At 42.4% G+C, this 72,089-nt stretch overlaps 1 protein-coding gene across 1 annotated transcript; it reads left to right on the forward strand.

Annotated features, from left to right (window-relative positions):
• The first annotated feature begins 32,275 nt into the window (after positions 1–32,275).
• mc3r (melanocortin 3 receptor) lies at positions 32,276–50,824 on the forward strand. The gene is made up of 3 exons (XM_033041243.1): positions 32,276–33,245; positions 37,446–37,663; positions 50,771–50,824. Exons 1-3 carry the CDS (start codon positions 32,276–32,278, stop codon positions 50,822–50,824), a joined length of 1,242 nt encoding a protein of 413 aa, XP_032897134.1.
• The last annotated feature ends 21,265 nt before the right edge of the window (positions 50,825–72,089 follow it).

Below are 72,089 nucleotides of genomic sequence, written 5' to 3' on the forward strand. Positions count from 1 at the left end.
TCCGTTCCTTTTACATAAACACCATGGGTGGAATTTCTGGGACCAACATTTCAAATATAGTCAAGTGAACAATCTGCGTTGTTTAAATGTTCCCGTGTGAGATTATCTGCACTCAGGGGAACATTTGCATTGATTCAAGATGCTAATTGTCTCCGTGTTGTCATAATGATAGTTTAGAGCTGCATCAATGTGGAATGTGGGATTAGTAACATCAACTGAGCAATTTACTCCACTACTAAATTAACAAATCATATGATGCTATTTCTGATGTAGAAATAAGGAACTGCAGATACCGGTTTACAAAATAAAGACACAAAATGCTGGAGTAATTCAGCAGGTCAGGCAGCATCTACAGAGAATGTGGACATGTGATGTTTCAAGTCAGGTCCAAAGGCTGAAGAAGGATCCCAACCCGAAACATTGCCCATCCATGTTCTCCAGAGATGCTGCCTGACGCGTTGAGTTACTCCAGCACTTTGTGTGGTTTCTTTCTATTTTTGATTAGGTTTTCTAGGGTCGAAACATATGTGGAAGGGAGTTAAATTTGACAATCCCTGCAAATGAATGTGGAAATCAGTTCAGCAGAACACAGGAATTGTGTCAAGTTCAAGTGTATGTTATAGGAAAGATGTTGTCAAGCTGGAAAGGGCCCACAGAAGATTTATGAGGATGTTGCCAGGACTTGAGGGCCTGTGCTATAGGGAGAGGTTGAGCAGGCTAGTGCTTTATTCTTTTGAATGCAATAGTATGAGGGGTGATCTTATAGAGGAGTACAAAATCATGAGAGGTATAGATTGAATAAACGCACTGAGTCTCTTGCCTAGAGAAGGGGAATCGAGAACCAGAAGACATCAGATTAAGGTGAGGGGGTAACCTTTTCACACAAAAGGTGGTAGGTGTATGGAATGACCTACCAGAGGAAGTAGTTGAGGGAGGTACCATTGCAATGGTTAAGAAACATTGAGTTAGGTACATGAATAGGACAGGTTTAAAGGGATATGGGCCAAACGGAGGCAGGTGGGACTACTGTAGGTGGGACATGTTGGTCAGTGGAAAAAATTAATTTAGATGGAAATTAAAGGAAAATGAAAAGCGAAGACTTTGCAGTTTGGTTTAAAAGACTTTATTGCCTGATATCATGGAGAGATGGCGGCAGTTAACTGCTCACCAGTTTTTTAACTTCACAGTAGAATTAGCCGACAGTTATACTGTGCAGTAAACAACTTTTGTTTTTTGTTAGATACAACTATACAAAAATAAACTATCTATTATACATGGGTACCAATTATTTCATTAGTATGTCAATCTTATTCAACTACAGATGGTTAATACAAGTCCAACATAATACAAGGGCATCTTGACAATGTTCTATCTTACCTTATAGGTGGACTGTGCCACCATTCCCTCGCCGAGCCAATCATAAGCCCCCCATTTACTGCAACGTATCTACGCTATTAGCGGTAGGGGGCATGGGTGGTCTACTGTAACACACTGCTGAGGGAAACAAGGTTCCTTATCTCAATCTACTATTTCATGTTTACATTTACCATCCACCCTTCAACATATTCCTAGACAATAAGTAATACGTCTAATCTTACTTTCCCGATTCCCACAAACCCCTTCTACACCTGGTCAACGAGAGATGCAAATTGTCACATCCAAACACTCTTTCGTTACCTTGTTCAATTCCAATCAAAATTAAGTAAGGAAGGATATTAATATTTTCTTCCACAGTCAGTGTGGGCAAGTTGGGCCGATGGCCCTGTTTCCACGCTGTATCACTCTAATGCTTGTTCACGGGTGTATCGGGAAGGCAGTATGGAATAATCATGTAGGGAGCTTCCAGGATCAGACGAGAGTTTCAATGGCTGATCTGCTGAGGTGAGATGCAATTGCATCAAATACATGGAAGTAGACCATCGTTGTGTGAGGAATTGAGGTTGAAGGCCAGCCCAGGATCACACAGGATGTGAGAATTAATCTGTTGATGTTTTGAGTTTGCACATATCAGCAAGCAGCAAAAGGCAATTCTGCTGGCACAGATAAAAATTAAAAACATAGATTAAAGGAGAATGAAACAGCGATAGAGAATGTTGAATATATTTGGTGGTATCAGTAAAGAGGAAAGCTGGGTGTTGTATTTCTTGTGCACATTATTTTGCCCAGATTTTATTAAACTAGCAACTGATCCAAAGGAGGGTGTTGATTCTTTAAAATCACATTCCTTCTGTTGAATGCAAATTCAGTTCCATGAGGTTAAGGGCCTGTAACTTTTCAGTGGCTGTCTTCGACCTTCAAGCTTGAGGGACACAGACACAGACACAGACACAGACACAGACACAGACACAGACACAGACACAGACACAGACACAGACACAGACACAGACACAGACACAGACACAGACACAGACACACACACACACACACAGACACACACACACACCACACACACACACACACACACACAGACACACACACACACAGACACACACACACACACACAGACACACTGCAAAGGCGGGGGCCAGGGAAAGCGGGGGAGTGCTGTCTGAAATTCACACGCGCAATGAACAGGAAGGTAAAAGACGGCTGGTACAGTTACGGTAAGTCCTTTAGAGAGGATGGGGGGGGGGGAGAAGGGGGGGAGAGAAGGGGGGGGGAGAGAAGGGGGGGGGAGAGAAGGGGGGGGGAGAGAAGGGGGGGGGGAGAGAAGGGGGGGGGGAGAGAAGGGGGGGGGAGAGAAGGGGGGGGGGAGAGAAGGGGGGGGGGGGAGAGAAGGGGGGGGGGGGAGAAGGGGGGGGGAGACACTTTTAAGAAGCCAGACAATTAATAAAGCTTAACATGCATTTAACATTACTGGTCAGTTTACTTACCTATTTTTCTCAACGTGCTTTACCTTCGATTGCCTTCGATTACCTGCGATAGTATTACGACCTACAACGACCTGCCTCGACTAAACCAATGAGTAAAAAAAAATTCCATGCCGACCTTTTTTTACTCGCGGGCATTTTTCAGCTTGCTAAAAACAAAGCCGCAACTTAACTGACGCCTCAAGTACGCGGGGACTATTCTCGAGCATGAAGGAGAGTTACAAAGACTTCCTAGGACCTCGTGTCGACCATGCAGCGAGTATGCACATTGATAAAACTACCTACTCTCCAAATTTCTTGATAGCATTTGACTGATGTAGTTAAGCTTTTGCACATATGTAATTTTTGCAATGTGCCCAAATTCATTGTTTTACCGTGAATATTTTAATTGCAATGATTCTTCGTAATTGTATATTTTTAACTTATTTTGTCAGAAGCCCCACAATCTTAAAATTTAAACATGAGAGTTTGCATTTGCAAGTTCCATTTTTATTAAAGCAAATTTAATTCAACAAAATTCTGCAGCAAATTGAGTTCATCCAGCAAGTAAGTAGAATTGTTTATTTCTGGCAGGTGACATTTTAACCCAGGTCAATTTACTGTTTAGTGATACAGTGCTGAAACAGGCCCTTCGGCCCATCAAGTCCATACCGACCAGTGATCCTTGCACACCTACACTATCCTACACACACTAGAGACAATTTACATTTATACCAAGCCAATTAACCTACAAACCTGTACATCTTTGGAGTATGGGAGGAAACCGAAGATCTCCGAGGAAACTCAGGCAGGTCATGGGGAGAATGTACAAACTCCATAGAGACAGCACCCATAGTCAGGATCTAACCCGGGTCTCTGGAGCTGTAAGGCAGCAACTCTACCACTACACTGCCTGGTTGAAACAAATGTTGAAATCCAGTGGCTCCATGGTGACAAACATCTGTTCACTTGTGAGATCTTCTAATCAACATTGGCTGCCATTTTTGGAGCACTTATTAGTGCCATTGTGAGCACTTACAATGTTGTAGATGGTAAAGCACATGTTTTAACCTTTAGGCATGTGACAAATTTTTATTGTTTGTCTCTCACTTCTTCGCATATCTACAGTCCATGAATGTGCCTTTTTGATGTAGGACAAGCTTGATAAACTGATAAAACACCATCATTTAGTTCGCCAGCAAAAAGTAAAGCTGCATTTCTGTTCAAAAACCAGAATGTGTTCTAACAAAGCAAAAAGGATTTAGAATTTCCAGTTTTAGGAAAACCATCCTTTCAAAGTACGCAAGTTCCAAATAATAAATCACGAAGACAAATCAAATAGTTCAAAAGGTATAGAAGTATGAAAACGCACACCTCCAGATTCAGGGACAGTTTCTTCCCGGCTGTTATCAAGCAACTGAACCATCCTACCAACAACTAGAGAGAGTCCTGAGCTACTATCTACCTCATTGCAGACCCTTGGACTATCTTTGATCGGACCTTACTTGTCTTTATCTTGCACTAAACATTATTCACGTTCTGGCAGGTCCAAATGTTCAAATTAATTCTATAAACGTAAGTGTAATTTCTATGCAATTGCAATGACGTGGCTTCATTGTAGAAATCTAAACACAAAACTAAAATCTGTGGAACAATATGCAGTTTAAAATTATGGAATGGGTGCCTACTGGGAAGGTAATTCTAACCAGCTGTTTCTGTTGCAAATAAGTAGTGGATGCTAAATCTCCCATGGGAAACAGCAAGATGCACAGTACATTTCCTGGTGTCAGGGAGTTACCTCGTTGTCACTCAGCTGACAAAGGTCACATATTTATGGAGAAGGTTTCTTGATGGGGGTGTAAGATTCTTCTTAACTCTTGAACAATGACCTGAAGCTGTCAGGAATGAAATATCCTACAATGCCAGCCGAGTACCTACCAGTACTTAACCAGTTCTAAGTCATGCAATGATCGACAGAATCGGAACACCATCCTGCCTAGAGAAGAACCTCAGCGGGAGAAGGCTTCCAGCAGAGAACTCTCCTTTACTCATAGCCTTTGATAGCAAGAACCTCTTAGATATGTTTAACAATCAGTTCCTTTCCTTTTGCTGATATATGAAAAGGATAAAAGATCTGTTAATAAATCTAGATTTTTTATAAAGTAAGAATTATTGAGTGCAGAAGTCAGCCTGCCTCAGTTTGTAATCAAAGCAGAAATGTTCTTCATAAGTTCAAACTTCAGTGTTAGTGGGAGGAAATAGGGGACACAAGTCTCTTGTCTTTAAGATTGTCTAAATTGTCAATGAAACAAAATATAAATTGAGTTATTAATGCAATTTAATGTCCTATAACATACAGTTGGTAACAAGGCAATGTTTGCAGCTAATATTAAACCGAAAGCTTTGTTTGTGTTTTGGTCTGGACATATTTGGCACAATACCCTCTGGATAACATATAACGAGACGCTCAGTAAAATTTTTTGAAGTGACTATTCTGGGTTTGATTTGAGTTCCAAGGTCCATGTCGTTTGCTGTCATTCTCTACTCGGCTATAACCCATTAAATGTGGCCCATATAGGAACAAGATGCAATCCCACCAACTATTTCTACATTTCACAACAAAGCAAATGGAGATTCAGACTATTAAAAGCAGTCTAACCATTGCCGTGATGTTTGGCAGACATGGCATGCCAACTTGTGATGGGCACTGGAGTGGATTGCAGTCAGTGTGTCTGCTGAGAACAACTCATCACTGTAAAACATATATCTGTGCACTCTGGTCTCTGTCCTCTACACTGTATCACAGAAGCATGGATCATACTGGAGGTGCATCTCTGTAAAGGGCCTGTCCCACGAGCATGCGACTGCATGCGGCAAGCGCGACCTAACGTGGTCGCTTGAGCCGTACGGCCTCGCGGGGCCGGTCCCACTTCGATCGCCGGAGCCGTGTAGAGTTGTGCGGAACTGGTTCCAACATCGCGCGGGGCTCCAAAAAACTGACAGTGTTCAAAAATTGTCTCCGTGTTGTTATAATGTTATAATCCGCAGCCACCTCGACGCCATACGCAGCGTCTCGCCGCCGGACGCAGCGTCTTGACGGCGTACATCACGCGCGAACATCCCGCGGACTTCGCTCGAACTTCACGTCACGCGCTCGCCACATGCAGTCGCGTGCTGGTGGGACCGGCCCTGTACGGGGATCATTCGACCTCCGCGCGACCCCTGCGCGGCCCCCGCTTCCGTTTTGGTCGTGCTTGCCGCATGCTCGTGGGTCAGGCCCTTAACTGGAGTCGATACTGAGGCAGGTTGGCTTTTGTGACCAGCGTGAGCTGGCCATTGTAAATAATAGGCAGGTTTATGTCACTGAGCGCTGGGTATCGAACAGTCACATTCGTTTGAATGGGTCCACTGATCTTCACTCCGAACTAGGTGATTTGAAATTTTTTTTGCATTGTTTTTATTAATTTACATCGTACAGAAATTACATCATTGTTTCATTTTAAAATCATGTTAGCTCTTTTTAAGTGGCTCTGCAATGGCACAGTGATACAGCCGGTCAACTCATACCTCCTGTGATCCAGGTTCAATCCTGACCGCCAGTGCGGAATTTGCACATTCTCTCTGTGACAGTGTGGGTTTCTCACGTGGATGGGTTTTCTCATAGATCCCAAAGGCGAGCATGTTAGAAAGTTAATTGGCTACTGCAAATTGCCCATAAGTGTGTAGGTGAGTGAAAGGATGTGGGTAGGTTGATGGGAATGTGGGGAGAAGATGATACTAAGATAATTAATTGGGGAAATTGGATTTCTCTGTGAGCCGGGCAAAGACAAGATGGGCTGAATGGTCTCCAGTATCTTAAATAAATATGGGGATATCTGGAAAATATGGCAATCGGAAACTTTAAAATACACTCCGCTGCTCACACAAGTCTGAACATCATCAGGCCCGTCCATGTCACAGCTTGAGTCACTACCCATGGTCGTCTGCAAATGTGGGATGGCTGCAGCCACATGGTCTCCAGTTTATCGGGAGCCACGCAGCCCAAAACATTAGTGTGGCAGTGGGTAGATGAATGCAATGTCTGGGCTGGGTCTGGCCTGACCATATGTGATATTTTCTGTAGGAACAGTAACTATCTTGTTAGTACGACCTCTGATTCTATCTGATTAATTAAAAACAGTGCCTCTAGCAGCATGACCTCTCACTATAAACAAGATTAATGTGGAATGAATATTAAATGTACAAGAGAAAAACATTTATAACATCAGCTGAATCTACCAAGTTTAGTACCACGACAACATTAAGCTACAAAGATTTTTTTTAAGACATAGGAAGGGTCCCAATCCAAAATGTCACCTATCCATTTTCTCCAGAGAAGCTGCCTGACTTGCTGAGTTACTCCAGCATTTTGTGTCTATCCTAAGATTCGTACATTCCTTATATCTACAATTACTGCTGATTGAGGCAAACTAGTAGCAACATCTCCACCTGGTGGCTGCAAGAGCAATGAAAGTGTACATTTTGGTTCAGTCACAGAGTCAGAGAGTGATATAGTGTGGAAACAAGGGCTTCAGCCCAACTTGCTCACACCGGCCAACATGTCCCAGCTACACTAGTCCCACCTGCCTGTGCTTGTTCCATATCCCTCCAAACTAGTCCTATCCATGTACCTGCCCAACAGTTTCTTAAACTTTGGGATAGTCCCAGCCTCAACTACCTCCTCTGGCAGCTTGTTCCATCCACCCACCACCCTTTGTGTGAAGAGTTACCCCTCAGATTCCTATTAAATCTTTTCCCCTTCATCTTGAACCTATGTCCTCTAGTCCATGATTCCCCTACCATGGGCAAGAGATTCTGTGCATCTACCAGATCTATTCATCTCAAGTTTGTTGCACCATTATCTCTTCTGAAGTGATCCAAAGAGAAAGGACCTCACAGAAGTAATATCTAGTACTATAGAATAAAACATAGAAAATAGGTGCAGGAGGAGGCCATTCGGCCCTTCGAGCCAGCACCGCCAGTCATTGTGATCATGGCTGATCATCCACAATCAGTAACCCGTGCCTGCCTTCTCCCCATACCTCCTTGATTCAGCTAGCCCCAACAGCTCTATCTAACTCTCTTTGAAATGCGTCCAGTGAATTTGCCTTCTGTGGCAAAGAATTCCACAAATTCACAACTCTCTGGGTGAAAACATTTTTTCTCATCTCAGTTTTAAATGGCCACCCCTTTATTCTTAGACTAGTGGCCCCTGGTTCTGGACTCCCCCAAAATTGGGAACATTTTTCCTGCATCTAGTTTGTCCAGTCCTTTTATAATTTTATATGTTTCTATAAGATATCCTCTCATCCTTCTAAATTCCAGTGAATACAAGCCCAGTCTTTCCAATCTTTCCTCATATGACAGTCCCACCATCCCAGAGATTCACCTCGTGAACCTACACTGCACTGCCTCAATAGCAAGGATGTTTTTCCTCAAATTAGGAGACCAAAACTGCACACAATACTCCAGATGTGGTGTCACCAGGGTCCTGTAAAACTGCAGAAGGACCTATTTACTCCTATACTCAAATCCTCTCGTTATGGCCAACATGTCATTAGCTTTTTTCATTGCCTGCTGTACCTGCATGTTTACCTTCAGTGACTGGAGTACAAGGACAGCCAGGTCTCGTTGCACTTCCCTTTTTCCTAATCTGACACCATTGAGATAATAATCTGCCTCCTTGTTCTTGCCGCCAAAGTGGATAACCTCACATTTATCTACATTATACTGCAGCTGCCATGCATTTGTCCACTCACTCAACCTGTCCAAGTCGCCCTGCAACCTCCTAGCATCCTCTTCGCAGTTCACACTGCCACCCAACTTTGTGTAATTTGCAAATTTGCTAGTGTTTCTTTTAATCACATCATCTAAATCATTAATATGTATTGTAAATAGCTGCGGCCCCAGCATTGAGCCTTGCAGCACTCCACTCGCCACTGCCTGCCATTCTGACACGTTTATTCCTATTTGTGTCCTGTCTGCCAACCAATTCTCTATCCATGTCAATACCCTACCCCCAATACCATGTGCTCTAATTTTGCCCATTTATATCCTGTGTGGGACCTTATCAAAGGCTTTCTGAAAGTCCAGATACTCTACATCCACTGGCTCTCCTTCATCCATTTTACTTGTCACATCCTCAAAAAATTCCAGAAGATTAGTCAAGCAGGATTTCCCCTTCATAAATCCATGCTGACTTGGACCAATCCTTTTACTGCTATCCAAATGCGGCGTTATTACTTCTTTAATAATTGACTCCAGCATCTTCCCCACACCAATGTCAGACTAACTGGTCTATAATTCCTCATTTTCTCTCTCGCTCCTTTCTTGAAAAATGGGATAACATTTGCTACCCTCCAATCCACAGGAACTGATCCTGAATCTATAGAACATTGGAAAATGATCACCAATGCATCCATGATTTCCAGAGCCACCTCCTTGAGTACCCTGGGATGCAGACCATCAGGCCCTGGGGATTTATCAGCCTTCAGTCCCATCAGTCTACCCAATAATATTTATCGCCTAATGTAAATTTCTGTCAGTTCCTCTGTCTCCCTAGATCCTCTGCCCTATTGTACATCTGGGAGATTGTTTGTGTCTTCCTTAGTGAAGACAAAACCAAAGTACCTGTTCAACTCTTTTGCCATTTCCTTGTTCCCCATAATAATTTTACCTGTTTCTGCCTTCAAGGGACTCGCATTTGTCTTTACTAATCTTTTTCTCTTAACATACCTACAGAAGCTTTTACTATCCTTTATATTCTTGGCCTGCATACTCCTGTACTTCATCTTTTCACCACGCATTGGCCTTTTTGTTACCTTCCGTTGTCCTTTGAAAGTTTCCTGTCCTCTGGCTTCCCGCTACTTTTTGCTGTGTTATACACTTTTTCTCATAGCTTTATTCCATCCCTAACCTCCGTTGTCAACCACAGTTGCTTCTTACTCACCTTAGAATCGTTCTTCCTCTTTGGAATGAAATTATCCTGCATCTTCTGGATTAAGCCCAGAAATTCCTGCCATTGCTGTTCCACCGTCATTCCTGCTGGGATCCTTTTCCAGTTGACCTTGGCCAGCTCCTCTCTCATACCTTCATAGTTCCCTTTGTTCAACTGCAACACTGACACTTCTGATTTAACCTTCTCCCTCTCAAATTGCAGATTAAAATGTCACATTATGGTCACAACCTCCCAGCGGTTCCTTTACCTTGAGTTCCCTATATTAAATCTGGTTCATTGGACAACACTAAATCCATTCTCTGGCAGGTTCCAGTACAAGCTGCTCTAAGAATCCAGCTCAGAGGCACTCTTGGGGTCCAGAACGAACCTGATTTTCACAGTCTACCTGCATATTGAAATCTCCCATAACCACAGTGGCATTACCTTTGTTACATGCCAATTTTAACTCCTGCTGCAACCTGCACCCTATATCCAGGCTACTATTTGGGGGCCTGTAGATAACTCCCATTCGTGTCTTCTTACCTTTACAATTCCTCAATTCTATCCACAGCAACTCTATATCATCAGTCCCTGTGTCACCCCTCGCAAGGGACTGAATTTCATCCCTCACCAACAGAGCTACCCAACCTCCTCTGCCCACCTGCCCATCTTTTCTATAGGACATATAACGCTGAATAGTCAGTTCCCAGGCCCGATCCTCCTGCAGCCATGTCTCTGTAATCCCCACAATGTCATATCTACCAATCTCTATCTGAGCCTCAAGCTCATCCACTTTACTTCTTATACTTTGTGCATTCATATATAATACTTTTAATCCATTACTCCCTCACCTTTCACATCGATTCGTATTTCACTTGGCCATACTCTCCTATCTCTTCGTGAGCTTTCTGTCCCGTTAATTCTGGTGTCTTTCTTAACTTGCCCTAAACTGTCTTTCCCTTTAACACCATCGTATTACAAATTTGTCCAACCCCCCTCCCCCCCCACTATTTAGTTTAAACCCACCCATGTAGCAGTGGCAAAGCTGCCTGCCAGAATGCTGGTCCCCTGCCTGTTAGGATCCCTTTTGTACAGTTCCCCTTTACCCCAAAACAGATCCCAGTGGTCTAAGAATCTAAATCCCTGCCCCCTGCACCAGCTCCGCTGCTACACATTCAAATCCCCAATCTCCCTGTTCCTGCTCTCGCCAACACGAGGAACTGGAAGCAAACCAGAGATACTTCCGAGCTCTCTAAAGTCACGCTGCAGAATCTCTTCCTCTACTTCCCGAACTGAAGAAAAACAATGCCCATTTTCCATGCTAATGATTTTAGAAGTCAAGATGTTATGTTACAGTTGTACAAGATGTTGGTGAGGCCACATTTGGAGTATTGTTTTCCTATCACCCTGTTACAGGAAAGATGCTGGAAAGAGTGCAGAGTGTAGAGAAGATTCAGGAGGACGTTGCCAGGACTCAAGGGCCTTAGCTATAGAAACACATTGAAACAGGCTAGGACTTTATTCATTGGAGCGCAGGAGAATTAGTGGTCATTTTGTAGAGATATAGAAAGATCATGAGGGGAATAGATAGGGTAGATGCAGGGTCTTTATCCAGAGTAGGGAAATCAAGAACCAGAGGACATAGGTTTAAGATGAGAGGAGGAAAGATTTAATAGGGACCTGAGGGGCAACTTTTTCACAGAGGGTGGTGGGTTGTTGAGGCAAGTACTATCACAACATTTAAAATACATTTGAACAAGTACATGGATAGGAAAGATTTAGAAGGATAGGGGCCAAACGCAGGCAGGTGGGACTAGAGTAGATTGGTCGGCATGGGCAAGTTGGGCCAAGGGTCAGTTTCTTTGCTGTATGACAATGATCCTATGAAAGAGTCTGTGCCGTGATTATGAGCGCAGCACACTTGATTCATTTTAAAGAAAGATTCATGCACATATTTATAAGAGGGAATAAGGAAGTTGCTGTGTTTTTGCTGCATGTTTATAAGAGGATTAGGAAGTTGTTTGAAAAGGAGAAGCATTAAAGGAGAGTGCAGGTGATTGAAGTCAAAATCAGATGCTTAGAATAGTTAAACATTAGAATAAACCACAAACGTTAAACATTTAATTGCCATACCTCAAAGCGGCAACGTTTAAAGGAAATGTGTAGGACACGTTTTTTTTTAAACCACAAAGAGTGGTAAGGGGTTGAAATCCAGCCTGAGGAGATTGGTATAACTTGGCAACATATTCAGCTTAGGCATTGTGGACCAAAGAGCCTGTTTCATAGAAACATAGAAAATAGGTGCAGGAGTAGGCCATTCAGCCCATCGAGCCTGCACCGCCATTCAATATGATCATGGCTGATCATCCAACTCAGTATCCTGTACCTGCCTTCTCTCCATACCCCCTGATCCCTTTAGCCACAAGGGCCACATCTAACTCCCTCTTAAATATAGCAGTGCAGTGCTGTTCTGTGTTCTATGTTCATTACACTTTTCAATTCTAATGGACAATCAATAATTCAAATCACTGATCGTGTCCTCTACTTATTAAATGACCTGGTTAGTTTATTATATAATTTCAAAAAGACACATTTTATTGAAACACAACGAAAAATTGCAGTAATGCATTCTAAAGATAAATGTTTTCTTTCACTCTAGACATTCTGAGATCAGAGTAAGACTATCGGCTTCTCTCTATAAACATGTTTTAAATCTCTCACGATTCATGATATTCTGGGGCACATCAATCTGGTTGCCTTTTGTGAAACAGTATTGATATGATTCATATTAAATGTATGCTGTCTTATTGAAGGTGTTGTCTTTCAGATGAGGATGAAATGCATTACATTTGCCCCATGTGTTTTTCTCTCTCTCAATATCTCTCTCTCCTATCTTGTTTCTCTTCCTCTCTCTCTTTTTCTTTCTCTTTCAGTTTCTCCCTTCCTCTCTCTCTCTCTCTCTCTCTCTCTCTCTTTCTCTTTCTACCATCTGTTTCTCAAACACTTAGGAAAATGTTGATAGTTTACTAGTGCTTATTAATTAAATTGACAGGCTCTGGCCACTGATGCTAAGAGCAGCATTTATTCCCATTGAACTGATTGGCCTACTTGTCTCTGTCAGAGAGTACTTATGAGTCAACCATAACCAGTCAACAATATTGATGGGTTTTGAGAAGCACAGTGACCAGACCAGACCAGACCAGAGCAGACCAGACCAGACCAGACCAGACCAGACCAGACCAGACCAGACCAGACCAGACCAGACCAGACCAGACAAAGTGTCTTCCCATGTAGGGTTTTAATAAAACAGATGGCTTTTTCCAACCAACCCATTGGCAGAGTGTAGAGGGGGAAGCCAGGAGCAGCACCACATGCACCAAACTATAATGGGCCAATCTGCACAATGCAACATAATGCATTGTGCATGCAGAGCAGTGGACGTGGTGTTGTACAGCTGAACAGATACAATCCTATAGCCACAAGATCAAATTGCCATTATGAATGATGGTAGATAATTAAACAGTTACTTGGGAAGACTCCATCCTCTGCAATGGAGGAGTCCACCATTTAATGCAAAAGACATGACTCCAAAAATCTTCAGACAGCAGTACAAAATAGAAAACTCATTTCATTCGTCCTCTCAGTTTGCCAGCATCATAGAAGTCAGTCTTTAACCAAATCAATTCACTCCGTGTGCTATCACACACAGGTTGAAATGTTGAAATGAGTATATGAGCTCTGACAAATTTTCAATATAGTGCCGCATGTATTAGCCATGGGTTTGGCAGGGTGTTTGAATACAACTATCATACTGGCATCTACCTAGCGATGTGGAAAATTAACCAGTACCCAATTCAAGGAAAACAGATCGGCAAGGGACCAGATTCTGCACTGAACAACTGAGTTGTGAAAAGAAGCAGCCTGTCACCTCAACAAGCACTGCGGTCAGGAAAGGATGTAGACTTCTGCGACAATGGGGGAGGGAATGTGTGCTTAGGGTACTGGACATGTGCGCATCAAATGGGGTGGTTAGTTCTGGGTGGTACCAAGCTTATTTCATGTTGTTGGAGATACAGTTATCCAGAGAAGGCTATTTCAGTGTCGGAGCTGCAGAGAGAGTTTTCAAAAGGCAGCTGTTGAATTGGTTGAGTGAACAAAATGAGCTCATTGAGCAGACAGTAAAAAGAAGGAAAGTTGTAGCCGAGAGGCCTATTGGAAGTGATGGGTTGTGTTGAGCAGAAGTGTTGTGTGGGGAGGAAGGTGTGAGGGGGTTTGGATTAAGAAACGGTGTGGAGTGTAAGTGTGAGGCTTTGGCTCAAGAGGATTCAGCGAGGAGACTCAGCTAAGGTCCAGCAGAGGGGATAGGATATAAAGGTTCAGTATGTTCTTTGAAAGTGGTGTCACAGGTAAATAGGGTCATCAAGAAGGCTTTCAGTGGCCTTGGCCTTCATCAGTCAGGGTAGAGGTTGTGGTGTTATGTTACAGTTGTACAACACATTGGTGCGGCCACATTTAGAGTATTATGTTCAGTTTTGGTTACCCTGCTATTGGAAAGATGTTGTTAAACTGGAAAAGTGCAGGGAAGATTCACAAGAATGTTGCCTGGACTAGAGGGCCTGATCTACAGGTTGAGCAGGCTGGGACTTCATTTCTTGGAGCACAGGAGGCTGAGAGGTGATCTTATAAAGGTGTATAAAATCATGAGGGAAATAGACAGGTTGATTGTTTTTTTACCCAGAATAGGGAAATCAAGAACCAGCAGATATAGGTTTAACGTGAAAGGGAAATAAGAGTGATAGGAACCTAAGGGGTAACATTTTTGCACAAAGGGTGGTGGGTATATGGAATGAGCTGTGCCAGAGGAGGTTTTAGTTTGTTTAGTTATGAGATACCATGTGGGAACAGGCTCTTTGGCCCACCGAGTCTGCGCCGACCAGCGATCCCCATACACTAGAACTATCCTACACATTCGGGACAATTTACAAATTTCCCTGAAGCCAATTAACCTACAAACCTGTACATCTTTGGAGAGTAGGAGGAAACCGAGGGCAGGATCGAACCCAGGTCTCTGGGGCTGTACGGCATCAACTCGACCACTGCACCCCCATGTCGCCCTTAGTCGAGGGAGTTGAGACAGGTACTATAGCACATATTAAAAGACTTTTGAGCCAAGACAAACTTTCCTCCTATGGGTGGATGATCAGCCCACCTAACTTAAATAATGTTTCATTTGCAGCAGCATCTTATTATCGCCCAGCATTGGCAGTTTGCACAATTAGCCAAGTGACGAAGAGCGGGTGTGTTTTACAATCCTTGACAGCTGAAGCAGTTGGACACAAATAGTCAATCCCTTGTGAAGGAAGGTCAGTCGCTCAGTGCTGCAGTAATTACAAAGTCTCTCTGATCACTTTCACTTGCAAAAGCTCCGTCTTTACCATCAAAGCTTGCTGGTTAGTTTTAGTCGAGTTGCTGGCTGAGTTTTACAATAGTCACGCTTTCTTTTAATAGCGACTCAGCTGAGACGGACACATGACTGCCAAGTTTCTCGGTGAAAGAAGCATTCATGGCTGCACTTTGAAAGTAGACAGTTGGTGAACTGATTTTCAAACAATACTCCTCCAAAGCTGTTTTCAAACCAAACTTGTTTATGCTATGAAGTCACAAGGTACTGCGCATGCTAATTTATTGACTTCAGGAAACATGCCCCAATCAGCATCATTGGTGCCAAAGTGGACTGGTTGAGAACTTCAAGTATAGCATAAATAATACCAACAATCGGTTGTGGACCAACCACGTTGATGTGACAGTCAAGAAAGCACACCAACGCCTCTACTTACTGAAAAGACCCAGGAGATTTGTCATGCCTTCAATGACTCTCAATTAAAAACTTCTCCAGATGCATTCTGTTGGATTGCATCATAGCTTGGTTTGGGAACAGCTTTGCCCAAGATCGCACAAAATTTCAAAGTTGTAGATGAATCCCAGTCCTTAACACAGACCAGGCTTCCCACCATTGACTCCATCAACAGTTCACATTGCATCAGAAAAGCAGCCAACGTAATCACAGACTTGCTCCACCCTGGTCATTCCTTCTTCTCCCTGCTCCCTTTTGGCAGAAGATACAGAAGCTTGAACATGTGCACCACCAGACTCAGCAACACCTTCTTCCCCTCTTTTATCAGACTTCTGAATGGTCCGTCCTTAAGCTAAGGTACTGTCCGACTCACCTCTACCCATTGCATACACACTTTGTGTATGGAGCTGATGCGCTACAATGCTGAGAACTATATTCTGCACTCTTTACCATCCCCTTTGCTCTATCTATTGTATTTGAGTTTGACTTGATTTCTGTTTTTGTTTCTGACTCCTGCAGCTATAGTTTTATATATTTTCCATTACTGGTAAATGTGGTCATTTGATGCACAATGGCATAAAACATCCAATCTCTCAGTATAAGTGTTATCTTTACAAAACTTTATTACTGAGGGAGATACAGTATTAACATTGTTTGCAAGAGCGTATCCCTCTCCTTGTTCAAAACATGAAAACAGGAAACCTATTTGTGAATAATTGATTGAAGCTCCCTTTTATAAAAAGCATAAACAACCTTGAGCTTGTGAGAGTTATCAGAAAAGATAAAGTAGCTCCTTTGTCTGATGCTTCTTTAAAGTTGACAAGCAGAGTCTTCATCATCCTTGTGAGGCAGCAGATCCTTTTAATGTTACTTTAACACTATCACTTGTGGAAGATCCAGCTGTCAACCACCTTCTCCAACTGAGATTAATGTGGTTCACGATTCAAACCTAATTACCTTGTGGTTGTTTACACTTCACTTAAAGGTATAAAACAGACAAAACACTGATAACGGCAACACACTATAATCCATCACTCTTTGCGAAATTGATCCAAATGCAGAGGTACTTCACCATTTTGAACTTACCCAAGATTTAATCCTGCACATTTAAAATAATGGTTGCACAGAACACAGTTTGAGACAGCAGTGTCAAGCTCTCCTTTTTTGACTTTAGATTCCAGCATCTGCAGTCTCTTGTGCCATCATGGAAAGAACCTTGTTCAGCAGCAGTTCGTCAAATTTCTCTGATCGGTTGGGATTATCACATGGCATTACTGATGCTTACTGCTAGCTACTTGACATTCTCACTTCCTGAAGCTTCATAAGAATTAAATTTGCCTGTGTGGAAAAATATGTGTTGAAATGCACAAAAGATAGACACAAAATGCTGGAGTAACTCAGTGGGACAGGCAGTTCAGTTTAGTTTAGAGATACAGTGTAAAAACAGGCCCTTCCGTGCCCAACGTGTCCGCACTGACCAGTGATCACCCGCACACTAGTTCTATCCTACACATTAAAGACAATTTACAAAAGCCGATTAGCCTACAAATCTGCACGTCTTTAGAAAGAGAGGTATAGACAGTGGGGAAGAAAGGTAGAGTGAGTAAGAGAGGGGGGTAAAGTGGGAGAGAGCGTGTATGTGTGTGTGAGAGAGAGAGGAAGATAATGGGCAAGGGAGAGAGAGGGACAGAGTTGAAGAGGAAGGGAGAAAGAGAGAGAGAATGAATCTGTTGGGTAGAGTCAGATGTGATCCCAAGAGGGATATATTGTTGTGAACTGTGGAACTGGCTCATTAATCTTTAATGGAGGAAGGGGGAGAAAAGGGAGGGGAGAGGGAGATTCCTCCAATTTGCATGCGGCCACACTTTGGCAATGGAATGTAGAAATGCATACATTGCCTGTTTCAGCTTGACCCAAGGCAGCTGAGTCACTCCAACACTTTATTTATTTTTATTTGTAAACCTGCATCTGTAGTTCCTTGTTTCTACATTTTCACCCAAGACATGTTGCATCTTAAAGTTAGTATTTCCACCTCATTAAGGTGGCTTTTGCAGCCAGCACTGATTGTGTTATATAACCAGGCCTTTACAACAGGCAAACCAAGAGTCGTTTACACCAGTGTTATTGAAGCTATGCTGGCATCTGCTCATTAGGAAATGCTCTTGAATTCAATTCACTGTTGGAAGTCATGGCAAACGTTTGGTAAACCGGAGCAAACAATGCCAAAGTCTAAAAGACTGCAGTCCAGCTTTCAAATGGTGCCCTGGGTACTATATTTATGAGCTAAAGCAGAGGAGAAAGATCATCATCTGCACCTTGGGTTTCAGGGTCTCGTTCAGAATGGTCATGAAATGGCACAGGCCATGTACCACAGGCCATGTACCACAGGTCATGTACCTGGGCCATGTGCACAGGCCATGTACCACAGGCCATGTACCACAGGTCATGTACCACAGGTCATGTACCTGGGCCATGTGCCACAGGCCATGTACCACAGGCCATGTACCACAGGTCATGTACCTGGGCCATGTGCCACAGGCCATGTACCACAGGCCATGTACCACAGGTCATGTACCTGGGCCATGTGCCACAGGCCATGTACCACAGGCCATGTACCACAGGCCATGTACCACAGGTCATGTGCCACAGGCCATGTACCTGGCCAGGTTGATAGCAGGAGTGGAGTACTTTATGGAGTGTGACGGCCAGAAAAATTGAAATGATATTGCATATGTGGTGAAAGTAATGAACGGAACAAATCCTACCTCCCAGCAATTGTATCATGGACACAACGCAGTAAACCCTGCATGGGTTTATACAGTATGACTTCTCCGACACTCAGCTAGGTCCCATCTGACACAGGCTGCAAGTATGATTCCCTGATGGAAGACTGAGCCTCAAGTGGACCCCAAAGGCAGGAACACTGGAATCTGTCCGTCAATGCTAGGCTTATTGTACATGTGCGCAAGTCCCAGAGTGACTTAGTGTTGAACATTTAAATTGCTGATTGTTCCAATGAGAAACAGCAACAGGGCCAGCATGATTCAATGTGTTAACTCTGTTTCACTTTTCTCTGATACTGCCTGTCCCACTGAGCGTTGCCAGCTTCTTACTGATTTTATTACGGTACAGAAAGAGATGTTGAAGGAGGTGTGAAGAATTAAATTGGAATTAGTAACCCAGTCACATCTAAAATGAGTGGCAGTCACTGCAGATCAAATATTCAACATTTGGAGAGTTCTTAAGCCATGTTGTTTGATCAGGATTCTAGAGACAGCAAGTTTATGCAATGTGCCACTGTGCTCAAATCTTCAGCTTTATATGAATACCAGAGACCAACCGATCAGAGACCAACTGCATTGTAAATCATTGCTGCCAACAAAGAGAATAACTGCATGGGGAGTATAAGTACTGGAGGAATTAGGTGATATTTCAGACAGTATGAGATTGGCAATCATTGTTGATTGCCGGCTCAATGAAGCACCACTAACTGCTGTGAAAAAAATGGTTCATGATTTCTGGCCTTTATTGACTTGATGCACTTTTCCCAGGTTAGACACCCAGTGATGCTGGCATTCTAATATCACCCTGTTAGCACCTAGAGGGACCTGACTTCTTTCCACAAGCTAGTAGTGTCCAACCCTAAACATCATCTGTCCATTTCCCTTCACAGGTGCTACCTGACCCACTGAGGTCCACCAACACTTTTGCTCAAGATTCAAACATCTGCTATCTTGTGCGGTGGCAAAGTCATCATAATCATAATCATACTTTATTAGCCAAATATGTTTTGCGACATACGAGGAATTTGACGCCAGTTAAACCAATAAATAGCAACAAGACACACAAAATACATTTTAACATAAACATCCACCAGAGTGACTCCTCCACATTCCTCACTGTGATGGAAAGCGAAAAAAAAAGTTCAATCTCTTCTCTTGTTTGTTCTTCCACGGTCATGGGCTTCGAGCTTTCCATTGATGAGATGATCTTGGCTCCCATAGCTGGTGATCGGGCCCTCCACATTGGGGCAGTCAAGCCCCGCATCGGGGGGACCTCAGCACCCCCACACAGGGTGATCAGACCCCGGGTCGGGGCTAGTCGAACCTCTTGCGACTTTGGAGCTTCCCGACATCAGTCTCTACCCGAGACTGCGAGCTCCCCGATGGTGAAACCCGCAGGCCGCAGTTGGAGCTTTGATCCAGGCAAGGAATCGCAGGCTCTGATGGTAAGTCCACGGCCCCACGGTGGGGCTCAAAGTCAGTCTCGAGCAAACCTCCAGCTCCATGATGTTAGGCCGCGGAGGGACCGGAGATACGATCTGGAAAACAATTGCATCTCAGCAAATTAAGGGATTGAAAAAAGGTTTCCCCCAACCCCCTCTACCACCCTCTACCCTCCACATAAAACAAACCAGAGAACATTAACACAAACTTTTTAAAACATACTAAAAATAACAAAAAATAATAACAATAAAAAAACCATTGCTGACTGCGCCACCCGGTGGTAGAGTTGCTGCCTTACAGCATTAGAGACCCGAGTTTGATCCTGACTACGGGTGCTGTCTGTAAGGAGTTTGTACGTTCTCCCCGTGGGTTTTCTCCGGGATCGGTTTTCTCCCACACCCCAAAAACACACAGGTTTGTAGGTTAATTGGCTTGGTACATTTGTAAATTGTCCCTAGTGTGTGTAGGATTGTGTAAGTGTACAGGGATCGCTCGTCGACGCAGGTGCGGTGGGCCAAAGGACCTGTTTCTGCGCGGGATCTAAACTAAGCTGGTTGAGACAAGTACAATAACAATATTTAAAATACATTTAAATCTTTTAGTAAAGGTTTAGAGGGATATGGACCAAATGCAGGCAAATGGGACTAACATAGATTTAGGTCGGAATGGACAGGTTTGGCTGAGGGGCCTGTTTCCATGATGGGTGATTCTTTGTCTCTCTGATTGCTGTAGGGAACACCTCTATTCACGTAATTCACTCGTTTTCTCCTTCTCCCTCTCTTTCTCTCTAAGATCGGAAAATAGGCATTAAGTCAGCTAGAAACTAAGGTACATCTGTCACAAAAAACCGCAGCATGAATCACCATTTTAATTGTGATTTAATTCCCTTCAGACTGTTGCTCAAGCCTTCTGTACACATTGTTTCAGCGCAAAATACAGTTCATATCATAACACAATCCTTATAGTGGCAACGGCAACATTTTAAAATCTATAAACCAGTTTCACATACAGTACAAGATAAACGATAAAGAAAACTTCTTATTTCAAGAAAAATGCTGATAATGTAAATAGCTCGTTCTAAGCTTCACCCCAGTCTAGTTTCATTCAAAAATGACTGAGTCAAGCACTTGCACATCTGAACTTTATTTTGGAAAAACACAATTACAGTTCCCACTACTATACCTAACCACTGTGGGTTCGATCCTCGTATCTGCCTGGCCAAGCCCTCCTAGCCTCTTGCAAGCAAAGACACTCCAGAAGGTCACGCAGTCCTAAGCATTCTCCCAGAAGATTGACGCAGGACCTCGTGGGAGCGGCCTTTTTTAGGTCCCCGAACCTTTAACATTGCCTTTAGTGTGGTCAGTAGCAGAATCTGGAAGGTGTTGACGGGGACGTGTTGAGAATAAAATAGACTGAATGTAGGAGTAGTGAAAATGAGAATTAGATGTTGAGCATGGATTCAGTGGGCCAAATTGGAATTTTCTTAACCTTGTGATTTAATGACAACTACAATGAACTAATGTGGTTTGGAAACGCAAATTTATGGCAATTACAAGTAACCAGCAAAGACAGATCATGTCATTATTTTTTTCATTTTGTTTACTTAGTTACTTGTAATTCAAAAAATAGACTGCATCTGTGTACACCAACGAGAAGGACAAGGACAATAAGACAGTGGAGAATACTAATAGCTGGGTAATTTAACATCAAGAAGGAGGTGGTGTTGGGCTGTTGAAGAGCATTAAGGTAAATGAATCTCCAGGGCCTGATGGGAACTATCCCAAGTTATTGAGAGAGGCAAGAGAAGAGATTGCAGGAGCCTTCATGAAGATCCTTATATCTTCTCTAGCCACAGGTGCCTCCGGAGGGCAGGCGAGTGGCCAGTGTTATTAATTTGTGTAAGAAGGGAGGTAGAAAAAATCCATAGAATTATAGGCAGGTAAACCTGAAGTAATTAGCAGCATCTTTCATTATGTAAAATGAAGTCTAAAATGCCACCTCACTCCAACAATAACAACTGTTTCAGCCCTTTGAACAAATCAATGTAAAATGTAGACACCCATCATCATTATTCCCCATCTGCAATGAAGCAGCTGGAAATCGCCAACATCCAAAGTTAAAGTGAAGTTTATAAATACATAGGATAAGATGTTGGGGGTATTTCTTAAGACAATTACAATTTCTTAGCCAAATAGAAATGTGATGCTTTAGAGGCGTAGTTCTTTTGAATGTTAGTTGAACCATTTAGGACAAATGGGCGATGAAACGTGTGATGCAATTGAACCTTAAACACTCCAAGCCACAATACTCATGCCCATTTGCACACTTAGAATTGTTTGCACAACTGAGATAAAGACATGGCAACTCTGAGACTCAGCTGGTACTTCTCATCAGGTCTACAAGTTAGAATCACCAACTGATGCAAACTGCTGAGATTTTTTAGCGAAGTGCACTCTGGTTACATGTGTTTCCTCTTGTAAAAAACAATGGCTCATGGAGCAAATCACTTGTAGGATTATTTCATCTTCTGAAGGAATCATTATAGGGAGATCAAGTATCCAAGTCTATATTGAAGATGAAGAAATTAGGATTTAACAATAATAAATGAAAAAGTGACACATTAAAGTCAGGAGGTAAAAAGGCATTTATTTTACCTTGAAAGTGCTTCTTCTCTGCTTCTGATATTGCAAGCGCTCATCCAAAGCAGCAGAAGACAGACAGAAAGAAAGGCCATTGTTGCTCCCAGCCCAGGTGTATGATCTTGGAGCTTGAGTGAAAAATAAAGGACATTAGAACAAACAAGGCAGTGGAAGAGAGAGAGAGCAAGAAATGCTAATATATGCTTGAAGAACGGGTGTACAGGATTACATTTCAATTACTTGTCCCTCGCTCATACACTGAAGAGACAGTTTGGCAGCCACTTTGGTTGGTCTGGAGACAAATACAGGTCAGATCAGCTAAGAGTAGGACTTCAGTGAATCAGAAGTGTTTTTACAATCATCCAGTATTTTATGGTTACAGCCTTTAATTCCAGATTACTTAATTGTTTGAATTTAAATTTCATGGCTTTTTTTGGATGGATTTGTCTTCAGATCAGAGATGACAGTCCCGTAATTTAGTCTCAATCAGACTGCCTGCAAATAGTGGGACATGCTGAGAGTAGCTCATACTGTACGCACAAGGTTTGAGTTTGCTAACATTATTTTGACAGAAAAAGAAAGATAACAGCAAAGGCTACCTGCGGATATATAACAAGGCGTGTGAATCTTGAACACACCATATGGTGAGGGTGGAGATTGATTTTCATGATCAATAATATTCTTGAGGAGAAGATGGTGCTGAGAACACATAGGTATAGAATGATGAAGTGAGGGAACTGAAGAAACAAGCGTTGTGTAAATTAGTTGTGAAATGCTTTGGACACCTATTCTCCCCTCAGGTAGTCATAGGTACCTCATTTGTAAAAGTAGTTCTGAGTTTGTAAGAGTTTGTAAGAATACTTAAATTCACAGTCATTTAAGATACCAAAGAGCTATGAACTTAGCAAAGACTATCAGAAGTTGTGAATGAATGAAATTCCACTGATAGATTCTTTCAGGCGTTGTAACATTAGAGCGTTTTTGGATCATGTATTCAAAAGTAGGTGTATAATTGCTTGAAATATGAAGGAATTTAGTGCACATGCTTGGCCACCAAAAGCTTGTTCTATATCACTCTATCTCTTGTTTCCCTTTCCTCTGACTCTCAGTCTGAAGAATGTTCTCGACCTTAAACATCACCTATTCCTTTTCTCCAGAGATGCTGCCTGACCTGCTGAGTTACTCCAGCTTTTTATGTTTATCTTCGGTTTAAACTAGCATCTGTAGTTCCTTCCTATATATACACTCCTTAACATTTAACTTGTTGGGTGTGATTGCTACTTACGTGGAGATGGGGCCAAGAATGCCATGGAATTCCATGTTATGTCATTCACTGAGGGAATAGTGGTTGCAACCCAAGAACAATTTCCAAAGCTCTGAAAACAAAGACATGTCACGTGACTGCATGTGGCCAAATCACTATGAATATGTATCAATAATGTCTATGAAACATGTATTGTATTGAATCTAAGTTGTACATCAAGAGAAAGGACATGCAGCAATAAGTTAAATCATGAAGCATGAGACATCAGATAGGGTTATTTTCATGCATGCAGCTTTGGTGGACAGTGTGAGTTTCTTGTAATAAATCACAAAGATGGAATCTACACTAAACTATGACCACTGCAGTTGATGCAGTTTACTTTGTAAAGCAGCTGTGCTACAAGCAAATATAATGTGAGACATCAGTGCTTTAAAGCCACACATAACATTATCACACACAAATACTTTACACTGCTGTCTCCTTCAGGAAAATGGGTGTAAACACTTCTCACAATTACATACAATCATCACATGTTGACGAACCGCCTTCGTCAATTTCACCTCCTCAAATCTGCATAGGTCTCTAATTTTTTTATTCACCCTTGGAACCGAGGAAATTGCAGCCTCCCCACACATTAAATGAGACCCTAGCAGTTCCACCGCTTTAAATGACCTTTCATCCATTGACCCACAGTTTGAACTCTTCAATAAACATGTGTCTGTTGTGCTCTAGGCAGTCTGTAAATTTCTGGATTATTATAAAATTCTGGATTATTATAAAACCAGTTTTCCGTAACAATCTGAAATGTCACCCATCCTTTTTCCCCAGAGATGCTATAGTGTCTCCATCATAAATACATATAGGATTAAAACACAAGATACAGTATTATGATCCCCTTGCTCTTACAATTACCGTACATAAAAAGGTTACCACGGAGCCTCAGAGTGATAGGACCTTAGAGGTTCAACATCAAGAGTCTCTGAGAGAGCTTTAGCTGAAAATTGATTCAGATTATCCAGCCTTGTCACTGTTCAATCAAAGCTTTCACATGATGTGGTTCATCTTACATGTGTGAAATTGGATTTTCCATGCTGCCTGTGGCAAAGACTGTTCCAGAATGGAAGTGAAGACAATCTCAGAGTGTAGGGCCTGTCCCACTTGGCGATTTTATCGGCGACTGCCGGCATAATTGACTGACGTATCAGGTCACTGAAAAAGTCGCGGCACGATGCGGCATAACGCGGTGGTGACGCGGCGTGATGACGTATTGACGCACGGTGTTTCCGCAAGTGTCGCAACATTTTTTTTGTCGGCGCGTTTGAATTTTGAAATGTTGATATGATTTTGATATGATGTCGGCCGTCGCCAGAAAAAATCACTAAGTGGGACAGGACCTTGTGAATTTTATAATAATCCAGAAATTTACAGACTGCCTTCAGCACAACAGACACATGTTTATTGAAGAGTTCAAACTGTGGGTCAATGGATGAAAGGTCATTTAAAGCGGTGGAACTGCTAGGGTCTCATTTAATGTGTGGGGAGGCAACTAGCACATCTTTACACTTCACGTTTTGCTGAGTTGGTAGCTTTGGAAGGGCAGGAAGGGCACAGGGACACAAATTAAATTTTAATGTTAAGGGGAGACTCACATGAAACATTTTGAAAAGCACTGAACAGTTGGGTTCAACACACATGCTTGGTTTGTACTTGCTACTCACAGTATTAAATGAAAACATTTCATTTTTCTGATTTTATTTTTTTTTAATATTTGACACATATGGTTTATTAGATATGCAAATAAAAGTTTTAAAACAGATGCCCCATATTTATTTATTTTTTTATATATGTTTTTATATATATATATATGTTCTTAGTTAATTTAGATAGTAGGTAGATTAGTGCCATATTAAAATGGCCATTAATGTGACCAGCCATCTTAACACAGATTTTCTAAATTTCAAGCATGCATGAAGTACTTTGATAAATTGATCAGCAGGATTCTCCATTACAATGTTTTTACTGTATATAGACAGTGATTTCACTGAATTACTATGTATTTTAAAATGCAGTAATAGGCTGTATTTGATTAAAGGAAGAATATACTAGGATTAGCTTATAAATCAGGTAAGATGCGACAGAACGTGGGGGGGATTCAACATAGCTTTTAGTTGCAATACCTTGTTCACCAAGATACATCATTGCAGAAAGTGATGTCATTCTGTATTTGAGCAAGGCTGGAATAAATGCAAATTCGATTGGTATTTCATGTAATGTAAATGCACTTAAGATCAGCAAGTATATTTTAATTTTCTCTAAATGGTCATTCTATTTTTGGAAAGTTTAATATAGTTTTAATAGATAATTTCACAAACTACAAAGCTATCAGCAAGGGCAAAATACTGTAGGCACTGGATAAACCAGAAAATGCTGGGCATACTCAGCTTGTGCAAGAAAACACAGGAAAATCACACTACTGTTTCTGCTCAATAGTCCATTATCAGAATTGGAAAAACAGTTAGAAATAAAACAAGTTTTAAGCTGCATAGTACGTACTTGCATCACCTGGAAACTTCGGATCTCTCACTGGATTTATTACTCAGGCATAAAATTAAGTGTTTCATTTTTCCCACTTACTCACTCTAACCTACATCCCTCTGAACCTGGATCACTTTGGCAGCCAGGGATTTATTCCAATATTGTGATCAGACTTGCTAACAAAACTTGCTAACATTGCTGTTGTTTCGTGAATGATAGCCATCTGGCAGAGGCTAAACTGCTAAACTCTCTGACATATCTTCATATCTCTGCAGGACCATGACTGCACCACTGAACAACAACCCATTGGTTTCCACATAGTAACTGTTTTCCCCTCCTCTGGAGATTTTTGCTCTTTCACCTCCAGCCTCACAGACACCAACCATGCTCAGCTCATTTCTGTGATGTTTATAGATGGGCACATAGATATGGAGAAGATGAAGAAGTATGGATCATGTGCAGGCAGATTACATCAATTTAGCTTGGCATCATGTTCGGCACGAGCATTTAGGTCCAAAGGGCCTGTTCCTGTGCTGTAGCTTTTGTTTCAGCTTGTTCTTGTCCCACAGAATTCATGACTTTCATCTGCTTTGGACTGGTTCTCCTTCCCATTTCTATCTGCAACGTTTCTGATGCTCTCCGCCACTTTAAAAGTTTCTAATGTTAGCGTCCGACAGGTCATTTCCACCATTTCCCCAATTTCCTCACACCTTTGTCCTATTTCAGAATAGTGTGATGGTCCTTCACTTATTTCTTGAATGGAGTCCTCCTCCATCACCAGGCATCCTGTCTGCTGATCTTGCCTCACATTTAATAGCTTTGTTCTAAACTTCATTCACCTCCTTCAAAGTAAAAGCATAGCAGTGGAACAAACAAGAGCTCGTTTGGAGATTCAAACCAGGGCAGGACTCACACAGTGATGGGCAGGACTCTGGGGACCGGGGTAGAGCAGAGGGATCTGACAGTACAGATACACAGTACCTTGAAAGTAGCATCAAAGGTAGATAGGGTGGTCAAGAAAGCCTTTGGCACATTGGCCTTCATCAGAGTATTGAGTATAGAAGTTGGGATGTTATGTTATAGTTGTACAAGACATTGGTGAGGCTACATTTGGAGTATTACATTCAGTTTTGGTCACTATGTTATAGGGAATATGTTGTTAAGATGGAAAGAGCGCTGAGAAGATTTACAAGGATGTTGTCCAGGCTCAGGGGACTGAGATATAGGGAGAGGTTGAGTAGTCTAGAACTTTATTCCCTGCATTCCTTGTTTCAGTACTACTTGTGACTAGTCTTCCTACCACCTTTCTCCCCGTACACACGGCCACTTTGATTAAGTGTTTTGGTGATGTTTAGAAACATTGATCAAGTGTTTAGATGATGTTCCCTGCTCTCATAAAGTACTCAAAGGTTTCATCATATTGGTCACAAATTTCCTTTGTGGTCTTACTTTCCTTCCTTTTTATGACTCCTCTGCCTCCATTTCATGGGATAGAATATTGAATTGTCCACTACTAGTCTGACTCCAATGTTTTCATAGATAACCTATTCCAATGCTGCTGAGATGGTTTCCATTTCTTTATGGCTTCCCCTCTGCCATAATGAAATGGACTCTCAACCAAAGAGAGACACAAAAAGCTGGAGTAACTCAGCGGGTCAGACAGCATCTCTGGAGTAAAGGTTTGGGTGACATTTCGGGTCTTGACCTGAAACATCGCTCATTCCTTTTCTCCAGAGATGCTGTCTGGCCCGCTGAGTTACTCCAGTTTTTTGTGTCTATCTTTAGTTTAAACCAGCATCTGCAGTTCCATCCTGCACACATGGACCCTCAACCGTGTCTAATTCATTAACAACCCTTGTGCTTTCAAGCCCATTCCTTCTACACAATTCTGTGCAACCACAGAGCACCTCCTGTGTCATTCATTGTACCTTGCGCCTCATCCTATCACAAAACTTCTCTACTGCTCTTCCCACTCCTCCCCCTTTCTCTATAATTTAGAACATTACATTTATAACTTTTTCCAATTCTGATGAAAAGTCATCAATAAGAAACATTAACTCTGCTTCTCTCACCACGTGGCCTGTTGGATATTTCCACCATTTCCTATTTTTATCTGTCATAGTTTAGTTTAGTTAAGTTTAGTTTAGTTTAGTTTAGAGATACAGCGTGGACACAGGCCCTTCGACCCACCGTGTCCGCACCGACAAGCCATCCCCGCACACCAACACTGTCCTACCCACACTAGGGACAATTTACACATACGCCAAACCAATTAACCTACATACCTGTATGTCTTTGGAGTGTGGAAGGAAACCGAAGATCTCGGAGAAAACCCACGCAGTCATGGGGAGAGCTTACAAACTCCATACAGACAGCACGAGTAGCCGGGATCGAACCGGGGTCTCCGGCGCTGCAAGCCCTGAAAAACAGAAACTCTACCGCTGCGACACCTGCATTTTAAATTTGATTTAGTTTAAAAATAAGGCAACTAATCTAGAAAGATTTTAATTTCCTGAACGGCCTCTGCAATTCTTTTGCTTTTCAACCAAAATGATGGGTGTGGGAGGAAAAATAATCTGAGTAAAGGCCAAAGAACATCTGAACAAAAGTATTTTTAGGAAGTAATCACAGTACTTGATATTTACTGAGTGCTGTAAAATTGCTACAGTTCATTGAATTCTCAAATGTGAGGTGGATGTAGTTCTGACTACATTTCTGTAGCAATGTCCCAAGTTAGCTGTGGGAGTTATGGTTTGCTCAGGCACTTGTACCCTGAAGACTCAAAGGTCAGTTATGGTTGAACTCGTGCCAACACAAATAGCTGGAAAGTACAAAGCTGTAGGTACGGGATACTGAGTTGGATGATCAGCCATGATCATATTGAATGGCGGTGCAGGCTCGAAGGGCAGAATGGCCTACTCCTGCACCTAATTTCTATGTTTCTATGTTTCTATGTATTAACTGATAATAATGTAGCTAAATTATGAAAATATGCCTTAGCATATATATTTAAAAACAATACTTTTAATAATCTTCAGTTCCAGGGCTTTTAATCAAACCTGCGATTAATATTTTATGGATACTTATTATCACATCTCAACAGGCAGAACATCCACTCCACCAACCACCGCCCCCTCCCCCACCCTACCGCCCCCAATCCAAACTCCCATCCTACCACCCCACCTTCCACCAGTCTCAGAATTGTAACTGTGCCCACAGCCCATCCTGGGAAAAGATAATGGAAGGAGTAATCATTTTAACTATTTTATCTCTCAGCACCAATCAACCTGCTTTTCATTAATTTACTAATTTACCAATTCCAAATTGGGCTGTTGGCAAGATGTCTCTGAAGGCGTGGTTGAAAATATAATTGGCACTGATTTTTTACACATCACTGTGCATCAGCAGACAGTGTACGACACTGGCTACCCAGGTAACCAGATAAATTGCTCCAGGTCAGCACTGGTGGGTTAATTGTTTTTTTAGTTTTCATTTCAGAGGTGGAGCATGGAAACAGGTTCTTCAACCCACCGACTGCACCGACCAGCATTCAGTTATATACCAGTTCTATGCTACGCACTATGGACAATTTACAGAAGCTGATTAACCTACAAACTTGAATGTCTTTGGAATGTGGGAGGAAACCAGAGCACCTGGAGCACAGCAGTCATAAGGAGAACGTATACATTTCGTACAGACAGCATCCAGAGTCAGGATTGAACCTGGGTCTCTGGTGCTGTAGGACAGCAACTCTACTACTCCACCACTGGGCTGCCCAGTTCCTCTGAAACTTCCTTCATAGTGGGTCCTTCTATTGATATAGTCTTGAGAGTGAAGGTGAGCCACATGATGCATAAGATTGATTGCTGCTTTTTTGAGTCAATTACTTTGATTGAGAAGGATAATTTGATTTACAGTAACTATCATATCCTAGATTATCTCTCCCTTTGTTCACTTTTGTTCCCTCCCTCCCCACTAGTACCTAGAATTATTAACCCCCCCCCATCTAGTTCCATCTGCCCAGCAACCAAGCACCTATCCACTTGGGCTTCACTCCCCCAATTAGGTTCCATCTGCCCATCCCTCCCTTAACTTGGTCACCGATCAGCTTCCAGCCACTACCTTTCAGCCCCTATCTCCACCTTACCTCTCCTCTCATCCTATCTGGCTTCACCCAGAGAGTTGTGAATCTGTGGAATTCTCTGCCACAGAAGGCCAATTCACTGGATGTTTGTCAAGAGAGACTGAGATATAGCTTTGAGAGCTAACGAAATCAAGGGATATAAGGAAAAAGCAGGAATGGGGCACTGATTTTGGATGATCAGCCATGATCATAGCCAAATGGCCTACTTCTGCACATTTTCTGGTAATATGTTTCTGTTTCCTCAGCCATTTTCTTTTTCCTTATTTGTTTCTACTTAACACCTACCACTGCTGCATTTCTTCCTCACCCTTTCTTACTTAGCTCTATTTGCTCATCCACTTTCCACCTGTCTCCTACCAGACCCCTCTCTCCTCCCTCCCTCTCACTTCTTTATACTTGCTATCATCCTGCTACACTCTCAGTTCTGAAACTGTCTCAACCTGCAATATTGATCAGTCTCTTACCAACACAAATGCTTTTGTATTTTACACTAAAAATATCTTCAATCATTAATATTTTAGATGCTCTGCATATGAATAATTAAAAATAATCCAAACCTTCAATAATCTTTGCTTCCTCTATGCCTTAAGGGTCCACAGAACCAGCAGCAGATCTGAGTTGAGAAGGCAGTGGCAGGCATGCTGGTAATTGTACCAAATATGACAGAGATGGTGGTGATGGTGTTGTTGAAGAACAGGTTACTATGCTGCAGATGTTATGTTCTTACAGTAATTTGACAATGGTTATTGCTCAGTGATCTGCATTTCCTTAGCGTCATCAACATGCAATCTGTTAGTTATTGCCATGTACATGTATGTGTATATATGTATATATATATATATGTGTGTATACTGTATATATCTATGCATACACACATTCACACACACACCCAAACATACACACACACATACCTTCACACACACACACAAATATATATATATACTGAATTATTTTTTCTCATTTAGGATTTTGTTTGCCGAGTACGATGATACATATTTTGTTGTGCTGCTGCAAGTAAGAATTTAATTAGTCTGTCCTGGACATACGATATGACAATAAAACACTCTTGGCTCTTGGCTCTTGATGTGAGACTCTTCAATTTGTTGCAGCACTGCCCACTGCCATTGAACTCGCTGAGTGTCCTGTGGCAGAGAGCTATTAGAACATAGCCAGCAGAGCTCAACCAAAACATTTGGGACATCTGTGTTCATGTGTAAGTCCCAAAAAGTAATGCTATTTCCAATGAGAAATGAGAGATCAGCTCAAGGACAAAACAAGTAATCTGATTTCAAAAGCTTTACTGTAGATATGCACAGGTAATAACACAAGAGGGCACCAAGCAACAATAATACTGAAGGATATGAAGACCATCCCACTTTTCCAGAACATAGCAGCTGACTGGAGCAGCTATTCTCTGCCAGTCAGCCTTAACCCTGCACTTTAAATGGGCATTTTAATTCTCTAAGGGATAGGGAGGAGCTAGTGTCTGCCAGTGGACTATAAATACAATGAACCATCAGCTTGCACGACTAAGGGCATGGATCAATTCTCTACACATGAAGAGAAAGGAAGAAAAGTTGTGAACTGTCGGTTTTGATACATTTTTTTTTAAACTAGCAGCAATAGGTCTTGATGTGACCTGAAAGGAATCGATAACTGCGAACTAAAGTTGTGAAGGATGGTATGTCAACTTCAAGCTTCTGCATTATGAATTAATGGAACAATACTGGTGGAAAATTTACTTATTTTAATCTTTGCTTCTAACAGTACTACTCAACCATTGTCGAGATGAATTCCACTCATTCGATCTTCTTCTTGCAACTGCCGACGATGAACAGCACAGAGGATCTGAATGAAAGCAGTATCTTTAACAACAGGAGCAGCACAGGCTTCTGCGAGCAAGTCCCAATTAAAGCTGAACTGTTTTTCACCCTGGGTATCATCAGCTTCCTGGAAAACGTCTTGGTCATCCTAGCAGTTCTTAAAAACAGAAACCTTCATTCTCCCATGTACTTTTTCCTCTGCAGTTTAGCAGTGGCGGACATGCTGGTAAGTGTATCTAATGCCCTGGAGACAATTGTGTTGGCGTTTTTAAAAAACGGCTACCTGGTGGCAAATGACCAGTTCATTCAGCAAATGGACAATGTTTTTGACTCAATGATCTGCATTTCTTTAGTGGCATCAATGTGCAATCTGTTGGCCATTGCCATCGACAGGTACATCACCATCTTCTATGCCTTACGCTACCACAGCATCATGACAGTAAAGCGGGCTTTAATTTTGATTGTAGCTATCTGGATTGTTTGCATTTTCTGTGGCATAGTCTTCATTATGTATTCCGACAATGAAACAGTCATTATTTGTCTTATCACCATGTTCTTTACTATGCTGTTCCTCATGATTACTCTTTACATCCACATGTTCATGCTCGCTCGGTTGCATGTTAAAAGAATCGCTACACTCCCAGTCACTGGTGTGGTTCGTCAGAAGACATGCATGAAAGGAGCCATTACCATTACAATCCTGCTTGGGATCTTTATCATCTGTTGGGCTCCATTTTTCCTTCACCTCATCATGATTATATCATGCCCCCAAAACCCGTACTGCATTTGTTATGCGTCTCACTTTAACACGTACCTGATCCTCATCATGTGCAATTCAGTCATCGACCCGATCATTTACGCCTTTCGGAGCCAGGAGATGCGCAAGACATTCAAAGAGATCATTTGCTGCTATTGTATGAACCTCAACTTCCGCTGTAAGTTATAATCTCCATAGCTAAGAAATACTGTGAGGAGCCACACGATGCAAGGCTTGAGCCCACGACCAATAATCTCATAGTTGATCAGTGTGAACAGAAAATGTCAACAGAACATTGGATGATTGAAGCCCGGAATTTAACTCATCATGTGATTCACGTTGCAAATGGTCACTGTATTTTTGGGGAAAATGTAAAAAGCTTACAGGACTTAAACTCTTGTGATTCTTGTTCCAGGCTATGTACTTGTGTAATAAAAGTGCAAAATTATATGTGATTAATATTAATTGTGAATATTTCTAAATGTAGATATATGTAGGAATAACACTTAAGATTTTTAGTAGACAATAGGTTAATGTGTTTGTCACTCCAACTGATAGTGACACTGCAGAACTTAAACTCTTGTGACTACACAGTTAAGTATGTACGTAATGAATGACACACAAACAGATTTTTCACTATCTAGCAAATATTTCTGATATAATATTCATTTTTGTCCCATGAATTGGCAAATTGATCATTGCCTCTGCTTTATATTAATATTCAATGCCTGTGCAAGCAGTACAAGACTGCAAATCTCTGAATGATTAGTTGGTTACTTTTCTTCTTACCAAGATCTGTGGTAAAATATACAATTTGTAACAGGGTATGTCTATGGTTGACTGAATTGCACTCCAAGAATCAGAATTTCTTGCAGTTTGTACTCATTCAAGTGTGCAGCCAAAGTGATTGTAGAATTTGGGCATGTGAGCCATTCCTGTAAGTACAACATACTTAGTCTTTGATGTTTAACAATTGTCTGTTGATTCCTTAGATGAAACTCATCTCTGTTCTCAGGTTTCTGTGGTTTGTCTGCCTGTTTCCTGCAATCGTGTTGTCTCCCGAAAACACATTTCAAATTACAACCACACTTCTCGACACAATGGGAAGTAAAATCACTTTTCTAGTGCTGCATTATACTTTAATGAGCATTTAATAATATATATCCATATTGAGTTGCTCTGTTTTGCTTTTACTGCATTTTTATGCCATAGGTATTAACTATATTAGGACCTCAACTCTTTACAATGCATTTTTCTAAATATCTTAAGCATGATTTGCCAGAACACTGTTTGATCAAATTGAAATGCTGCCTAGCCCACTAGTTACTCAAGCACTTTGTGTCTGTTTTTGAACAAATTGTTGAAACTATTTTTTCATACATTAAGATGAAATATATGGTGTGAAGTCAACCTCATTGCTGAGTTACGCACATTTTATATGTGAGACGATGTTTGTGAGTTAAGGAAGAATTTTGAACAGTACTCGACATACTGACAGAATGGTTATATTTTTTTGTTTTATTTTGGGTTACGGTACAGAGAAACTCTGGGACAGATACTTCTGCCAAATTAGACAGAGATAGTAAAGCAAATTTTTCAGACTTGATTGAACCTATATTTTGTTTCTTGTTGATGCTTCAAATATACAAAATATACATATTAGTAAGATTATTTTTATAAGTAACAAAAAAAGTACGGAAATTTATATAAGAAAAAAAGTTTACATTCCAAAATAAAATTTAATATGGCACAAATATAGATATTACATTAATCAAAACTGACAGGTTTCTTGGGAAAACTGTATGTGGTCTAAAACAGTGGTTCCCAACCTTTTATAGCTCTTGGCCCCCTTGGGATCTTTTAATTTTTCCGTGGCCCCCCCTGACATTATTAGCGGAAAAAAAGTACAGGTACTTCAATATTATACCTTCCATAAAAATATCAGCGTCTATTAATTGCACATATATTCTCTTTTATTCTATTCCACAAACATCAAAAATATTTAAACTACATAGATTTAAATTGATTAGAACTGAAATTTAGGAGGCAACAGGGTGGTAGCTCTGTGGCCCCCTTCATTTAACCTGTGGCCCCCTAAATCCCAAAAAATTTCTGTGGCCCCCCTGAAATTTGCCATATGGCCCCAGACTGGGAATCACTGGTCTAAAACATCCATGGTGTTTAATGATCCAGATGTCACAATGGGTGATGCTATCCCCAGTATTACTGAGTACAGTGTTGCACTATTGATTTCATAAACACATTGTTGACTTGAAAGATGTGGATGGCCTATGCACTTACAATCATTTACTTATTAAAATACTATATAACTTTAAACAATTTATTAACGATAAAATAATACAAGTTAACTTTGGATTTTGCATGGAACAAATTACTATTTAAAAGGTCATCAATTAAACAGCAATATGAGTTGCAGAACACTGTTTTTGCCAACATTATGCATATGATAGTCTTTTTTTTTTCCAGAACGAAAAAGCACTGAAATGCAAAAAGCATCATGGAATATGGAGAGAGAGCAGAAGGATGGTATTAAAATAGAGGATCAGCTTTGGTCATATTCAGTGGCAGAGCAGGTTCATAGAGCCAAGGAGCAGGATGGTGTTCCCATTTCCTGGGTTTCTATAATGATTTCGAGGTCAGCTTCTTTCCCCTGGAATTTTGACCAGATATATTGACCATCACCTTATGCGATGAATCCCAAACCCAAGGTAGTACAAAATACTGGACTCCAATGCACACTCCTTCCAACTCACCAGCCAGCGCACAGGCCATGTGGATGTTGACCTTCAAAGCCAGGCCTCAATCAAATTTGACTCTGAAATTGTGAGTTCTCTTGGACCTCGAGTCTTGGGTTTTGGGTTAGCAACCAAAATGGTCATTGATGCCCAGCTGGTTCACACTTAAGGCTGTGCTAGAATTTAGGAGCATACAGAAAGATTGCTTGGGGGAAAAAAGAGCCAGCTGGATTATACAAATTTTACCAAAAACGTTAAATGCTTTGCTAAAAAAAAGTGTTTTATATGTCAAATGCAAATGTTTTGCATCTTGCACCCATATTGGCTGTTTAATTGATGATCTTTTAAATAGTAATTTGTTCCATGCAAAATCCAAAGTTAATTTGTATTATTTTATCAAGTTAATAAAGATTCTTCAATGGTACTGCATGACCCCTTCCTTCTCAGTTCAATCCAGCTTTCTCTCTTCCTGTGCAGAAGTGATCATTGATCAGAGGTTTTTTAAGGACACAATTAGCACTTCAGTCAAACAACATTTTCCCCAATGATGTTGAAAGTTAAATCATGACAGGTTAATGTTGATTGTGGGAGGAACATTATTGTTAAATGCCTTTCACACCATAAGAAATGTAGGGCCGGAGTAACTCAGCAGATCAGGCAGCATTTCTGGAGAAAATGAATAGGTGACATTTTGGGTCGAGACCCTTCTTCAGACATGACCCGAAACATGGCCTATTCCTTTTCTCCAGAGCTGCTGCCTGACCCGCTGAGATACTCCAGCATTTTGTCTCTATCTTTGGTGCAAAACCAGCATTTGCAGTTCCTTCCTACAACACAGAGGGAAAGTAGGCATCTTAGCACCAATTGAGCAAATGGAGGAAGAGGACAATGTTTGAGACCTTTTCCTTCATATGGCTCAGTTATGCATCAAGCAGCTATTCAAAAGCTATTGATATGCTCAGTGCAGAATAAGATGCAAAGGAACTGTGATGTATGTTATTAATGGAAGGCAGTTTTACTATTAGGCAACATTCCTACTTCTTTTTCATTTATGTGAACAATGATGCCTTTGGGGACCATATGCCCTTGTGCTTTAAGCAACATTCTGCTACTATTCAATTGTTCTGTATGACATGTTTGTAATATGTTCAAACACTTCAGTGTTTTATTGTGAAAGTTGAAACCAAATACTCATTCAGTCTGTGTCTGGATTGTAATTAAACTGCATAGATTTATTTACTTTTATTCTTGGTTAAAGTTTAATCAAGATACACAAACTGGACAATAGTCTGACTAGGTATTGCAATAGTGCATGTAATTTATATGAAACTTCTTGAAGCTCATGGTCTCTGGAAAGTCTGGGAATCTTGATCAGATTTTATTGACAGTGTATTTTTTCATGTCTGTTTACATATATTGCAAATGTACAGAAATATGGAACAATTCAAAATTCTGGAATTTGTGTTCTAATGTTTTCTTACTAGATTTGTTGTACTTAGACCAAAAAAAAAACTTTTAGGTCCAGGTTTACATGTGGAATTGATATGCCCTCAATTAGAGCAAGTGATCAATGTTATCATGTGTAACTCGTTCAATAAGATAATATTCTTAATGTATTTTAGCCAGCCAGCATTCAACCTTTGCAGAAGCTAGTGGTTTTCTCAACAGGATCACATGCAGAAATGTAATTACAGTTAATAGCAATTATTTACAATTTATGTTCATGACTCTGAAGGAATGTCAGAGTGCAAAATACCCACATTATGGCAACAAAAAACGTGGGGAAATGGGTTATGAGGAGGATCAAGGAGTTTGCAAAAGAATAGAAGTGGTCAAGATGGTGAGCAAAATAACACAAGAAGATGTGAAATTATTTTCTTAAGTAGGAAGGATAGAATTTATTAAATGACGATAAACATCTTAATATTGGTAAAGGGGTCTTAGTGCATTGGTTTCTATGATTCAGAAAGTAACACCAAGCAATTTGAAAAACAAATATTATGTTAGTCTTTTTTTGCAAGAGGTTGGATTGTGACATTTTAGACGTTTTGCTGAGATTGTACAGGGTTTTGATGTGACCTCCTGAAGCACCATTTGCAATCCTGCTTTCCATAACTGAACGATACACTTGTCTTTGAGTAAATGCACCCTTGATTCAGGTGCTTGATTTCTGGGAAGACGGATTTTGATGATGATATGTTTAAAGGGGCACAGCCTGAATAATCCTTCCACTATTGGCATTCAAGCAGTTCATGAAATTCGAACTCACACATAAATAGTGATTATTTGAGTGATGTTCTGGATAGTAAAAAGTCCATGGGATCTTAACCCAGAGGGGAGTCAACACCTTAAGGAATGTAAAAGCACAATTTGAACCCATTATATTTGTTCCCCCCATCCCAACATTCTAATCAGATGAATATGGTCCTTTTAAGAACAAAATATCAAACTGCCTTCTCTTCTTTTCCCAATATTCCCTCATATTGGGAAAATAAAATATTTCTTTATAAATAGGAGGCAGTCATTCTCTGAGTCTACTCAGAGGCAACTTTCAGAGCAATTGTAGCATAACCTTGCCCTGTCTGTTACCTCTCACATGCCTTTCTCATATATAGCTGCTTGATAGTCTGGAAAGATAACATTTCTACAAATGACACTTCTATACCAAACATACAAAGACATTAGAAGACCCGTCAGCATCAATAAATCTATAAACTACCACAACACATGACATCTTCGGAAGGTTATTTTTAATTGAAAACTGTTTTCCCTCAGTTATCTACATTTCATACACACTCTTGTATTCCCATTACTCCATAGTTCACCAAAAGCAGTATATTTCACTGCAAAAAAAAATGCATCTGGAACATTTCTCAGGGTTCCACAATTTATTAGCCGAGTGTTTCAATAGTGATGGAAAACATGGGTAAATGTCATTAAGATAAAGATTAGCTGTGCCAAATCCAAATTCAGAACAGGTTTGAGGATTGTGTGCCCTACAGCTGTCCCTAATTAGCCATTTTCTTTCTGGCTGATTAACTAGGTTCAGATACAGACATATAGAATATATTGCATTATTGACATCAAACCTGTTCGATTCAGATACGTTGTCCAAAGTCTTGAAATTCATGATGAAATGTATATAAATAGTTTTATTTAAAAAAATAACTGGAACAGATTGTAAAATATTACTTTGATGATATATAGTGATCAGAATTATTACATGGTCACCCGATGTCTTATGCCATCCAATTCCACTATGTAGTATTCAACTGTAATATGTTGTGTAACTGCCAATTTCAGTGCTAATGTCTGAGCACTTGGTGTTAAGAATGTATTATGTCAACTATGTTATGCAATCCTGTCTGTTATATTCTAAACAGCTTTACCGATTCTGAAATATGAACCATATATCAATAAAGAACTTATTCTGAATTACCTACTCGTTCTTTTTCCTTTCAGAGTGACAAAATATATTACACTGGGTTCTACTTTTGTAAATTACTAGACCAAGTACAGACCCATTGGTTCTGCTTTCCGAATGCACCCGTCCCCTACCCATAGCCCCCACGGGAGGCATAGTCTGCCAACTCGACCCGTTGCCAAAGGTATGATTCGAGCACTCCTCAGCAAAGATCATAGCTCGTGAGCCTCCCCAGCACTGGAGTTAAAAAATAAAATCACAATCCCCAATTGCAATACCAATTGACCCTCCCCCTCCTGTCCTGCCAGGAGCTATGATGGCAACACTGTTGCAAATGTCAGGTGAACTTGCTGTGAGATGCCATTGAGCTGATAAGTTCAGAGTGTTGCTGCCAGTGTTCCTGTCTTGCAACTTTGTATCAAAGTGTGTTGGAAGCTGTGAGGAATGATTTTTAACAGTAAAAACCATTTGAAATTCAAAGTATTTTTAAACATTTTCAGTAATAAGTCAAGAAATAAAGCCTGAATTTTTCAGGTAAGTAGTTTTCGGACTCCAGGGAAAAAATCTCTACCAGGATATGTAAAAATGTTACTGTTACTGCGTTGTTTTTTCGAGAAGATGTGATTACACACGAACACACACACACACACACACACACACACACACACACACACACACACACACACACACACACACACACACACACACACACACAAATAAATACACATCCAAGATCAGGCTTTTAATAGTTTTAATAGACCAAGTGCAGACCCGTTGGGTATGTTTCCCCGACGGCGTTTGCGGGGGGGGGGTGGCGGCGGCTGCGGCATCACACTCACATTAACCACCCCCCAAACACACAGGTGGGGGGAGGGGGGTGGAGAAGAGGGGAGAGGAGGAGGAGGAAACGGGACAGATTTGGGAGGGAAAGGAGAGCGGGGTAGGGGGTGAGAGAGGGGGATGGGGAGAGAGATGTGGGGGAGGGGAGGATGGGGAGGGAGGGGAGAAGGGAGGGAGGGGGAGAGGGGTGGGGGAGAGAGGGGAAAGAGTGGGGAGGGAGAATGAAGGGGGGAGAGGTGGAAGAGTGGGGAGGGAGGAGGAGAGTGGTAGTGGGAGTGATGGAAGAGGGGTAGAAGGAAGGGGGCGGGTGGAGAGAGGGAAGGGGGTGGGGTAGAGAGGGAAGGGGGGTGGGGGAGAGAGGGATGGGTGGGAGAGGGAGAGGGGTGCAGAGAGGGAAACATAGAAACATAGAAATTAAGTGCAGGAGTAGGCCATTCGGCCCTTCGAGCCTGCACCACCATTCAATATGATCATGGCTGATCATCCAACTCAGTATCCAGTACCTACCTTCTCTCCATACCCCCTGATCCCTTTAGCCACAAGGGTCACATCTAACTCCCTCTTAAATATAGCCACTGAACTGGCCTCAACTACCTTCTGTGCCAGTGAATTCCAGAGATTCACCACTCTCTGTGTGAAAAATGTTTTTCTCATCTCGGTCCTAAAAGATTTACCCCTTATCCTTAAACTGTGATCCCTTGTTCTGGACTTCCCCAACATCTGGAACAATCTTCCTGCATCTAGCCTGTCCAACTCCTTAAGAATTTTGTATGTTTCTATAAGATACCCCCTCAATCTTCTAAATTCTAGCATGTACAAGCCGAGTCTATCCAGTCTTTCGTCATATGAAAGTCCTGACATCCCAGGAATCAGTCTGGTGAACCTTCTCTGTACTCCCTCTATGGCAACAATGTATTTGAACATTGGGCTTTGTGACATCACACGATGGAACGTTCACCAGGGGCTGGGGCTGGTGCAGCTTCTATGGGTGAGAAGCCAATTTATTTTTGAAATATTGGGGGGGGGGGGGGAGGGGGGAGAGAATGATTTGATTAAAAACGTGCACTTAAACACGACGACCAATGGCAGATCCGTTGGGTCTGCTCCCCCAACGCAGCCGTACCCTACCCGTAGCCCCCACTGTGGGGGGTCGGCATCACACACACTAACCACCCCCACACACAGAGTTGGAAAAGTGTATAAAGACCGTTCCCTACCTGTAGCCCCCAGGGGAGACGTGGTCGTCGAAGTCGGGTACCGGCCGTCTTAAAATAGCGTATCTTGAAGTCGTCGAAGTCGGGACCGTCTCGGCAACGCGGGGGGTGGGTGGCGGGGCGGCATCACACACACGAAGCATCCCCACACACAGAGCCTTAAAAGTGTAATGCCCCAACGCAGCCGTTCCCTACCCGTAGCCCCCACGGGAGACGTGGTCCTCGAAGTAGATCCGTTCCCGAAAGGCCGTTTTTAAATGGCGTCGCTTGAGGTTGTGCTGCGGGCGCCAGCAGCCGTTATGGTCGCTGGCCAGCAGGAGGCAACAAAATGAGTGAGTGGGGGGGGGGGGGGGGATAAGTTTTTAATGAAAAAAATGGACATAAACATAACGAAATGTAATGAGGAGTGGATAGCTGGAAGGGAAAGTGAAATGTCTACCGAAATGGCTGCTTGTATGGGTGAGAAGCCAGTTTATTTTTGAAAAACTGGGGGGTGAGGGGGGGGGGGGGTAGAAGGAATTGATTAAAAACGTGTACTTAAACACGACGAAATGTAATAAGGAGCGGATACTTAGAAAGAAATGTGAAATCTGTACCGAAATTGAAAAGATGTTGGCGATTCTGATTTCCCCCTTATCCTTAAACTTTGACCCCTTGTTCTGGTCTTCCCCAACATCCGGAACAATTTTATTTGCATCTAGCCCGTCCAACCCTTTAAGAATTTTATACGTTTCTATAAGATACCCCCTTAATCTTCTAAAATCTAGCGAGTACAAGGCGAGTCTATCCAGTTTTTCTTCATATGAAAGTTCTGACATCCCAGGAATCAGTCTGGCGAACCTTCTCTGTACTCCCTCTCTATGGCAACGATGTCTTTGAGCATTGGGCATTGTGACATCACACGATGGAACGTTCACCATTGGCTGGGGCTCCTGCATAGGCATATGTAAATGAATCCATTCCGATTGGACATATGTGAACATTGGGCATTGTGACATCACACGATGGAACGTTCAGCAGGGGCTGGGGATGGTGCAGCTTCTGTGGGTGTGAAGCCAGTTTAGTTTTGAAATTTTGGGTGGGGGGGGAAGGATTTGATTAAAAACGTGTACTTAAACACGACGGAATTTAATGAGGAGCGGATACTTAGAAAGAAAAGTGAAATCTCTACCGAAATGGAAAAGATGTCGGCGATTCTGCGTCCGGTTTCGGAGTTGCAGGGAATCAAAGGAAGAAATGCGGCCGGAAGCCGTCCATGTAAATGGATCCATTCCGATTGGACGTCTGCGAACGTCGGGCATTGCGATTGGACATCTGCGAGCATCGGGCATTGTGACATCGCACGGCGGGAACGAATCGAAAGGCAGGAAGGGATCCGGACGCCAGCCGGACGGATGGGGCGAGAGTTTTATATATTAACTAGACCAAGTGCAGACCCATTGGGTCTGTTTCCCCAACGGCGTTTGCGGGGGGGGGGGGGTGTGAGAAGAGGGGAGGGAGGGGAGAGGAGGAGGAGGAAACGGGATAGATTTGGGAGGGAAAGGAGAGCGGGGTAGGGGGTGAGAGATGGGGAGAGAGATGTGGGGGAAGGGGGATGGGGAAGATGGGGAGGAGGGAGGGAGAGGGAGAGGGGTGGGGGAGAGAGGGGAAAGAGTGGGGAGGGGAAGGGGGAGAGAAGTGGTAGAGTGGGGAGGGAGGCGGAGAGGGGTAGGGGGAGTGATGTACCTGCCTTCTCTCCATACCCCCTGATCCCTTTAGCCAACGCAGCCGTTCCCTACCCGTAGCCCCCACTGGGGGGGGGGGGGGCAGCATCACACACACTAACCACCCCCACACACAGAGTTGGAAAAGTGTATAAAGACCGTTCCCTACCTGTAGCCCCCAGGGGAGACGTGGTCGTCGAAGTCGGGTCCCGGCCGTCTTAAAATAGCGTATTTTGAAGTCGTCGAAGTCGGGACAGTCTCGGCAATGCGGGGGTGGCGGGGCGGCATCACACACACGAAGCATCCCCACACACAGAGCCTTAAAAGTGTAATGCCCCAACGCAGCCGTTGCCTACCCGTAGCCCCCATGGGAGACGTGGTCCTCGAAGTAGAGCCGTTCCCGAAAGGCCGTTTTTAAATGGCGTCGCTTGAGGTTGTGCTGTGGGCGCCAGCAGCCGTTATGGTCGCTGGCCAGCAGGAGGCGAGAAAATGAGTGAGTTGGGGGGGAGGGGGGGGGGGGAGAAGGTTTTAATGAAAAAAATGGACATAAACATAACGAAATGTAATGAGGAGTGGATAGCTGGAAGGGAAAGTGAAATGTCTATCGAAATGGCTGCTTGTATGGGTGAGAAGCCAGTTTATTTTTGAAAAACTGGGGGGGGGGGGGGGGGAGAAGGATTTGATTAAAAACGTGTACTTAAACACGACGAAATGTAATGAGGTGCGGATACTTAGAAATAAATGTGAATTCTCTACCGAAATGGAAAAGATGTTGGCGATTCTGCTTTCCTCCTTATCCTTAAACTTTGACCCCTTGTTCTGGTCTTCACCAACATCCAGAACAATTTTTTTTGCATCTAGCCCGTCCAACCCCTTAAGAATTTTATACATTTCTATAAGATACCCCCTTAATCTTCTAAAATCTAGCGAGTACAAGGCGAGTCTATCCAGTTTTTCTTCATATGAAAGTTCTGACATCCCAGGAATCAGCCTGGTGAACCTTCTCTGTACTCCCTCTCTATGGCAACGATGTCTTTGAGCATTGGGCATTGTGACATCACACGATGGAACGTTCACCATTGGCTGGTGCTCCTGCATAGGCATATGTAAATGAATCCATTCCGATTGGACATATGTGAACATTGGGCATTGTGACATCACACGATGGAACGTTCAGCAGGGGCTGGGGCTATTGCAGCTTCTGTGGGTGAGAAGCCAGTTTAGTTTTGAAATATTGGGGGGGGGGGGGGGGGTAAGGATTTGATTAAAAACGTGTACTTAAACACGACGAAATGTAATGAGGAGCGGATACTTAGAAAGAAATGTGAAATCTCTACCGAAATGGAAAAGATGTCGGCGATTCTGCGTCCGGTTTCGGAGTTGCAGGGAATCAAAGGAAGAAATGCGGCCGGAAGCCGTACATGTAAATGGATCCATTCCGATTGGACGTCTGCGAGCGTCGGGCATCGCGATTGGACGTCTGCGAGCATCGGGCATTGTGACATCGCACGGCGGGAACGAATCGAAAGGCAGGAAGGGATCCGGACGCCAGCCGGACGGATGGGGCGAGAGTTTTATATATTAACTAGACCAAGTGCAGACCCGTTGGGTCTGTTTCCCCAACGGCGTTTTGCGGGGGGGGGGGATGGGGGGCTGCGACATCAAACTCACATTAACCACCCCCCAAACACACAGGAGGGGGGAGGGGGGATGTGAAGAAGGGAGGGAGGGGAGAGGAGGTGGAGGAAATGGGACAGATTTGGGAGGGAAAGGAGAGCGGGGTAGGGGATGAGAGAGGGGGATGGGGAGAGAGATGTGGGGGAGGGGGAGGATGGGGAGGTAGGGGAGGAGGGAGGGAGGGGGAGAGGGGTGGGGGAGAGAGGGGAAAGAGTGGGGAGGGAGAGTAGAGGGGGAAGGGGGAGAGGTGGAAGAGTGGGGAGGGAGGTGGAGAGGGGTAGGGGGAGTGATGGAAGAGGGACAGAGGGGTAGGAGGAAGGGGGCGGGTGGAGAGAGGGAAGGGGGTGGCGTAGAGAGGGAAGGGGGGTGGGGGAGAGAGGGATGGGTGGGAGAGGGGTGAGGAGAGGGAAACATAGAACCATTGAAATTAAGTGCAGGAGTAGGCCATTCGGCCCTTCGAGTCTGCACCACCATTCAATATGATCGTGGCTGATCATCCAACTCAGTATCCTGTACCTGCCTTCGCTCCATACCCCTGATCCCTTTAGCCACAAGGGCCACATCTAACTCCCTCTTAAATACAGCCAATGAACAGGCCTCAACTACCTTCTGTGCCAGTGAATTCCAGAGATTCACCACTCTCTGTGTGAAAAATGTTTTTCTCATCTCGGTCCTAAAAGATTTACCCCTTATCCTTAAACTGTGACCCCTTGTTCTGGACTTCCCCAACATCTGGAACAATCTTCCTGCATCTAGCCTGTCCAACCCCTTAAGAATTTTGTACGTTTCTATAAGATATCCCCTCAATCTTCTAAAATCTAGCGAGTACAAGCCGAGTCTATCCAGTCTTTTTTCATATGAAAGTCCTGACATCCCAGGAATCAGTCTGGTGAACCTTCTCTGTACTCTCTCTATGGCAACAATGTATTTGAACATTGGGCATTGTGACATCACACAATGGAACGTTCACCAAGTGCTTGTGCTCCTGCAAAGGCATCCATTCCGATTGGACATCTGTGAGCGTTGGGCATTGTGACATCACACGTTGGAACGTTCACCAGGGGCTGGGGCTGGTGCTGATTCTATGGGTGAGAAGCCAGTTTATTTTTGAAATATTGGGGGGGGGGGGGGGGATTTGTTTAAAAACGTGCACTTAAACACGACGAAATGTAATGAGGAGCGGATACTTAGAAAGATAAGTGAAATCTCTACCAAAATGGAAAAGATGTTGGCGATTCAGCTTTCTCCCTTATCCTTAAACTTTGACCCCTTGTTCTGGTCTTCCCCAACATCCGGAACAATCTTCCTGCATCTAGCCCGTCCAACCCCTTAAGAATTTTATACGTTTCTATAAGAAACCCCCTTAATCTTCTAAAATCTAGCGAGTACAAGGCGAGTCTATCCTGTCTTTCTTCATTTGAAAGTACTGACATTCCAGGAATCAGTCTGGTGAACCTTCTCTGTACTCCCTCTCTATGGCAACGATGTATTTGAGCATTGGGCATTGTGACATCACACGATGGAACGTTCACCATTGGCTGGGGCTCCTGCAAAGGCATATGTAAATGAATCCATTCCGATTGGACATATGTGAACATTGGGCATTGTGACATCACACGATGGAACGTTCAGCAGGGGTTGGGATTGGTGAAGCTTCTGTGGGTGAGAAGCCAGATTAGTTTTGAAATTTTGGGGGGGGGGGGGGGAAGGATTTGATTAAAAACGTGTACTTAAACACGACGGAATGTAATGAGGAGCAGATACTTAGAAAGAAAAGTGAAATCTCTACCGAAATGGAAAAGACGTCGGCGATTCTGCGTCCGGTTTCGGAGTTGCAGGGAATCAAAGGAAGAAATGCGGCCGGAAGCCGTACATGTAAATGGATCCGTTCCGATTGGACGTCTGCGAGCGTCGGGCATCGCGATTGGACGTCTGCGAGGATCGGGCATTGTGACATCGCACGGCGGGAACAAATCGAAAGGCAAAAAGGCAGCCGGACGGATGTCGGACGGATGGGGCGAGAGTTTTATAGAATGATAGATAGATAGATAGATAGATAGATAGATAGATAGATAGATAGATAGATAGATAGATAGATAGATAGATAGATAGATAGATAGATAGATAGATAGATAGATAGATAGATAGATATGATATACAATATTGTTTTAACAGGTTTAATTTAAAAAAAACAATTTTGTGTCTTATCACTTGTAGAATAGGCGCTAATTTAAATATACCAAACATGATTGCTAAACTGACAGTGATAAATAGTCACAGACATAGTTTAATAAATATATTCAGATGTTAGCTGAGTAGTGGGTGTTGTAGATAAGTAGAACTGTCATGGAAAGATGTTGGGGACAATCACGGAACAGATATGTAGTGAATCCATGGGCCTGTTTGCACCACATCTTTGTTTACCTTGCAATGATGAAACTAAAATGAAAATTAGGCTGGATGTAAAAAATGCCTATTTAATTGCTATAAAAAAAAGCATGTTTCTTTGCTGCTGCTGAAGATCAGTGTTTCCTTCCTTCAATGTTTGGGTCATAGTATCCTTGCCCAATCTCCCTCAACAGGAATTGGTGCAATCCTCATTCATGGGGAGCACATACCAAACTCTCCTCCTCACTCCCCTGGCTGTGCACACCAAACACCTACCACTCAGTGTAAAAACACTTGTGAGATAAATCTCTTTTAAAATTCCACCCTCTTACTTTCATGCCATGGCCATCCTTGGTAAATGACCCACTCTCTATCATGTCTATACCTCTCATGATTTTATAAAATTCCATCAGTCTGTTACACTCCAGATAAAACAATCCACGTTTGCCCACTCTCTCCTCAATACTCTACTCCAGGCAACATCTTGAACCTCTTCTGTCCCCCTCCAAAGCTTCCACATCCTTCCTGTAATGCAATGACTAAAATTGCACACAATGCTATAAATGTGCTTTAAAACAAGGAACTGCAGATGCTGGTTTACAACAAAAAAAAAGACACAGTGGCTCAGACAACATAATTGAGAACAGACAGGTGAGGTTTCGGGTCAGGACCCTTATTCAGTCTGATTGTTGTGGTGGTGGTGCTGGGAGGGGTGGGGGGAGCTGGGAGAAGATCCATTATGCCGTGGACTGAGCATGTGTTTGGCAAATTGGACACTGAGTCTTTGCTTGGCCTTGGTGATGTACAGGAGGCCACATAGTGAACTCCGGATGCAGTAGATGAGGTAAGAGGAGATACATGTGGACCTCTGTCTCACCTCGAAGGACTACTGGGGTCCCTGGATGGAGCTACAAGGACAGTTGTTGCATCTCTTGCAACTGCAGGGAAATGTACCTGGGAAAGGAGTGGTTTCTGTTTGGAGTGAACCATGTGAGTTGTGGGTGGGACAATCTCTGTGGAAAATGGGAAGGGGTGGGAATGGGATGATGGGACAGGAGGTGGGATCACATTGAATGTGTGAAGAAGGGTCTTGACCTGTACATCAATGCTCCTTATGCCCCTGTCCCATTTAGGAAACCTGAACTGAAACCTCTGGAGACTTTGCGCCCCACCCAAGGTTTCCGTGCGGTTCCCAGAGGTTTTTGTCAGTCTCCCTACCTGCTTCCACCATCTGCAACCTCCGGCAACCACTTGCAACCTCCGGGAACCGCACGGAAACCTTGGGTGGGGCACAAAGTCTCCAGAGATTTCCGTTCAGGTTTCCTAAGTGGAACAGGGGCATAAGAATCCTACCATTAACTCTATACTTTCCCTTTACATTTAACCTCCCAAATTGCAACATGTCACTTGTCCGAAACTCCACCTGATATTTCTCCACCCATATCTCCAATTTCAGATGGAGGGACGTGGCTATGACAATATTGAGGTTCTTACCCCAAACCAGAAAGGTGCCACCAAGCCAAAGACTCACTATTCATGGTGCAGGGTTTTTATTTCATCTACAGAATATGCATGGCCGAGCCAACATTTCATGCCCTTCTCTAATTGCCCTTGAGAAGGTGACAATGAGTCAACTTTAGTTTAGTTTATAGATACAACATGGAAGCAAATCCTTCGGATCACCCAGTCCGTGCCTAACGTTGATCACCTATGCAATTCTGCTTTCGATGTAATCTTACTTACTCATCCACTTTCTGCACATTAGGGACATTTTACAGAGATAGATTTGTGCTATCTCACGTAATTTTGTGGTGCGGAAAGAACCCAGAGTCCCCAGGGAAATCTCACATGGTCACAGGTAGAACGTGGAAACTCCACCCAGGCAGCACCCGAGTTCAGGATCAAACCCGGGTCACTGGCACTGTGCGGCAGCAGCTTTACCAGCTGTGTCACTGTGCCAGTTCAACTTCATGAACCATTACAGCTCTTATGATAAAGATACTCCCACAGTACGTATAGGTAGTGTTCAAGGATTGTAACAGTGAAGGAATTGCGAAGGAATAGTATCAATGTCCAAGTTGGGATAGATTGATTTGGAGGGAAACCTGGAGGTGGTGTTAGTTCAATCAGTATGATGTCCGAACATCCCATTTCATGAGTTTGGAGCAGCTGCTGAAGAAACCCTCAGCTTCTCTGATGTACAGTGGGGGTACAGTACGATGATCATGGAGAAGAGATTTATCCAGCATGGAATTGAGTTCTCCGGTGACACTGGATTTCCAGGTAGCTGGGGATTATTCCGTTACATTCATGACCTATGATGGTGATAAATATTTAGCATGCTGGAATCTGTATTCCCAAAAAACATCTCTTAAGCTTAATTTGCAATTATATCCCTGAGTGATGGACGTTCTATTCAGTAGAAGACATTGCATCTTTTCATTCTAGAGGTTTCATTTATTAAACATACAGAAATTAGACAGATCAGTGGACAACCTTCTCATTATGAATGTGTACTGGGATTTAATCTCTACCAAGCATAATCCAAACTGCCGTTCTACCACACAAGTTAATGAAACTTGCAACTTCATGTATCTACTCTGTAACTCCAGCTGGAAGCACAAATGTCTTCGCACGACTCTTATTCATAGATTTTGGATCCAGAAATTTTATTATTTAATGACAATCCTTAACGCATGATATAATCTGTAGATGAATTTGCTTCACCTTATCCTTGGAATCCAGGGATAAAATTACCTTTCAAAACTATTTGTGAAGAAATACATTCAGGTTTTGTGGAGATATCCAAATATTGGCCAAAACATTCAAGGTGCTGAATACCATTGTCAGACTAAATTTGGCTGATTTTAAATGTTTCATAAAATAAAATTAATGGTGTGCACAAAGCAATACCCTGTAGTGGAATACTCCAAGGTTGCACTTACGCTATTGAGAATTGTTTGGAGCAGACCATGTGTAAGTATTCGACCATCACTGGCTTATGTGGCTTGGTTATGAAGTTAACAATATGAAAAGGCAATATACATGATATGGGTATCGTGTTCTTTCACATTTTTCATGGAAACAATGTCCAGTAGAGGGAGCACTGAGTAACCAATAGCAACTAATAAGAGAATGAAATACCACAGACGATGGAAGTCTGAAATAAAGTTAGAAAATGTCTTGCAAATGCCCAGAGTCACACAGAGTAGTTTAAGAACCTATACTTCAAACAGCAAACACAAAATGCAGTGTGTGTGGATACAGTAAGAGCACTGAAAAGGAGTGGATAATTCACAGCATTACTGTCTGGAGAATTTTAACATTAACACATCACCATAGAACATAGAACAGAAAGGCACAGGAACAGGCTCTTAGGCCCACAATGTCAACATGATGCAAAGTTAAACTAATCTACTCTGCCTGCATGCCAACCATGTTCCTCCAGTACCTGCATATCTATCCAAAAGCCTCTTGAATGCCACTATCATATCTGCCTCCACCTCCACCCATGTTCCAGGCACGGTTGGTGCATTCCAGGCACCTACCACACTGCTTAAGAAACTTGCCCCGCATGTCTCCTTTAAAATTTAATTTACCCCTCTAACCTTTACACTGTGCCCTCTAATCTTTAACATTTCCACCCTAGGAAAAGGGTTCCGATTATCTCTATTTATATCTGTTTGTGTTGCCAATTTCAGGTACTTATAGACTTGAACCCCAAGATCGCTCTGAATATCAATGGGGTTAAGTGATCTTGCTGTGAACTATATACTTTCCCCTTACATTTAACATTCAAAAGTTCAACTCCTCACATTTGCTTGGATTAAACATCATCTGCTATTTCTCCACCAATTTCTGTAGGTGATCTATATTCTGCTGTTTACTCTGCCTTCCTCACTACCCACAACCCCAACCAGAGGAGTTAAATTAATCAAGAATAAAAAGCTTGTCAAGTGACAAGACCAAGATAGTAGGGGGATGATCATGAAGAAAACCTGGTTTGCATGCATATTTCATTCCAGTTCAGTCTAGTCTATGGGTGACCCCAAAGCACAATTATAGTTGATTCTTAACTGCTTCTTCAGTTCAAGTGATTAGGTTTCGACGATAAATGCTGGCCCTGTCTGTGATGTCAAAACCACATAACAGAACAAACAAAACATTGTTTCTCAAAACATGGTTCTAACCGAACAATTAGATCAGTGGTTTAACATGTTGACAATTCCTGATGCTTCAGGTTAACACCCGCAGTCCTGATGCCGGGTCTCAATCCGAAACAGCGACAATACAATTGCCTCCACAGATGCTGCTTGGCCGGATGAGTTCCTCTGGCAGTTTGTTTTTTGCTCCAAATACCAGCATCTGCAATCTCCTCTCTAATGTTACCTATAGTGAATGCTACAAACTCAGCAAGCATTATTCATCAATGATATTGCAAACAAGAGGAAAATTATAGAAAAAGACATACAACCGCACTTGACTATGATCTAATGGTGGGAGTGGAATACGCTAATATCTTGATTCTCTAGCAGTCTAACAGAGCAGTTAGAAAGTGGGGCCATTAAATCAAAGTTCTCTGAAAGCTTTATGGTAGGGAATTAATTTCTCTTTATTACAGTAAATTAAATTGTTGTTTTCTTATGGGGGTGGCACATTTCAGTTTGATTTTAATTCTCCATCAGATAGATAAGAGACAATATAGTCAACAGACAATAGGTGCAGGAGTATGCCATTCGGCCCTTCAAGCCAGCACCGCCATTCAATGTGATCATGGCTGGTCATCCACAATCAGTACCCCTCCATATCTCTCCATATCCCTTAACTCCGCTAACCCTAAGAGCTCTATCTAACTCTCTTGAAAGCATCCAGAGAACCAGCCCCCACCGCCCTCTGAGGCAGAGAATTCCACACACTCACTTAGTGTGGAAAAGTTTTTCCTCATCTCCCTTCTAAATGGCTTACCACTTATTCTTAAATTATGGTATGGGCAGAAATCCTGGGGGAGGACAGGTGGGGGGAGATGTCCCTCCCATATTTTGAGAGGTGGGGGACAATCCCCCCATGTTTTGTAATCTGCATTTTGAAATTCGGTGAAAAAAAACTATTAAAATCGCCGCTTTACTCGAGACAGTGGGGTTGTCACTGTTAAGCGTTTGTTAAATGTCTCCATCAACATCGTATTAACACGATTCAGGCGGGTATCAGACGCTTTCTAAGGGCTGAATCGGCCCGTTCACGGGGCCTTTCATCGCCCGGCGCGGCTTAAAAAACTACTGCGTCGAGGCGATCGAGGCTCCCGATGTTGAAGCCTCCACCGGGTGATTTTAAGCTGCGCCGGGCGATGAAAGGTCCCGCGAATGAGCCGATTCAAGCCCTACGATTCGGACGGACAAAGCTGATATTGCTGGAGTTTGGAGTCAGTCACCAACCAGGTCAGCTCCCGATGTTACCGTCCACAGGGCCGAAGCCCCCGAAGCCTCGCGTTTGTGTGTGTGTACATTTACAGTAAGCATTGCCAGTCGCTTGGAACTGTTTTATTCTGGTCATATTTGTTTTCCAGAGCTCTATTTTCTGCTTAGACCTCTAACTTTATGGTTTAATGTGTTTGTTCTTTCAATTCAACCCATGTGCTTGCCTGAATTCTGTTTCTTTTCTTGAAACATAACGCGCCAGTAAGCGATGCAGAACAAGAAGGAATGCATAATAAAATAATGTTCTATTCATTCTTACAATACATACCATTGACTTTTTCTAACCCCATTTGCCATATAAAACACCTCAGTATTTATACCATTTACTGAACTATTTGGGGACTTCACACAGTCTTCAGTCAATTACAATACAAACTGGGCAACACAAAACCAAATGGAAGATAGACGCAAAAAGCTGGAGTAACTCAGCGGGATAGGTAGCATTTCTGGAGAGAAGGAATGGGTGACGTTTCTCAAATAGAATGACCATGCAACCGGAAGATAACAAGATCAGAGCTTTAGAGATAGATAGATGGATGGATGGATGGATGGATGGATGGATGGATGGATGGATGGATGGATGGATGGATGGATGTATGGATGGATGGATGGATGGATGGATGGATGGATGGATGGATGGATGGATGGATGGATGGATGGATGGATGGATGGATGGATGGATGGATGGATGGATGGATGGATGGATGGATGGATGGATGGATGGATGGATGGATGGATGGATGGATGGATGGATGGATGGATGGATGGATGGATGGATGGATAAGCATCCACCTAGACTAACCACATTTTACTCTCCTCAAATTCCCATCTTCTCTCACCAGATTCTACAACTCATCTTCACATGAGGGGCAACTTACAGCAGCCAATTAACCGACCAACCCACATGACTATAGATCTGGGGAGTAAACAAAGCACCTGTAAGAATTTAAGCACTTGTAGCCCTAGCCCTAAACCTAGCCCTAGCCCTAGCCCTAGCCATAGCCCTAGCCCTAGCCCTAGCCCTAGCCCTAGCCCTAGCCCTAGCCCTAGCCCTAGCCCTAACCCTTACCCTTACCCTAACCCTAACCCTAACCCTAACCCTAGCCCTAGCCCAGCCCTAGCCCTAGCCCTAGCCCTAACCCTAGCCCTAGCCCTAACCATAGCCCAGCACTAGCCATAACCCTAGCCCTAACCCTAGCCCTAACCTAGCCCTAGCCCTAACCCTAACCCTAGCCCTAGCCTGAGACCTAACCCTAACCCTAACCCTAACCCTAACCCTATCAAGAATAGAGGGATTTTTTTAAGGGTGATACATATTTTAATTATTAATACCTACCGTTTTAAAGTATTTTCATTTCAGATAGATCCACCATTAAAAAAATATGCTGACTTGAAATTTCACAAGTAACCAGCGGGACATGCAGTTTCCGGAGAAGAGGGGGCATCGAACATCGGGAAAAAATTAAAAAACACATCATTCATTTAGGGTTTAATCATTATTTATGAGGATTATGTTTATTAACAATATAGAAAAAGGAGAAATGGGATAGAATTACGGATTTTCCTCATATACACCATCGAAGTAGTGGGACTCCAAAGTAGACAGTTACTGAAGAATCACTCACACAGAGCCTTGTGAATGAGCTGGGAGCAGTCCTCTCTCAGTGGAAAACTACCAGGGACCACACGGAAATGCAGCATGGTACCAGGGCTAGTGATCGGGAAGCTTAGCCAGGTGACTGATCAATGGAAGATGAAGCCCAATGTCTGTTTCAAGACCCTGCTGCCACACACTTGTTTCCTCTGGGGAAAAAATGAATCATCCCCAATGCATTTCTTTTAAATATAAGGTTGAGTTTACTTAGAACCATGCTCGCCAGCAATGGAAACCATGAATGTTTATAGGACGCATAAGTTTGACCTGTAACATCACATAATCATAGTCATAGACTCTTACAGCGGGGTAACAAGCCCTTTGGCCCAACTTGCCCACACCAGCCAACATGTCCCATCTATACTAGTTCCACTGACCTGTGTTTGACCCATACCGTTCTAAAACAGTCCTATCCATGTATCTGTCAAAATGTTTCTTAAACGTTGCGATAGTACCTGCCTCAACTACCTCCTTTGGCAGCTCGGTCCATACACTCACCACCCTTTGTGTGAAAAAGTCATCTGTAACCCATCCTTAAGCAGGAGCTGTTACAATTAGAATTATACTTGTTGTGAACATTTAGTTAAATTTCAGTTGTACAGGGTCTTGGTGAGACCACACCTGGAGTATTGCGTACAGTTTTGGTCTCCTAATCTGAGGAAGGACATTCTTGCCATAGAGGGTGTACAGAGAAGGTTCACCAGACTGATCCCTGGGATGTCAGGACTTTCATATGAAGAAAGACTGGATAGACTCGGCTTGTACTCGCTAGAATTTAGAAGATTGAGGGGGGATCTTATAGAAACTTACAAAATTCTTAAAGGGTTGGACAGGCTAGGTGCAGGAAGATTGTTCCCGATGTTGGGGAAGTCCAGAACAAGGGGTCACAGTTAAAGGATAAAGGGGAAATCTTTTAGGACTGAGATTAGAAAAATATTTTTTACGCTGAGAGTGGTGAATCTCTGGAATTCTCTGCCACAGAAGGTAGTTGAGGCCAGTTCATTGGCTATATTTAAGAGGGAGTTAGATGTGGCCCTTGTGGCTAAAGGGATCAGGGGGTATGGAGAGAAAGCAGGTACAGGATACTGAGTTGGATGATCAGCCATGATCATATTGAATGGCGTTGCAGGCTCGAAGGGCCGAATGGCCTACTCCTGCACCTATTTTCTATGTTTCTATGTTTCTAAATACTAAACAGACTACAGTGTTAACAGGAACAAAAGTATGCAGCAAGTGTCTATGAATAAAAATTCTAAAGCCTTTTGTTTGGATCTGCCTTACTTAATCCAAGCCTTATGTTCAATCTTATGACTAACCATGGATATGCGAGAACTATCACACATCCTTGATTATTGTGCATCATTCAAAGATTCACAACAAAAGAGCCTTTAAGGAGAAGATTTATTTACACAAAGTGTGAGTTTGAATGCTCATCATAAACATTCAACCCAAGGTGGATTGATTATATTTGCCCTGTTTCCAGTGTGCTCCAAATAACAAGACCTTGGGAATTCATTTGCCACATCTCTGGAGGCAGCCGGTCTGAGGTAATACTCAGCTCCTATTATCCCATGAACAAATTCAATTCATTTGATTACTTCCTTCCTTTAACATCTCACCTGTCCACAGAAAGTAGCAGGTCACAGCTGAGAGGCAAAAGATCCACAACAGTCCTGTCTGGCCAGCAATCAGCATTTTCGCCACCTCCAATGGGATCCCACCACGAGCTACATCTTCCAATTTCCACCCCTTTCTGCTTTCCCCAGAGACCATTCTCTCTGCAACTCCCTGGTTAACTCATCCCTTCCCTCCCAAACCAGCCCCTCCCCAGATACTTTTCCCTGCAACTGCAGGGGGTGCAAAACCTATCCCTATACCTCCTCTCTCCACTCCGTCCATGGACCCTGACAGTCCTTTCAGGTTAGGCAAAGGTTCACTAAACCTCCTTCAACCACATCTACTGAGAGGTGAGGGACAACCCCCCCTCCCCCCCATGTATTGTAATCAGGATTTTGAAATTTGGTGAAAAAAAATTGATCTCCGCTTTCCGCGAGACCGTGGGGGTGTCACTGTTAAGCGCTTCTTAAATGTCTCCATTAACATCATGTTAACACGATGTCACCAATTGTCCTCTCCAGTCCGAACTCTGTCTTTAGGGCTGGTTACTTTTATACAGATGGACTTTAGGATTTGTCACAATAATCAATTTTATCAATGTCTGGCCGAAAAGCCTTCCTCTAAAGTGCTGACTTCATCCATTATACAATCCAATACTAAATATGTTTTTGACTGTTCCAGAGACCTTTCTGTTCCAGAGACCTTTCTGTCCTATATCCTCCTCAATTTGTTTACATTCATGTTTATGGATTTTTGCTATTATAGCATGATTGGCATTTTGAAGCAGATGTCTTCAATTTACAAAATCAGTTTCTCACAATTACAAATATCACACCCAGCTTTCCATCCTTAGATTGAGTCTTAAATGATGCACCATTCTCCTGCCTTTGACTGGTACTCTCGTTAGAGTAGATAAGCTGAGGACCAGAGGATATAGGTTTAAGGTGAAGGAGAAAAGATTTAATAGGAAGCCGAGCGGTATCTTTTCCATCAATGACTCAACAATGATGACATTTTTTCCAGTGAGAGGTGAAAATAGTATTGCCAAAGGAAGACATAGCAGACAGTTGTAATTAGAGATGGTATTCTCTGTGATACAAGCTTCAGAGGTGATATAGCTGATGGAGTGGCTAAGAGCGTGAGCAGAACTCTAATTAAAGGTGAATGAGGAGAGAAATTTGAGAGGAGATATCATGGGAATTACGTGACAAACAAATCAAAGTTAGACTGTGGTCAAGGGGCATTTGATTGCAGGAAATTTGAAGGCAGAGTGGACGGGTCTAGTGCATGAATGTAATGCATGGAAGTCATCAGATGGAAAAATAGAAAGAAAAAAAAGGTCAACATTTCAAGAAAAAAAATAAAAAGAGTTCAACATTTTATACCAGTGAAAATGGGCCAAAGGTTTGCTCGACAAGCAGGAAATCATCTTCACTGCTTCAGATAAAAACAACAACTGGTGATACAATAAGTGTAAAGACAACATTTAAGGTGGAACATTAATACTGACGATGGAAAATACTTTGAATTTAAAACGATCAGCTTCAACTAATGACGTCACAATGGCTCGGCTAGCAGTGATCAGCTTCACTTACGTTCGGGAACGGCTTGTGTTGGAGGACCACGCCTCCCATGGGGGCTACAGGTAGGAAATGGGTGCAGTCCCAACGTGTCTGCATTTGGTCTAGTCTAGTCTATATCTATCTATCTATCTATCTATCTATCTATCTATCTATCTATCTATCTATCTATCTATCTATCTATCTATCTATCTATCTATCTATCTATCTATCTATCTATCTATCTATCTATCTCTAAAACTCTCATCTTGTCCTCTTCCGGTTTGTGTTGTTTTTAAATTTGCACAAAAACGGTACCCTATATCGCTAGGATTTTTTCGCCACCTTACTCACTGTTCTCCTCTGCTCCAAGCGTATCAAGTTTTGCTCGTGAGATTAGCAGATTGGTCTTCTCGCCTGTCAGTCACCATAAAGGTAATGCCCCTTCCGGCACCTGCCGAATCAATCACCGGCTCCTTCAGGAGCGGAGTGTGGGCTGTGTTCCGCGGGCGGGGGCTGGCTGTGTTCCGCGGGCGGGGGCTGGCTGTGTTCACGGGCGGGGGCTGGCTGTGTTCGCAGGTGGGGTCTATTTGGCCTATAAATTCATGACAATGAGATTTAAAAATCATGTTATATTGTGAAATCTTGTGTGAATGTTATTTGGACACTTAGGCTATTTAAAAATGTTAACCTTTTCTTAAGAAATCGATAGATGTTTAGATCTGGCAATTGAATTTTGTAATTAGCTATAATTAGATAACTAACTAATTATATTCTTTAATTTCAGGTCATCCAAGTAAGATTGTTTCATATTTGCTTCAGAATGCTTCATTCTATAATAACTGAAAATTTCATTCAGTTCTCTTAATTTTGAAAGTTATGGGCTTTTGACTGTCCTCGATCACAGCTTTTGAGTTAAGTCAATGGAAAAGCAATAGGGAACAAGATGCTAATTTCAGAGTATGAAAATGGCCATAACTTTTTTAATACTGAAGATATGAAAGTGGATTAGGTGTCAAATTAAACTTCTTTTTATGCTTTATTTGATGGAATAAATTGCAGACTTGATTTTTTAAATCGCAAAATTTTGTAACATTGCTACCTCTCCCAGCTGCTGGATTCTACCCCTCCCCCACTGGCTCCGACGGCTCCTGTCAGTAGTCATCCAGCTCCCCCGGCTGTATGACCCCCCCCCCCCCCCCCCCCCCACTCACCCGACTGACAGCCCACGCCTAAAGCCATCCTTCTCCCCAGTTGCAGGACGTTCGCCCCCCCCCCCCCCCCCCCCCCCCCCCCCGGCCCCAGTCAGCCCCCTCCTGAAGCCGTCCCCATCCCCTGGTTGTAGGATGCCCCTCCCCCAGCTGCAGATCACTCGCCCCCCACCTGCCCCTGACAGCACCCGCCAGAAGCCGTCCCCCACCCCAGCTGTAGGACGCTCTCCCCCCGGCCACCCGACAACCACCGCCTGAAGCTGTCCCTGTCCCCTGGCTGCTGGATGCTTCTCCCTCCTCCCCAACGGCCCCCGACAGCACCCATCTGATGCCATCCCCCTCCCCTGGCTGAAGGATACCCCCCCCCCCCCCCGACACCTGAAGCCATCCCTCTCCCCCGCCTGGAGGATGTTCGCCCGCCCTCCCAACAGCCCTGCTTGCTGCCTGCTGCCATTCCCCTATCCGGCTGCAGGACACTTGCCCTCCTCTCCTGGCTTCTGGACACCTCTCCCCGACAGCCCCCACCTCAAGTACAAAGAACGGAGAACAATGAGTGAACCTAATATCATGATTGATGAGAAGCATCATGATCAGGCTCTGTTGTATATTCAAGACAAGCTTGAGAATTACAACAAAACAATGGAATGTTTTCATTTGCCACGACCAAGAAATGGAAGGATGCACCTTGATGATTGCAATCCAGAATAGCTGCAGGAATTGCAATGCAATTGAACTGAACAACAGCATTTTGTTGAGGAGAATGAGCCTCTGCTGAATGCTGAGCAGAGAGCAGTGTATGACCAGGTGTGCAACAGCTTGAAAAGGAAGCTTACTTCAATGTTTTTCATTGATTCACCAGGAGGAACGGGAAAAACATTTATCACCAATTTGATCCTCTCCAAAGTTAGAGGTCAAAGTGATTTGGCTATTGCTGTAGCATCCTCTGGGATAGCAGCTAAATTAATGCCTGGTGGAAGAACCGCACATTCTCGATTCAAGATACTCATCCAAGTGACCGAGGATACATTCTGCAACATTGGCAAGAACTCTAACACGTCACATTTGATGAGGCAAGTGAAACTCATTGTTTGGGATGAATTGCCCAATGATTAGGAGGGAGAGCTTTGAAGCAGTGGTCAGAACTCTTCAAGATGTATGCACCAACACTAAACCTTTTGGCAGCATTCTTACCATTTGTTGTGGTGATTTTTGACAACTCCTTCCTCTAATGAAAAGGGAAAATGATGCTGATGTTGAAAATTCCTGCATCAAGAAATCGTATTTCTGGACACTTTTCACCAAGTTTCAATTGCGACAAATATGCGATTGAGAGAGGGAGAAGGCGACTATTCACAATTTTTGTTGGAAGTTGGAGAAGACGAGATTTTAAAGAATGAAGACGATGAAATTGAAATGCCAGAAGACATGGTTCTATCAGCAAAAACACTAGAGGATTGTGGTGAGTTCATCTATCCCGCATTTGACAATCCTGCAGAATTATTCTCCGACAATTGTATCTTGGTTACGCACAACGATACAATGAGAAGCATAAATTACCCATAAAGTATCAGACGCTTCCCTGGAATCATTAAGGAGTACTTTTCTTTCAATGCTGTCACTGAGATTTTATTTATTTATTTTATTTGTTTATTTGTTCCGAACAAGTAAAGACATAAATAGGAATAAATAACAACAACAAAATCGAAATAGTCAAACATTTGGACATTCCAGGCAATATTTGCAAAGCAATGAAAAGCAAAATTTAAATGTCCAACACTTTTTCTTTACAAGCTCGAAAAGGAGTGAGAAGAAGAATAACTTATTTAATCTCACCCCTTCTCCCTAAACCCTTCTTCCATATTTAATAATTAATTAATTAATAATAATAATACCCCAGACAATTTTTAGAGATGCATACAAACATATATATACATACAACTGATATACACATACAAGTAATATGTATGAAGTAACCAAAAAACATAAATAAATAATAAACAAAATAATAAACAAACACTAACCCCTGTTTGTCAACCATCCCCTTCATCCCTGTACCTTGTGAAAAAATGTTTTTTGTATGTCATTTTGAACTGGTTCATGTTTGGACATTGCTTTAACTCCACATTCAAACTGTTCCACAATCCTACTCCACAGACCGAAATACAAAAAGTTTTTCTGGTCATGCGGACTCTTTGTACCTTAGAATTAAATATTCTTCTTAAATTATAACCCCCCACTCGCTCATTGAATAATTTTTGTATATTTCCAGGTAAGTTTTTATTTTTGGCCCTAAACATTATCTGTGCTGTTTTAAATGCAACCAAATCTGCTAATTTTAATAATTTTGACTGTAAGAATAATGGATTAGTGTGATCCAGATACCTGACATTGTGAATAATACGTATTGCTCTTTTTTGCAGAATAGTTAATGAATGTAGCGAACTTTTATAGTTATTGCCCCAGACTTCTGCACAGTAATTTAAATAGGGTAAGATTAGTGAACAGTAGAGAATGCGGAGTGATTTGTGCTCCAGAACCTGCTTAACTTTGTGTAATACAGAAATGCTTTTTGACAGTTTGGATTGTACATGTTTAATGTGTGATTTCCAGCTGATTCTATCATCCATTATGACCCCAAGAAATTTATTTTCATGAACTCGTTCAATTTCAACCCCATTTATCTTTATATTTACTTGTGTATTTGTTCTGCAATTACCAAATAACATTATTTTGGTTTTGCTCAAGTTTAATGATATTTTGTTCCTGTCAAACCATGTTTTCAGTTTGCCCATTTCTTTTGTTATTTTATCCAGTAGTTGATTTAAATTCTCCCCAGAACAAAAAATATTTGTATCGTCTGCAAACAAGACCAGCCTCAAGGCATTGGACACATTACAAATGTCGTTTATATACGTGGTGAATAGTTTTGGACCCAACACTGACCCCTGGGGGACACCACAAGCAATGTCCAAGCATGTAGAACTGTAGCTGCCCAGCTTCACAAACTGCTGCCTGTTACATAAATAGCTTTTTATCCAATCCAGTACTAGACCTCTGATGCCATACCTTTCTAATTTTTTTAATAAAATATCATGATTGATCGTATCAAATGCTTTCTTTATATCAATAAATATCCCAGCTGCATATAGTTTATTGTCAATAACTAATGTTTCCCAACAGACTTCCTCAATTCACTCAACATCTCTGGATTACCACCACACAAATTGGAGTTGAAAAAAGGATCTCTGATCGTGTTAATGAGAAACTTGGAACCCCCAAAGCTACGCAATGGAACGAGAATGATCGTGGAAGAATTACACAATAATCTGAATGTTGCAAGAATCAATATGGGAGCCTACAAAGATGTCATTGTTCTCATTCCTAGGATAACGTTCAATTTGACAGAAGGCAAAGTCATTCCCCTTCAGCGGAGTCAATTCCCCATTCAGTCAAGTTTTGCTATGACGATTCGTAAACCGCAAGGGCAAACCATGGCGAATGTGTTGATAAACCTCGAGAAACCGGTATTTCAGCATGGACAACTATATGTGGCTCTTAGTTGAGGAAAGGTGAAGGAATATGTGAAAGTTTTCCTGAAGGATAGAACATTGAATGTTGTCATTAAACGCATGCTTGATTGAACGATGACTTCTGAGGTAAATTCTCTGATTTTCTTCAAGTTAAAGTTTGACCACTCAATAATGTCTCGATATTAAAATTGTGTGTCTTTGTGTGTCATCAACAGCAAAGAGACATCGAGACGCAGTGAGCAGCAGAACGTAACAAGAGACGCAACAAGAATGAACTGAACGAAATAAATCTCATCTTTAATGTTTAAATTGTTGTTGTATTTTTAGAGTTATTCACAATTTAAGCTTTAGTAAATCCCTTTTCCACTTGCCGTACCCATCAGCTGCGTCTGCGCAGTAATACCTGCGTGTTCTACGTCATAATGATCATAAGGAGCCAGCACAACAACCTGGCTCTCTATATCAGCAAAACCAAATAACTGATTGTGGACTTGGAAGAGGAAGGTTGAGGACCCACAATTCTGTTCTGGTGGAGGGAGTCAAAAACTTCTAATTTCTGGGTGTGCATATTTCCAACGATCTTTCCTGGACCCAGCACACTGATGCAATCATAAAGAAAGCACATCAGAGCCTCTACTTCCTGAGAAGATTACGGAGATTTGGTATGTCAAAGAGGATTGTATTGAACTTCTACAGGTTCACAGTAGGGAGCATACGGACTGGTTGCACGGTGGCCTGGTTCAGCAACTTGAACGTCCAGGAACGGAAAAGACTGCAAAAAGTTGCAAACACTGCCCAGGCATCACTGGCTCGGACCTCCCCACCATCGAAGGAGTTTATTGGAGTCACTGCCTCAAAAAGGCAGCCAACATCATCAAAGACCCACATCACCCTGGCCATACCACTCATCTCATATTCCATATTTCACGTTAATCGTGATTAAAGCTTTAAAAATGCCAATTTTCACAAGATTATGATTCACATTTTTCCACTAGGCAGAGAACACCTTCACTGAACATTTTATGCTTTATTTCTTGACATTACTGATTAAAGTTAAAAAAAATCAAAATACTTTGAATTTAAAGTGACCAGCTTCAATTGATGACGTCACAATGGCTCGGCTAGCAGTGATCAGCTGCACTTACGTTCGGGAATGGCTTGAGTTGGAGGACCAAGCCTCCCGTGGGGGCTACGGGTAGGGAACGCGTGCGATGGGGGAGCAGACCTAACGGGTCTGCACTTGATCTAGTATAAAATAAATGTAATTCATCCTGACCCTTGTCTGGTTGAAACTCGTGAAGAATATGATCTAATTTCCATTCATCTGCTGCAGTCCTCTGGCCATACAGTATTAGCAGTAATGCACACTTCAGTCCTTTTACGTTTCCATCCACAGTACATTAATTGGCAAGTTCTTGATTTTTCCCAGCTGGAGGGGCTAAAACAAAAGACTTTTCAACTGAATTATTTTTGAGCAAGTCTGATACTTTAGCATGCCAATTAGCAGCTACAGTGAATGTCAGAATAGACCGCTCACTGCTGTAGACATTGCAGATACTTTCATCTGTACATTATCTTACTGGACTTTCTCGAATTTAGCTGCCTGTAGATATTCATTTCCACCCTATGTCTGCTAATCAATGCTTGAATCATTGAGACACTGATTAGGATCTGATTTGAAAGGTTCGGATTAGATTCAGAACACGTGCGTATATTAAGACAAATGTTGGAATAAAACAGGGTGTTTATGGATGGGAGAGTTGAGGGCTGAGGATAGGAGATAATGGTGTTTGCGGTGGTTGCCTATGGCAGGGAAATGTGAAGGGGGAGTGCTCGGGAATTCTTTGTTTCATTTTTGCATTGAGACAATGTGATTTTCTTTCTCAGCTTAATCTCTTTCCGGTATTTATTTGAAAACTAACGAAAGCAAGTGTGTGATTCAGAAATGGTTAATCTCCTATTTAATTCATATTCTAGAAATGCAGTAACAAAAGGGGAATATTCCAATTCTGTAATAATTCAGGTATATGGAATGCGAAAGGGCAAATGGCATATCAATAAAACAGGCTGGCAGGCTCCTAGACTTTACTTTAGACTAGATATAGTGCAAAAACAGACCCTTTGTCCCACAGTCCGTGCCGACCAGTGATTACCCCATACGGTAACACTATCCTACACACTAGGGACAATTTTTACAATGTTACTGAAGCCAATTAACCTGCAAACCTATACGTCTTTGGCGTGTGGGAGGAAACCTGAGCATCTGGAGATAATTCAGAGGGAGGACGTACATACTCCGCACAGACAGCTCCGATGGACAGGATTGAACCTGGGTCTCTGGCGCTGTAAGACAGCAACTCTAACGCTGCGCCACCGTGCCACCCTCATATGAGCTTCCCTGGTGTTGCTGCTTCAGGTTTTGCAACATGCTGTGATAGTGAGTGAACTTCGTGATATTGTCTGTACCCCCCCATCCTATTGTGGAACTACTAAACATTGGAAGTTTGAAGGTCCATCTCTGACAGCAAAATAAAATGTCCGGGGAGCAGTCTGTATTCCCAAAGACAAATCCATGATCACAATATGGGATTCAAGAATTAACAAAGACTTCCTAGACTGCCCGAAACGCAGGAGTGAAGAAGCAATTTGAAGTGTTAGTGGGATGACTAAAATGGTCAGCTGTTCCCTGGCAATACCATGTGCGCTCACATCGCTATCTGTCAACTGTCAACCATAATCTTTGTCTCAAATATATATTGAAATCAGTATAGTCTGATGATCTGAGAGATTCTTTTATCAGGGATTTGCCATTGCATTGCATTGCCATTGCATTCTTATTTTGATGAACAAGGACATGTTATCCATACACACAAGGAACTGCAGATATATATATAAAGTGCTGAGTTATCTCAATGGGTCTGCCGGTGCAATCTAAAATGCCGCCTATTCATGTTCTCCAGAGATGCTGCCTGACCCATTGCGTTGTCCCCGCACTTTGCCCATGGAAATAGCCAAGTACGTCTTTAGTAAACAGGCCATCTTTTGCTTTTAATCACACTAAAAGATTTGCAAATGTATTGTATGATTCTGAATCCTTTTCAGTTAGGATGGTTCTCCTCTGCTCCTCCAGTGTAGACTCAGGGCAGTATTCCTGGCAGTGCCTACACTCATCCCGTTGATCGTCACTGCGCTCACCAATGCTGCCAACTTTCAAACTGCTTCAGGCAAGTTTGCTTGTTTGACGTAAAACCCTTCTTTCTGCTTTATGCAAGGTCATATTTTATATTTTGTTGTCAATTTGCAATGTGTGTGCAGATGTGCATATTCTTTACGCCAATCATGGATAGTGCATAGAATGTGGACAAAAACAAAGAGACAAGGGTGGGAGGATGTGGGGGGGTGGGGTGGGAGGATGTGGGGGGGTGGGGTGGAGGATGTGGGGGGGTGGGGTGGGAGGATGTGGGGGGGTGGGGTTGGAGGATGTGGGGTTGGAGGATGTGGGGGGGTGGGGTTGGAGGATGTGGGGGTGTGGGGTGGGAGGATGTGGGGGTGTGGAGTTGGAGGGGGGTGTTTGCTGGAATATGTCGCTGGTAATTTATTTTAGCTGTATTTTAGCTCTATTTAGCTGGAGAATAGGAATAGGTGACGTTTCGGGTCGAGAACCTTCGTAATATCTTCCGCATGGGCACACAGCACTGTGATTCTTGATTAGTACGGGTGTCAGAGGTTATGGGGAGAAGGCAGGAGAATAAAGTTAGGAGGGAGAGATAGATCAGCTATGATTGAATGGTGGAGTAGACTTGATGGGTCAAATGGCCCAATTCTGCTCCTATCTCATGATCTTTTGAACTTTGTTTTATGGATATTTAATGTAAGGTCAATTCTTTAAGCCTTCCAATGTCTGCAAAGAAAATGGCTTCTGTATACTGATTTTTTAGTTTTGATATTCAGTCACATCCTCACTCTAATTTTACAAGAAAATAGAAGAAAGGCAAAGATTAGCAAATTGTACTTATGTATGTGAGAACTTGGGAAACAGGAGCAAGAGTAGGCCAAGTAGTCACTTAAGCTTGTGTAGGAAGGAACTGCAGATGCTAGTTTAAACTGAAGATAGACACAAGATGCTGGAGTATCTCAGCAGTACAGGCAATATCTCTGGAGAGAAGGAATGAGTGATGTTTTGGGTCATGACCCTTTTTCAGACTTCACTTCAGCTTATTCTGCCATTCAACAAATTCATTGGCAAGCCAGTCTTGATCACAACATCATTTTCCTGCTCCCTCCTCCTACTGCTTAACTTGTGGATTAAATATCTGCTAGCCTCTACCTTGAATATTCAGATCTGGGTTAGAGAATTACAAAGGGTCACGGTCCTCCTTGTTCCTATTGGGAAGAATATTCAGAACACAATTGAGCTGAGTTCAATTGAAGGGAGAGTGGAAGAAAAGCAGTTGATGCGCAATTATGATTCAGATCATGAAGGGAAACCAAACAACATTGTAGAATGTATGTGGTAACGCAGCTTAGAGGTCTGACATTCAAAGTATCCTGAGCTAATTCTGCTCCCACCATCATCTTTTGCAAGAAGTGATGGCTCCCACTGATTGTCGCCGGAAGCTTGCGTCCTTTTCAGGACGGACTATGACAACAATGTCAACATTTGAAACATGGAAGATGGACATGAAAGAAGAAGTCATAGACTGTTGGAACGATGGTCGAAATGTGTGGCACAAAATAACATTGTAAAGCACTTAGCCCAAGCAGTAAGTATATAAGAACATTAGAAGATGTTATGAAGTTATAAGTTTATTCCAGAGTTTGATCAAGTAGAAACTGTGAAAGTTAAGCCCCTGTCCCGCTTAGGAGATATAAACAGCAACCTCTGGTGACAGCAACCTCTGGTGGTCCGCCCTGTTTCGACGAATGCAATCAACCCGGCGTGCACAATCAAATAAGATCAAATAGAACAAGTTGTCGTACAACTTTAGGCTGTGCACGTCATACGCAAGAAGAAGAAGTAGATGATCGAAAGTGGTTTCCGCGTGGTCGAGGCTTCATTTAGGTTGCTGCTCATTTTCATCATGATTAAAACCGGCCTTGACTAAAAATAGGTTGCCGTTTTAAAAATCGATAATTTTATGGTCGCAGGTTTAGTCGAAGCCGGTTTTCTTCATAGTCGAGGAAGGTTTTCAACATAAACGTGGGAGGTGGTAGGAGGTTGCAGGTCACCTCGACCTTTACTTTTTTTTGGGTGGCGGGCAAGGTCACCAGAGGTTGCTGTTTAGGTCTCCTAAGTGGGACAGGGGCTTCAGTGCATTTTTCTGCAGAAATATGTTTCCTCACACATGTCAAGTACTGGATACAATACCAACAGCTCAACTTCATTGAGCACATGAAGGAGTCTCACTAAAACTGAGGACACTTTACCCTCTTGTTTCTCTCAGCATTGTTTTAAGAGTTGTACAGGGTGATCGCTGGTCGGCACAGACTTGGTCGGCCGAAGGGCCTGTTTCCATGCTGTATGTCTAAAGTCTAAAAGGTGTGGCCTAGATGTTCTTGAAACATAGAAAATAGGTGCAGGAGGAGGCCATTCGGCCCTTCAAGCCAACATTCAGCCTTTCGAACCATTGATTGTGATCATGGCATCTCCGTGGATTGTCACCTTGTCGTGGTGGAGAAGCTTGTGTGGTCCTGAAATCCTGAGAGTGATGCCATCTGGAGCTATGCTCCTGGTAGGGCGGTAAGGTCGAGGGGGAGGTCTCTGACAAAGAGCAATCCAACTGAGAACTCAACGGTGGAACAGGCGGAGGATGATGGCTGATCTTAGTGCAGCGTCACAACGGCTGGGAAGGCGGATGAAGGCTGCAGCAGAAAAGGGTCTCCGATCATCTTGGACTCCATGCCACTGGATCCTGACCCAGATCTGTCAAGGACAGTCTGTGCACCAGTCTCCCCACATTAAACAAATTCACGCTAGCATCCTCCACCCTGGAGACACCCATGGTCACCCATGACCGAAGGGGGCCTAAGTGGCCTAGAATGGTGGACTGCAGATATAAGAAGAAGGTGGACAGGATGGGTTTATTCTCGCTGGCATGTAGGAGGCTGAGTGGGTGACCTTATAGAGATTTATGAAACTATGAGAGGCATAGATAGGAGAGATATAGTCTTTTCTCCAGAGTCATTTAGTCGAGAACTATAGGGCATATGTATAAAGTAAACAGGGAGAAATTTAAAGATCTTTTAACACAGATGCTGATGAATATTTGGAAGAAGTTGCCTGAAGGGGTGCTGGAGGAAGATACAAGTACAATGTTTAAAAAGTATTTGGACAGGTACTTAAAAAAGGTTCAGAGGGATACAGGCCTAATGTAGGTAAATGGGATTATGCATCATGGGTGGCGTGGATGAAATGGGATGAAAGGGCTAATTTCTGTAATGTATGATTCCATGATTCTATATGATCACATGGGTTTCTTCCGGGGTGCTCTAGATTCTGCTGATTTCTTGGGTAATTGGTTCCTGTAAATTGCATCTGCTACAGCTGAGTGGAATCTGCAGGGGAATTGATGGTAATATGTGAATAGTGCAAATGGGTGATTGGTAGTGGGCTTGGACTTGTGGGCCAAAGGGCCAGTTTCCATGCTGCATCTCTCTGTGAGTTCCCTGAAAGAGTTTACTGGACTGGATTGACTTAATGACAAGTGTGTTGTTACCTGATCAGTATTACTGAGTGCACTACATTAGTCTGAGTAATACAATTTTAATTTTATAGCTGCAGGATTTGAACTATTGTCTCTGGGTTATTAACTCAGATTAACAATGGAGTTACATCACTACTATGCTACTGTAGTTGACCTTAGATAAACATTCATATCTCCATAATACTATCCACAAACATATTAGCAATTTGATGACTAAGAATGTTTCCCTTTCACAAGGTAAGCCTAATATTCCTCAGGCATAGGGATTTTTCGCCTACCCAATAGATACCATTCAAATAACTGAAGCTACATTCAGTGCCCAGATGCCCAATAATTACTTCATTTAGGATGATTATTGAATCCATTAATTTCACACTAACCACAAGTATCCCTATTATTACATTTTCAGCAGATTTATAGATAAAAATAGCTAAAAAAAGATCTTAATATATGCCAAATTTTCCACGTACTCAAACAACTTTACAGCCTGTTAATTATTTGGCAGACGCTGTGGTAATGTCAGGATACCACAGCGTCTGCTAAATAATGCAATTAATTTAAAACAACATTCCACAAAGAGCCAATTTATAAATATCAAGATAACCCATTTCTGGTGATGCATCTTGAGGCCATAACCAGCTTAGCAGTTCTCCTGCTTGTCCTTAAAGAATACTTGGTGATTTGTCAGTCAGTGCCTTGTATTCATATCTCAAATGAAATTAGCACTGCCAGCAGAATAGGGTTCACTTCGAACTGCACTTGAAAATTACCCTACTTTCTGCATATATCTCTAGAGTGGGATTTAAATATTGATTTTCAGATTTGATAAATGTCAACTCTGCCAAAGTTGATATTTTAGATCCAATGTTAACTCAGAGACACCACACGAGCTGTTGGGTTGTGAAGAGTGAATTGGAAGAGAGCGGTCCTTTCAATCGACAACTTTAGCAACTGCTTCTCCAATGCATGTGAATCCACAATTTCAACTATGCCATTTAAATGCTCATTGCAGAGGGGGTCAGGAAGACCTGTATATGTGTTGAAGAGATGGTGCAATGAGTGGAATTGAAGGGCTGCAACGTTTCAGGAATGCCTCACATATAACTAATGCTTCAAGGAGCATAAATCAAATATAATTCTCAACTACAAGAAACAAAAACAATGGTGTCACCAATGCACATAACCTAACCTCCAGGTTCTGTCAAGCAACTCCTTCAAATCACTTAATACTTAATACTGAGCTTAATATTCAGAACTGCATCCCATTGCATCTTTAACTGCAACCCATCCATTTATTCTCATATTCCATTCGCAACCCATATCTAGACTGATTACTTCAAGGTCAACATATATATCCTCAAAGGTATATCAATAACTTTCATGATACATCTCACAAATACATCAAATCCACAGCCTCCATTAAAAATCCACATATCCTACATACACTTTTAGGAATGCCATTCTTTGGAGCAGTAAAGAATCCCAAATAAAATAAGGGGCTGTCCCACTGCGGTGACCTAATCTGCGAGTTTAGACGAGTTTGCCCTCGACTCAAACTCGCAGCATGGTCGACACAAGGTCCTAGGAGGTCCTATGAGGTCACTGGAACTCTCCTTCATGCTCGTGGGAAGTTCTCGAATAATAGTGGCCTCAGCTAGGTCGCAGAAAATATTTCAGCATGTTGAAACATTTTTCGCGAATAAAATTTGGTCGGCATGGTTCTTTTTGACTCGTAGTGCAGTAGAGTGGGGTTGCAATTTAGTTACAGGCAGTCGAGGGCAGCCGTAGGCAATCTCCTTCACTGACTAAGCATTTTGATTGGCCCATTGGAGTTTTCAGGACCTGGGAAAACTGCCCGCTAAACTTTATGATCTATATTACTAAAAGTCTGAACTTGACCACTTCCTGTTGTTCTGTATATTGATTTTAGAAAAAAATGCTGCAACGTACGGCTGTGATTTTTGGCCATCTTACTCAGAGTCCCCTCCGCTGCGTAGGACAAGAGGATTTTTCCCATCGATGAAAAATAAAAGTTATTAGTGTTTAAAAAATGTTGAAATTTTCTCTCCTGAAGGCCACGCCCCTTCCGGAAGGACTATAACACCCAGAAGTATTGAGTGCCTCAGTCAGTCTCTGCAAGATGGGGGAGTGAGAGGATCACGTCTCTCAGACTGAACTGTGAATAACACTGAACACATGTCTACTAAACTGTGAGTGGTTTTACTTACCTGTCAGTGCCCTTAATGTGGTTTGAAAATATAGTTTGGAAATGCTAAAGCTGTGTTGCCTTTGGTTTGGAAATGCTAAAGCTGTGTTGCCTTTGGTTTAGAAATGCTAAAGCTGTGTTGCGTTTGGTTTGGAAATGCTTAAGCTGTGTTGCCTTTGGTTTAGAAATGCTAAAGCTGTGTTGCGTTTGGTTTGGAAATGCTTAAGCTGTGTTGCCTTTGGTTTAGAAATGCTAAAGCTGTGTTGCCTATGGTTTGGAAATGCTAAAGCTGTGTTGCCTAATTAAAGTTGCCTTGCCTAATTAAAGTTGCCTTACCTAATTAAAGTTGCCTTGCCTTCTATATAATTAAAAGTCTAATCTTGACCACTTTCTGTTTGCACTTTACATTGATTTTAGAAAAAACGCTACCACATACGGCTGTGATTTTTGGCCATCTTGCTCAGACTCCCCCTCCGCTCATCAGGTGCTGAGGATTTTTCCCATCGATGAAAAATAAAAGACTTATTAGTGTTTTTAAAATGTTGAGATTTGCTGGCAGTGTGGACCGTAAGGAAGTTTTTTGAAGGTTACAACATGAACTAGATCAACTGGGTAAGTGGGCAAGGAATTGGCTGAAGGACTATAACTCAGACCAGTATGAAGTGAAACATTTTTGGAAATTAAACTACAGCAGAACATCCATAGTGAATGTTAGGTCCTGACGAGTGTTATTGAGCTGCGAGACCTTGGGTTACAAGTACATAGTTCTCTGACAGTGACAACACAAATAGAGAGAGTGGTGAAGATCTGTTGAGACATTGAAGATTGGAGTTGGGACATTATGTTACAGTTATACAATCTTAGGTTAGGCTAAATACAGGCAAATGGGATTAGCTTAGTTGGCATCTTGGTTGGCATGACCGAGTTTGGCCTAAAAGCCAGTTTCTGTGCTGTACAACTCTGAACTTATGAGTTCAAACTCGGGTTCTTTTAAAGATTACCAAAGTAGAAATGCAGTTGCATGGCTTTTCCTGATCATCTTAGACCTCCACTGTTACCAAAAGG

Source organism: Amblyraja radiata, chromosome 23 (genome assembly GCF_010909765.2).
Source record: "Amblyraja radiata isolate CabotCenter1 chromosome 23, sAmbRad1.1.pri, whole genome shotgun sequence".
Lineage (NCBI taxonomy): Eukaryota > Metazoa > Chordata > Chondrichthyes > Rajiformes > Rajidae > Amblyraja > Amblyraja radiata.

Coding starts and splice junctions, on each gene's coding strand:
- mc3r (XM_033041243.1), top strand. CDS start 32,276: ATGAATTCCACTCATTCGATCTTCTTCTTGCAACTGCCGACGATGAAC. Junction 33,246..37,445: donor TATGAACCTCAACTTCCGCT/GTAAGTTATAAT, acceptor AATGTATTTTAG/CCAGCCAGCATTCAACCTTT. Junction 37,664..50,770: donor GAATAGAAGTGGTCAAGATG/GTGAGCAAAATA, acceptor TGCCAATTTCAG/GTACTTATAGACTTGAACCC.